The sequence below is a fragment of the Echiichthys vipera genome (genome assembly GCF_963691815.1).
Source record: "Echiichthys vipera genome assembly, chromosome: 12".
NCBI lineage: Eukaryota > Metazoa > Chordata > Actinopteri > Perciformes > Trachinidae > Echiichthys > Echiichthys vipera.
Genome location: NC_139837.1, coordinates 16,336,323 through 16,399,460, shown reverse-complemented (window position 1 = coordinate 16,399,460; position 63,138 = coordinate 16,336,323). Strand labels below are relative to the sequence as shown.

The 63,138-nt window shown below is 41.8% G+C and overlaps 1 protein-coding gene across 2 annotated transcripts; it reads right to left on the bottom strand.

The window, feature by feature from the left end:
• Positions 1–32,915: 32,915 nt before the first annotated feature.
• On the bottom strand, positions 32,916–57,671 carry LOC310954972 (G patch domain-containing protein 2-like). Of its 2 annotated transcripts, XM_083924675.1 has the most exons (10): positions 57,649–57,671; positions 55,428–56,099; positions 50,151–50,212; positions 48,776–48,934; positions 48,582–48,667; positions 48,429–48,493; positions 48,297–48,336; positions 48,097–48,188; positions 43,375–43,457; positions 32,916–36,401 (listed from the first exon to the last, which is right to left on the bottom strand). In XM_083924675.1, the coding sequence occupies exons 2-10, from the start codon at positions 56,093–56,095 to the stop codon at positions 36,262–36,264; spliced, it is 1,395 nt and encodes a 464-aa protein (XP_083780801.1). In that variant the 5' UTR covers positions 56,096–56,099; positions 57,649–57,671; the 3' UTR covers positions 32,916–36,261. The 2 variants fall into 2 exon arrangements, with proteins under 2 accessions (XP_083780801.1, XP_083780802.1); XM_083924676.1 differs by lacking the exon at positions 43,375–43,457.
• Positions 57,672–63,138: the final 5,467 nt, after the last annotated feature.

Sequence of the window (63,138 nt, the reverse complement as noted above, 5' to 3'; positions counted from 1 at the left end):
ATGGATTCCAACAAAAGCACGCTTGTGCAGCGGTTACTGGTCCACACAGCTCCCTAACCCGATTACAGTGTTGGTAATCCAGTGAAAAGAAATTCAGTGAAGAGGCATAGAGGCAGGCAGAGAGAAAAAAAATTGAAATATATCAAACACAACTACTGATATGATGTCCAAGCTTCAGATGAATCAGGCATCAATCTCCAGCCCTGGTCAAAAATGCTGCATAATTCAAACCCAAACATTTTTCTTTGCACTATTCAAACCAAATCAGAAGGTCCGAAGCCTCTCTCCCTCCACCTGCTGTCAGCCACACTCCATCCCACCCTTGCCTAAATTTCATTTAGGAGACATCTTTCTCCCTTTCCCCCTCTCGCTCATGCTCTCTACATCGCTGTCTCTCCTCTCTCTTTGAATTCAGTGCGCCGTAGCCCTTAGATTTACTAGCTTAACAAATATGGACAGGGGGCCTAAGTGGTTTTTGAAATCTTCGAATGGACTTTGGAGTGCCTGTGCTGTGCTGGGTGACAACAGTCTCTCTCTCTCCCTCCCTCTCTCTCTCTCTCTCTCTCTCTCTCTCCAACCCATATGTGTGTGTGACTGCGTCTAGTTGTCTGTTTATGTTTATGTCGGCATGTGTGTGCGTGCACGTTTACGGCTTCCCCACACTCTCCTAGACTCCCTGGCTGGGACATGGCAGCGCTGGGTGGAGCGGCAGTCTGGAAATGAGATAAGGATGTCTTATTCATAGGATCTGACAGGAAATCTATACTCTGCAATGTTTATAATCCAGCCATTACTACACAGCCAAATGAAAGAACAATAATCCAATCATTTACTCCATATTTACCTGAGGCAGATTCTCAGCTTTAAAGGCAAAGTGCATTGCGCGGTGACGGAGGCTGTAAAACGACTGATACGGGTGAGGGTGTTGGGGGCGGTTTCTAGCTTAGGGAGAGGGGGGCATCGAGGAGGGCGAGGATGGACTGTCCTCATGGAGACTGGAGTGTCTACAGGAGACAGGGGGGTTTACCTGTGTGCACTCGGCGGGGTTATGGTTCACTCATTACTAATCATTAAGACCCCATTGATTTATGAGTAACTTACAAAAAAGGAAGTAACCAGAGTTTATGAAACAGGAGGTTAAAAGGTTACAAAGATGAGCTGCAATGAGAGTGAAAAAAAGAAAATCCTCAACACACATGTACTGTATTAGCAAAAGGCTTCTATTACAAAGCTCATGCAGTTTAAAGGAGAGGTGTAATTTGGCTCCCTCACACTGATCCTGTGTCATCCATAACAGAGAAGTCCATAGAGGTAACGTTTCTCCATAAGCATAGAGGAATTCTCTGGTGGGGGTTTACTTATCATAGAGTCTTTCATGGACAGTATGAGCTGCTCTTCATTGTGTACGAGGGGGGAGGTTTATCTTATTTGGAAAAGTGAAGGGGGCCTGCCCTTATCTGTCAATAAACAGTAATTAGATTTTGTGGCCGATAGCGTCGATTGGTTTCTAATCTAGCTGTCGCTCTAGACGTGTGTAATTAAAATCCTGATTGATAAAGGGGCACAAGCCCGCCCACGCCACCACTTTACCAGACCCTACCCCCGACCCCTTCAAAACACAAACAACAGTGAGATATGAAAGAAAGCCTGGGGAGAAAACTACACTACTTATTGATCAGCTATATCTGTCTTCCTATCAATGCCCTTTTCCAACAATGGAGAGGGCTAGTACAAAGGTTTCCTACCTAAAACTTCGTAGCTAATCTTCATCCGGCAGATTTTATCCTCCCTGAAAAATTAAAACAAAACATAATTTGAACTTGGCTATATGCGCTCACAGCAAAACATTTGCATGTATTTGTGTGAACTTCCCTGTCTATAAAAAGACATTAAAACATGCTTACCACTAATGAGTGAAAGCTTACTATGATTGTAGTGCAATCAAGGAAAAACACCCCTTAGGCAATACAGAGAAGAAAAAGGAATGCGTTTTTATCTTTTTAACTAATGGGTCTGTGAACACAAGAAAAAGGTCCAGACAAACACACACACACACACACACACATACACACACAGGTGAATGTCAAATGTGCATCACGCATTAGACAAATAAGGGAGTACCTTCAAGTCAGACGACTCCCACAGAGAGTAGCCAGGCTGAAAGATGTTCAAAAACACTGCCTCCAGACCTTATTGTCATCAGGGTCCGTGCAGACAGACGAGCCAAGAAGAAAGGCTACGTGCTGTCTAAGTTCTGGAGAAAAAGGGCCAGTGAAAAAAGTGAAATAGTGAGAGAGGAGAGCAGGACAGAGAAAACACATCAAGCAAAGCGGCATCCAGCTAAGTGAGCTCGCATGTTTAGCTGCTCTAGCCTGTGAATATCTCATCATGACCCAAACCTCAGAACGGTACCATGAGCATGAGAGGCAGATGATCTGCGTCATGGAGTCAGATTTTTTTTGTGTAAACTGGGAGAGTGTGCCGACTGCAGGCCAGTGACCTTTCCTGTCTGACACTGGTCACCTGCTGTCACGTGAGAGTGCTGACCCACAGCAGAGAATGATGGCTGCATACTCTGCTTCACCTCCCTTTGCGCGCACACACACACACACACACACACACACACACTCTCTCTCTCTCTCTCTCTCTCTCTCTCTCTCTCTCTCTCTCTCTCTCTCTTGGCTAAACTGCCTCTCACTCCACAGCATCAATGCTCCTAACACATCAAGAACATAATAAATCACAAATTAGAAGTGTGTGTGTTTCAAGGGGGTGTACTTTCTAAAAAGCACTGGTCCAGTGCTTAATTTGATTCTTAATGGAAGGCAAAATTTCCAAAGGAAAACTTTCATTGGGCACAAAATGACTTTCCTTAGTTTTCACTTTCTTTCACTGTGAGAGAGATTGAGATTGATAAATGCTGGCAGTGCAGTACCAGCCCATGCATGGTGTTCCTCATTTAACCCATTTCTGTAATTTCCTCACTAAGCAGTGATTAATAAATGGTTACCTAAACAAATGGGACGCAGACTGAAAAATATTGCCATGAAAGCTTTTTAAATTCTAAACCAAACATCTGGTGCATTGCCTGTCTTATAAACATCTCATTTTATAGAATAATGATTCATGTCTTGACTGTTCTGTCCTTTATACAGTATGCTCTACAGTAGCTTGGATTTCTGAGTTACCAGGATTTATAAGGCATTTCAATGTCTATATTTAACCTTACCTATGTCAAATTATTGCCCACAATTCCCTTTCCATCCAAATTATACATTATTATAATGCAGTAAGAGCAATACTTGTGCAATATAATGTTATATAAATATGTATCATTTTGGTCAAGTTTAGGGTGTTAGTGGTGTGTTGATGCAGCTCTTTTGTGTTTTATTGTAAAAAACAAAAACAAAGTGTATACCTTGAATGCAGCAAAAAGGAAAACTTTAGAGAGAAAGGTCCTTCATATAAAAAACCTTGCCCTGTGTGAATAAATGTGTTTGGAGATCACATTCTCCTTTGGATTGATTCTTCTTAAGAATGTCTCTCCTGATAATAAGGCCAGCTCCCCCCGTGGTGCCACAATAGTGTAGTGACCTTGTCACCAGGGTGCCATGTGTCACAGTGGGGGACCCAGAGGGAGAGGGTGGGGTGAACAGATCATCTCCCTGCATGCCTGGTACCCGTGCCCTACCCTTCCTGCTTCCACCACAGGCCCCGCACTAGAGAGGCCAGTGCAGGGAGAGGAGCAGCTTCAGGCTCTGGAGAACATGACTCCAATTAAGCTGTGGAAGCCTGGCTCACGCTCCACTGCCTCAACCCAGTTGTCCTACGCAGAAAGACACAGTAAACCCAGGGAAATTAACTCTGTCAGCATAGTCAAGATAGTAACTGCGAGAGTTAGATTCTGCTTTACAAACAATTTGCACCAGATAACGACCCATTGGATCCAGCGATTAACTGCAGAATTAAAGTATAACATCATGATTACTTCAGTTTTGATAAAATGTTGTTAAAGAATATAAAAATTAAATCAATAACCGCATGGAAAGAGCAACAACAATGACAGCTTGTATCCTGTTTTGAGAGCCCTGGAGAAAAAATGCGGAGTGTTAAGCACACAGTAATGGATGAGAGCAATTGAGAGGCCTCGTTTTCCCCTGTGATTAAAAATGTATGTTGCCACACGCAGCCCTTGGTGTGGAACTCTCCTGGAAAAGGAGCTGGTTAATATTCAGGCCCATGTCTGGCTAATGTCTTAAAGTGATAAATAGGAGGGGGTTGCTGCCGTTTGATTGTTCTTCACAGGCAGTCTGGGAGCAGCAGCACAGGGGGATTTAAGGTGGAGGAATCCTCTCAAAGCTCCTCATTCATTCACTCTCAGACGCCCCATCATTAATTGGGCCTGTCGACATGACTCCTCTGTACCCAGGGCCACTGGCAGCTACCATGGTGGATGAGCTTTTTAAGACAGTTCAAAAGAGTCCTTGCCTCATGAAAGGCATTCAAATTACATGAAATTGCATTCATGTCAAGCCTTGCAGGCATATTCATACAGTACACTGGCATAATGTCTTGTTTCGTGCCCTGCATATCTGTGTGACTATATAATCGTCGTCTTGGGAGTAAATCACACTATAAAGAGTATGCTTTAGAAAGTATTAATACATAATGTTTCTATTTTCAAATGACTATATACACAGTAAATACAGCACTGCTCCATGTCATTGGAATATGATACAGTTCCCTGTATTACAGATATAGCAATCTTTTCTAATTAAAATTAGTGGCATAATACACCCAAGAGTAACTGACATTATAGAAGATATTATTTCCATAACAAATCAATTTTGTTTCTTTAAAAATATTCCTCATGAAAACATAAAAAGGAGTCGATTGTCCTATCACACATGCATATTAAGACAGTTGCAGTAGGAGCTGCTTGGAAAAAAAACTTCACAAGTTGTTTAAAGCATTCTAATGTAGAGCGGATGTATCTAGTTAATCTTTACATCCGGTCTCGCGGGGGGCTAGAGCCGATCCCAGCTGACATCGGGCGTGAGGCGGGACAGGACAGGACGCCAGTCTGTCGCAGGGCACATAGAGACAGATAGAGACAGACAACCATTCACACTCACATTCACATTCAAAATTTAGAGTCATCAATTAACCTACCACATGCATGTCTTTGGACTGTGGGAGGAAGCCGGAGAACCCAGAGAGAACCCACGCAGACACAGGGAGAACATGCAATCTCAACACAGAAAGGCCCCAGGTTAATCTTTACCCTGAACAAAAATGTACATAAGTACATAAATGGCTCTTTTACACACGTCTTTGTAACTGAAATGCATAATAGAATGTCTAAATGTGTAGCTGAACTACAATATGTGTAGCAGTTATCCTTTTGGTACAGTTTCCACTTTGACAGTTATCTCCCCGCTCTGAGTAAGAATAGCTATGCAGGACAAGGTGAGTCCAGCCTTCAAAACTTTAGTGATTTCTACTGATGTGCAGTTGGAAGGTGATAGCAGAAGGTGGCCAGATTTGGTTCACCATGTCAACCATGTCACACTTTAGTATTTATAACCATTAGGAGCTGTATATATGTCATGAAGTACAGCAGGCCCTTTTTCAGGGTGGCCATTGGCCTACTTCAATTCCATCCTTGTCCGACTGTTTCTACATGCCAGGGCCGATGACCCCTACTTCAGGAGGAAAACTTTAACTCTTACTCTAAGGGAATCCGAGCTGCTGTAGGTGATCTTCTTATCACTCCTAAAATATTTTGGATTTAAAGGGCAGCTTATGAGTGCACAGTTTGGTCCCAGAATTCGTGTTGAATGTTGTTTCCAAAGAGGCTTTGCACACAGCTTTCAATGATTCTTGCTGTCTCTCTACAAGTCCTACAAGTCTGTGTGTTTATCCAGCTACTGAAACGATTTGCAGTCTCACTTTTTCCTCACTCTTTACATATTTCACTATCTTTTGCAATCACATTCATTCAGTATCCTCCCATTATTTTTTCCTCTCCTCTCCCTGTCGTAGTTTCTGTTATGGCAGTGGGAAGGCTACCCGCAGCGGGAGAGATCCTAATTAACAGCCTATTCATTTGTGTGGAGCGGAGGGCTCCTGCTTTCTGAGCACTTGTTTTATGGTGGCGCTAGGGAGCCCTGTCCAGGGATTTGGAGGGGGATAATTGCCTTTGCCGCAGGCTGCAGTAATCTGGTCGGCTAATTCATTATTTTAATAAGTTAGCTTCTCCTCGGGGGTGTGCTAGCTGCGCTGCGCCTCAAACCTTGGTGGTGCACCTCGTTATTGTGGCGCTCTTTTACACTGCCGCCCGCACGGGGTTAATAACTGTTATTAGCCTCTCTCCTCAGCCTGCAATTTCTCGTTTAACTGGGGCGATTCAAAAGAAACCTTTGCGAGCGTCTAATAATCAACCTCTCTGGAACCAGGGGTAATCCCTATGAAGGGGTCCATATAGAGGAGAGGGGTAATGAATGCAATCGCCTGAGTGCCTTTGCCTCCACTCCTTTCATTATGGCTCCTGATGTTGTTTCTGTTGTTGACGTTGCTGTTGTTTTTACTCAGTTCCCCCAAAATCATTTAAGGGTTGCAATATTTGACTTGAGCAAGGGAAATGGATCAGATTTATACACACAAATAAGATGGTCATTAGGTTTGCGTAACTAATGGCTTCATTTAGGCCATAATCTTCCATCTCCCTAATAGGCTCTGCAGTCAGTGGGATGTGTGCATGTCTCTGTGTAGAGGCAGGTTTAATGACTCCAGTGCAGTCAGACATTTTGTGCATTGGCTGATTAAAAACCAAGTCATTTCAACAGGAAGGGAATAAAGAGAGGGCTTCATGAATAGAAGTATTTGAAAAATCCAATATTGGAGATGGTGACTGCTAGATGTTTGAAGGAACCTGCAGTTAAAATCCAATTATGAATACAGCACAGAGTGGCTAAATGGTTTTGAATGCACCTATTGGATACATTATTTCACTCTGTGACGAAAAGAAATGTCCTAATTCACTTTTGAGAGAAAATAAAATGTAGACAAGGCAATCCTATTATGTGTCCCCGGATATCTCTGCTTTGCATCTGACAAAGTCTATCACTGTGGAAGAGAAAACATTCAGACTGTCCTTAATAATGAAGTTGTACACAGAGAAAGTCAAAGCCTTCTGGCTTGTTGAAGCCATCTGCACTTAAAAAACTGAATTTTTATCAATTTGATGCATCTTCATTCAGATATGTTTACCAGGGCAAATTACAAATGCATGTATGCTTTCACCACTAATTGCATCTTAATAACAATCCATCCTGAGTGTTTAGTATCCTCTATACACTCGGGAGCACAGGCCTCAGTCCACATGCTCTGTGTGGCTTATGTTCCATCCTGTAGACTGGCTTGTTTAGTTGTCATCATGCTGTGACCTGCCAGCCACTGTGAAATGAGCTCCTGGATATTAAAGAGGCTATCTCTTCATCTGTACTTAACCATAGTGGAGTGACACATCACATGGCCCTGAGCCCTGTAAAGGAGAGGGGCAATAACATCCAGGGTGGAAAATGTTGAAATGAGCAAGGCCATATTCTGTGGTCAGTCATATGACTGAAAGAACAACATGTCCACTAATATGCTTTCTCAACAACTAGCTATTATATGACCTGAAGTATTGCACAATGTTTATCCAAGAATGTGAGAGTCTGCAAATTGCCATGCGCGATCATTTAGCACTTTTATCTGCATCTAAAAGTTAAACCTCTTAGCCCCTTCTGCACACGGTAGTGGCGGTTGTGCTCCATAAAGTACGCACATGATAGTAAATGACCTGGTTCACTATTAACTATTATCCACTTAATGTCCTTCCTGGCTTGTCACATGTGGAGCTTTAGCTGAGTGCTGGCCTCTGGGGCTGCCTGGGGCTCGTTCAGGGCCATGGCTTTTCAAAGCCCACACTGCCATCTGCTAGACCAGCGGCCCTACTCCCCTTCCCCGGCTGATGTGGCCTGCAGCTGGGACAGCAGAGGCTATGACTGTCCCACACCAATGTGTTTACCACAACTTCATGCATATGGATTCAGAGATTGCTATAGATCTGATAACATACGTTGAAGCTGACACACAACTAATAAATGCTCTGCTATGTGGACAGTATTGCTATATGCTATCTGTGCACAGGGAGGGGTTTGCTTATAGATTTTTTTCTCCTCTTATGGATATATCTCATTTGACACTCTTCTGTGTCAGGCCGTATGGATCAATGACATCAGCTGAGGTTTTTTTGAAGAACCGCTGGAGTGGCGTAGCTCAGCCAAGCAGTCCTGCCCACCTGAAAACCGTTCATCTTAGCATGACTGGCTCCTAATGACTGGTCCCTCCTCTCATCACACAGTCCTGAGTCCCTCCCTCCCGCATTCATCAATTCTCATTAGGGAAAATCATCATGTGGAATACCAACTTTTGGCCAATATTCATCACTGTCAGCCCTCATCCATAGCGGCACAATGACAGACGCAGGATCTGGGAGTGCCTAAGTAGCACTGACTTAGCTCTTTTATTCCCTAATCTCACCCTATGTGCTTGTGGAGCCCAAGCAACTCTCTGCAGTGCACACTCCTTGACAGCAATTACTTTATGCAAAAAGAGTGGAGGAGTTCAGTGAGTGGCGTGAGTGAGAATAAGCCTCCTCTGAACTCTGGCTGTTGGCAGGCTGCAGCATTCAAATAGGACCAGCTTACTTCCCATGGGCACTAAAGGGCAGCAAGGAAGGAAAGAGATGGCAGAGGACAGCTTCGTTGCAACTGTGACAGGGATCTTGTTGTGGCATCTAGGCACCATTCATATACTGCTGCTGTAAAATTATTACATGATTACATAGATTAATTGTTAGTGTTCTCATAGTGAATGGTAATCCCCTTACAAAACTATTCATATTTTGAATTATTTAGCACTGTGAGTATATTTTATACTTGAAGGAATAGTTGGACATTTTGAAGATCGACTCTTATGTCTGTTTACAGTAAATGTGAAGCTACCAGTAACAGCGACCTAGCTTAGCATAGCACAAGGAGTGGAGAAAACAGCTAAGCTGGCTCTTTCCAAAGATAACAAAATCTAGCTACTAAAATCTTGCTGGTATATTGCATTATTCAAGCGCTGAGGCTGCTTTGTACCTTTCTACAGAGCCAGGCTAGCCGTTTCCAGTCTTTATGCTAAGTTAAGCTAACAGGCTACTGTCCATGTTTAGACATGAGAGGGGTTTTGATCTTCGACCCTTCAACCCCTTGCAAAAAAGGTAAAAAAAACTTACTTTAAATCCCAAAATGGCAAACTATTCCTTTAAATCAAGCTTGCATATTTCATCCACCCCTTGGTTCCATCTATACTTTAGGAGCTTATCTACGTCACCAAAAGATTGCCTTCGCCAGCAATGTGTTCCCCCCCTGTAAAAATAGCTTGTGTGTGTCATTCTCATAACGGCAGCAGGATCAATACATTCATTCCCATTTTAGCTGCTCTGTCCCTTTGCCCACCCACGCCCAAGAATAGGACAGCTTGCAAAACCCAGCCGCCATGTCAGCTAATCACAGCCCTATTGCTTCAGTCATTCGTGCCCCATCGTTGGCCCACACCGGCTGCCTGCCCAGCGCAGCTAGAGATTTTACCCAGAGGTCAGTGGGCTGGCCAGCCTGTCTCAGCCCAAACTCCCCTCCTACCAGGTGGATCAGAGGGAGGCTAGCAGTTCGCTTAACCGCTGAGAAAAGGAGATCACACCACCACAATAGGGGGGCTGCCTTTGGAAGACCTTCATTCCAGGCTACAAGATAATAGCGGAAAACCATTTGCATCAACCACAGGGACATTATAATAAATCAGACACTGTGATAAATTCTCTTAATGCTTGGCACTAACAGGTGTTAACTGACTCTAAATTATTGTCATTTACCAGCCGCTACAGAGCTAAAGAAGACCTCTGTGTTTTGTTATGATAATCTAAATTAGCGGACACTCTCAGCTGATCTAGGGACACACCATCTTTGAATTCAGGCATTTTTTAACTACTAAAATTATAGACAGACAAAAACTTAAAATAGAAGGACCCTACAATACAACGCTGAAGGCCTGCAGAAAATACCAATTTACTTAAATACACCAAGGATTGTTAATTCAGTAAGGCTGCAGATTGGCAAGATGTTAAGCCAATATACAGTTTTGCATTTTTTCAGCCAATGTTGGGTCTGTTTGACCATTGTGCTGCCCAACATTGAATAATTTAACGTGTTTGTGACCACAGTAATCAATGCCGCAATATGCTGCCTCTGTAAACCTTTGTTTTCTCGTAAAATATTTCCTGGCTACATCTGTATAGATAGATAGAAAAACCTGAATACACACGTATATGTGTGCACACACACTAGCAGATTGCATCGGGGAACCTTGGAGGGCAACATATGATGGCCTGAGGCAGTGTCTCAGTGGTTGAGCCATGAGTCACTTTCCTCAGGGCTGCCAGTGAAAACATAAACAAACAGCATTCCATCCTCTCCAGGGAAGCATTCAAGAAAACTCATTCAATATAAAATGTTCACTAGTATAAAACAGTTATTTATGTTGATGGTGTTTACAATAATACAGTGGTTATCGAACTGGGGCTGATGAGAATACACTGTAGTGAGTAAAGTACATAAACGTATATAATTAATGTAGGAACAATAAATGCACCAACAAAAGCAGGTTATGCTGATCATGTAAATATGTCAGTCAAAAACAAAATGAATGATGAAGATTATCTTGCTGGCATTATGTTATTAGTGTCTTAAAAAGGTGATAACAAACATGTGATTCGATACTACAGCAGATACAGCAAACATAAACCTAGAGCCAGCAGGCGCTTGGCTTAGCAAGGAGTAGGGCTGTGCGATATGGCGATATGAATTGTATGATGATAGAAAACGTCTATCATTTCATATTTTGCTCTATCATTTAAATTGCAGTGTCATAAATCATGCGCTTCACAGGCTGAGGGGTGTGTGAAGATGAAGTGAGCCAAGGAGTCGCTCCGTGCGTTATTAGTGCAGCCATAGGTTGTTTCTCTCTTCATTAAATTGCCAGAAAACAACTGTAACACACACGCACAGAGAAGAACCAGTCTACCCACATCAGTTGCAAGATACACACGATCAGTGTGAATTTTGGTCACATCACCCAGCCCTAGCCAGGAGTAATGTTCTCATCGTGAGGTTTCAGACAACCACCATAGACCCCAGGAACTCAGTGTGCCCTGCCAAATAAGTTTTTTTCTGTTGTGTCACATTCAATGTCGACAATTCAACCCTAGACAGCAGTATGGAAGCCAGTGAAAATGTTACAATGGTTACTTTGTTGTTATATCTGTTGCTGCTACTTACTGGTCTCTCTCATAGCATCACACCAGATATGCTGGAGCTGATACATTCAATTCAATTTCAATTCACAAAGGCAGAGTAATTTATCCTGGGAATGAATGTGGATTGTAATTCTTACCGCAAGAGACAAAAGCCAAATGTTACTGGGTTTTTTTGTCCAGCGTGAAAGTGGCTTTAAGTTCAAAACACACCGAACAGTGGCGGATTGCTACTCGCCACAGTAATTACATTTGTCTGATGCCGAGAAGAATATTCACGTGCTCCAAGCCGGAATAAATTCTTTGTAAACATTGGTCAACATTCACATGACTCTAACTGATTGGCTCCAGGTATTATCTGGCCACACTTTGCTGCAAAAAGTTTAACTATTCCGAACTTTTAGTCTGATGCGGCCACCACAAGTTTTCATAGACATTGCATGGCAACTCGCCGCCGGCCGCACTTCACCACTGCTAAGTGTATTTTTGGCATTAGAGGTGTTGGTAGATACATAGCCAGAATTTAACCCTTTGGACAGAGCCAGGCTAGCTGTTTCCCTCTGTATCCAGTCTTTATGCTAAGCTAAGCTAATCTTCTAGCATGTTTCCCAAATTGTTGAACTATTCCTTTAAATCCTGAGCTGATCTGATATCCTTGTGGTGTTGACTTGCGGTGACAGACAGAACATTATGGGATGGTGGCTGCCAGCTCACAAAGTGACAATTCCACCACAACCACCAGTCATAACAGCCCACAGCTATATCCAGTAAAAAAAATCTGGTACACCACATACACAGAAATACTGTGTACACATACACATCATTCGACACATCGCATAGCATCATTTTTCACAATCTCATCTGCATCTCACAGGCACACACAACTGACCCAAGCCCTTCATCTCTCAGCTATACAGAGCACCTGAACTTTTTCTTGGTGTAATAGATGGATGGCAGAATATCCCCTAGGGACTGGTGATTAAACAGGAAGTAGAGAGAGTCACTGAGCACACCAGAAGCTGGCTGACCCCCTCCTTCTCAGCCGCTCACTGATCTGCTGCTACAAAGACTAGAGGATAGGAGGGAAGAATGAAAGGGTGCCATAGATTATCAATAAAGTCAATGCAGCATTGTGTTACACGTGCCCTCTGACCCAAGCAGGGTTGCTAGTTCTTATATCTTTATTATGACAGGACGAGATGGTTAGAATTTATCTGCATTCGACAATTACATGTTGTGTGTTCATTCAGCAATGTACTTATTAGAGAGACTGAGAATTATTAACTAGCTTACTTCTGAGCCACATCATAATGATCATGATTTTCCTCTTGAGGTAATATCTTTTCTTTCCACACAGGGATTTATAAATTGAAGGATAAATACATGTAGATTTTTGTTTTGAAGTACTTCTTTTATTTTATAACATTTTTCATATGATGTCTCAAAACTGTCACATTAGTATGCAAATTATTCAAAAATGATCTCACAGTCACTTTATCAAAGCATTATCTCTTCATACCTAATTAGAATTCTAGTCACAGTCAATGAAAAGCTTGTTTCAACACATACCATATCATCACTGCTTCTATACAGTAATGCCACTGAGCTGAAATCTTTCTTAGACCCGCTACTTTAATTCATCTCCAGCATTCCATGTTTAATTTTTAGCCTTGGCTGCCCACAGGGACTTTAACCCTTTCTGCTGTCTCATTTTAATCGGATGCTTTTTTGTTAAATGTTTAACTTAAATTGGGAGCCTCATAAATATTCCAAATCACTCGTCCTGTGTTTGATGAGGAAATGAGCCTCGTACCCGCCGTGATTCCCCAGGGAGGCAGGCAGGCAGGCAGACAGGGAGGGGGGGAAAAAAGCCCTACAACTTAACTCTTGGAACTAGACCTGTGCGCCGCTCTGACAGCCTACATTAGCAAGCAGCAAATTGTTTTAACAATGTGAGGGCCGCCTTTGTGTCGAGATAATGATGATATCTCTTTTCTGTGGTGCCACATGCTACTGAGGTAATCATAAAGGTCTCTACTGTCATCACTGCCTGAGAGCACCTTTTATGGTCTAAAGGGACAACAGCTTGTGCTGAATATGAATCTAACTGCTCCATCATAGACTTTGAATGTAGCACGATGATCCAAGGTGCTGTTGTAGTATGTTCTCAGGCTAGTTTCATATCTGTTGAAGGGAATTATATCTGTATAATTTTCGGTGGCTAACACTAGTGACAGTCGTGCACGTACTGTAGTTAATATTGTAGCTTCCTCAAAAAGGTCAAGCAGGTCTGACCTTTGAGTTAGTCAGATAGGCCGAGGCCTGTTTTAGAGTTTCTTTCTTTTTCTGTCCATCTTTCCCTCCCACTGCTCTGTGGTCATTAATCTTCCACACAGGTGCTGAGGACTCCTGACCCTCTGCTCCACTTCCTCCATTAGCACCATGACAGCTCCACTGTAAGGTTCATATACCAAACTGTATTTCCATCCCTCTTCTCCCACACCACTTCAACTGGTCTGGGAACAAAAATGCACTGTGTCCCCTTCACTCCTCAGAAGTTCAATTATAACAGCTTTCTCAGTGCAACTTGTTTGTTTTCTTCCACACTGTTGGCTTGCACAGTGGTCCAATAATTATAGTTTAACAGCAATGTAAATACAAGTAATTTATGTATAAGCTGCAACAGTGCCGAAGCTGAAGTCAGCGTGAATGAGAAAGCCGGCAGAGCGGCACAACACACACAAGTGACGCCCGAGCCGACCCACAGGCAGGTCAGAAAGTGACAAAGTAGTGTTCAGAGTAGACCAAGTTATATATAACTTACAGAATCATTGCTTTCATTAGTCCACTGTCTCTCTTTTCTCTCTCCCTCTCTCAAATGTGCATGGGCACGGCGCTTGCATCTTCCTCTGTCCTTTTCTCTACTGACGGTTCTGCTGCTTAAATATATAAAGTTAGCAGCTTGGGAGTCACATCGGCTTTGGTTGATTAACGGTGTGGATCGATACACACACTAGAGGCTGACAGCCCTATAGATTTTGGAAAAAAGAATAAAAACAAGGCAGACATACTGCAATTAACTTCTACCACTGTATATTTAACTACAATATAAAAGATATACAAACCATAATATACTAAACATATCCATAGCCTTTTTTCATTATATTTATTTAGTAGATGCTTTTGTGACTTACAGTAAGTGCATTCAACCTTTGAACAAGAGCTAGATGTCTACAAAAATGTCAAGTGCATCCAGTGGTGTTAGAAGTACTCAAGTCTGTTCCTTAAGTACAAGTAGCAATATCAAAATACCCCACAATAAGTTAAAGTGTAGAAGTACTGTCAGCAAAATGTACTGATAGTATTAAAGTAAAAATTATTATGTTCCAGGTACGTCCAGCTGGGAGGAGGCCTCGGGGAAGACCCAGGACTAGGTGGAGAGATTATATCTCCACACTGGCCTGGGAACGCCTCGGGATCCCCCAGTTAGAGCTGGTTAATGTGGCCCGGGAAAGGGAAGTTTGGGGTCCCCTGCTAAAGCTGCTGCCCCTGCGACCCGACCCCGGATAAGCGGATGAAGATGAGATCAGATGAGATGAGATGAGATGAGAATGGCTCCTGTAAGAGTCATATTATTATGATCATTATTATTGGGTTATTATTACTTATTAAGTATTTTTCATACTTTTTAGTTGAATCTCTACAACACAGCATCATATTTTATTATATGCTCCTGTGTAGCATCTCTGATCAAAAATGTCTTTACATCATTAGTAACTAGTGTAGCTGTCAAACAAACTTGTGGCTCCCTCTGCAATAGATCTTCTTCTGTATACTCCGGCTCAGAAACAGGTATCCTCATGTCTCCACAGTGAACAGGATTTCATCATTGCTGTTATAATCACTTGCTTTAACTTTTTTGTATTTTTTTATTCCATAAAGCGTGGAAAAAGTCTGACTCGTACAGCTGGTCTGTGGTGTAATACAGCTATGGAAAAGTACAAGTAACTCTGAAATTGAACTTAAGCACAGTACTGAAAGACTAAATGCACATAGTTACACAACTGTAGTACAATATATGTGTAAGTGTTTTAAGAATGCATACTGAAAGATGAACATTTTCTGAGTTGTTAATTCTTTACCAACTGCAAAAAAGTAGGGAGATTAGTATAAAATTGGTATTAAGTATGAAACAATATCACTGCCCCTCTGATTCAGATTGGCAACCATCTAGTCACAGCTTGTTCCCTTTAAACATTACTACCACAGTATTTACAGTCATTGCAGGAAAAGAATTGGAGGCCACTATGAAAGAGGTAGTGCAAATTCAGTGAGTTACAACAGGATTAAAATTCTTTGCTCTACACACATACCTACAACTCGCATATCATTCATAAATCCTAACATCACTTGTCACCTATGACTTACAAAGGCACATTAGTCATGCGACATGTCAAGGTTAGTACTTAGAATATGTTTTTCTGAACTGTCATTTCTCAAAAGCATATCTGTCTAAGGGATCATCAATAATATTACGTAACATGAACAACATTTTAAACCTTTATATAAGCTATATCTCTGTTTGCTTTTCAGTGAATCTCTGGAAACATCTCTGTAAGCTAATACTGCACAGTCCTGATACACAGTAAGTGTAATGATAAGGTGACAAGACCATGGCAAGATTTTGAAACTTGAGAACAACATACCGACTCTCTTCAGAGTGTCTCTGGATATGTCCAAGTCAGTTGTGAACCTGTGCCATGTCCTGAGGTCATGACCCCACTGCTGCAGCCGCCTCCTGCCCAGAGTCTCAGTTACACAGCAGTCACACACACACACACACACACACACACACACACACACACACACACACACACACACACACACACACACACACACACACACACACAACAGCTGGACTGGCACACACATAAACATACACATATGTAGACATTTACACGTTCTCACATCCCACATAGACATAACCCTGCAACAACACATGCATGCAGTTGTTTAAACACATGCAGCATCTCCGTGCATCCTCTCACAGACTGCCATACGTCCAGGCCCAAGGCAAAGAAAAACACAAATGTCAGTAAGGATGGGGAAAAGGTTACAGGGAAACCAAGAGCTCGATACTGTTAATTTGCTCCCCGGGGTCCAAAGAGTCAAACAGCAGAGTGAACCTGCTCCGCTAACTCATGAGATACCTAAATCCAAAATACCAACTCCTCCGGCAGCCTGCAGCCATCTATGATTAAGAAATTTGACAAAGAGCATCTCCATGACTGCACAGGGTGACATACCTATAACCTTTTCTTTTGCGATTACTAAACAAATATCTGTGTCTGGTCGAATATAAAAATATGTAAGTAGTTTTATTTTAATTATCTATTAAAGATATTGGAGAAAACAAGTTAAATGTTTTTTCTAATTGAAATAAGATTATCAAGAAAATTCTTTTGACTGTTCCAGGAAATACTACACTCCTTAGAATCAAAATAATTTCAAGGCTCTCCTGGTGCACTGACCATATCATATTATCTGATATGATCATGTCTGACAGTTTCACATATGTGCATTGTGTACACTATTGTGTGTCATGTCACCTGAGATCATCTTGATAAATAATCTTTTAAGCTGTTGGTGTCATGACACAGCCCTTCATTGTTTAGAGTTCAGTTCAGGGTTATCCACATGAAGAAATGAGTTTAGCAGCAATACTCTGGGCATAGTTCAGAACAAAATAAAGGGCGCATGATGCTGAAGTTGCACCATGAAGATACGAAAGATACGAAAAATAAAATTCGTAGTAGTAATTCTAAGAAGAAATCAAGAGGTTGGTTTATAATGCATGTGTACATGAAAACTTTAATCTGCTGCAGGGGAGGGATGTCAAACTCCTTGAAGGGGTTGTTCGACTTTTTCAAGTGGGGTTTTTATGAGGTACATATCCATAGTCAGTGTATTACCTACAGTAGATGACTGCTAGCAAGCGTTTGGTTTAGCAGACAGGAGTACCGACACCGACAGGGGCAGCAGCTGCATGTAAAATGTATTTTTGCCAGCTAGTTTAAGTGTACACTATATTTAGAATATTTTCACTGCTTTGCCTTGCCATCAGACAGCCCTTTCCTTTTGCACTACATTTTCTCAACATAGGCATAAGCACTGTTCTGCACAGCTGTATTACACCAAAGACCAGCTGTATGAGTCAGACTTTTTCGCGCTTTATGGAATAAAAAATACAAGAAAATAAAAGCAAGAAATTATAACAGCAACAATGTATACCGAAGAAGATTTAGAAGAGAGAGAGAGGGGGGAATGCGCTGACTGACAGCAAAGTAAAGCAGCGAAAGTATTCTAAATATAGCATACACAAAAACTCAAGTTGATTCTTTTTTTTTAAGTTAGAGAGCAGCCCACAGCAGTACATTGCTTAGCTTCCACGCTGATAATCCTGCTTGCCTCTCCAAAACAGCACAACTATACCTTCAAGGAGTGGATTTGATATGATGGATTTAGCTTTCCTTGCGATTTGTCTGCTATAAACAGAGGTATGAGTAAGTCACACCTGAAAGTCTCAAGTCTTAACTTTCAAGTCTCAATTAAGTCCCAAATTAATGTGGTGAAAATCGAGACGCGTCCCTTCTATCAAGTCAAGCAGGACAAGTCATTGCTCAGGTCGAGCAAGTCATTAAGTCAAATCATGTGAAGTGCTGATGATCTACCCTCCTTTTACACATTTCAATCAATTAAAAGACAGTGGCCATGAAAAGTTGAGTTTTATTTTCAACACTTTCAACAACACAAAACTTTCGCAGCCCGCTTACACCTTTGACCTCGGTGGGTCTGCGGCGTCCCTAGGAGGTTGCCAGGTTTGCATGTATTGCACTTGTCATCGAAAAAATCACATCCTTCTGAGTCATCTGTAACAAGTCTTAAGTCATGAATACCAAGTCAAGTTGAGTCTTTTATCAACGTTAGTCAAGCAAGTCTCAAGTGCTCAAATTTGTGTCTGACTCAAGTCAAGTCCCCTTACTTTTGGCTGTAGATGTCAGGCAGACAGGGCTGCTGATCACCAATGATTCTACTAGCTGCCATGACAGTCGATTCCTGTTTTGTACATTTACATTTACACACCAACAAATCAGAGAGAACGTAAAGGCTGGTACATAGTTATAGTATAAGCTTGTCTAGAAAATATTCTACAATTATAAAGTTTTTGATGTCCCACATACTGTGAAATACCTGTAAAATATTTAGACAATGTACGACACCAATGTTAAAAGGATATATTGTGTAAAACAGTCAAATGAATAGTCTACAGTCCATGCTGAGTGTCCTTCCGAGGGTGGATGTGGTGTGAACGTGGTGTGTGAGGTGTGTGTATATTCCTGGTGGTCCCATCCAGACGGTGTGTCTGACTTTCAACATGTCTCTCCTCCCCATCTCACTGAGGTCACCTCGTTGGTATCGCAAGCGCAGCAGTCACATTGTGCTTCAATGCAGACAGATTGCTTATAATAACCGTTAGAGACCTTTCATTTTTCCCTGTCAGCGATTTGCAGGATAATTTTGGCACCCTTTAAGGATTCAACTACCTTAATAAGAGGATAAAAATAAACAAGCTAGTTGTTGAAGCACTATATTGGGATGGCATAATCCCATTTACAAGTCTGAACGCACTCTGGCCAATAAAATTAAACCCCAGCAACATTGTTATATGTGGCAATTTTCACCATTTCTAAAAGAAGAAATGACTGAGTGCTAGGCTTTTAGACTGCCAGGATTTACTAAATGGATGAAACGTCACTTTCCAAATTTCATTACTAAAGACCTACAGCGAAAAATGCTCAGTCAATTCATGTACCATAACAAATATTAGGTACATTTATTTTTGGTTCAGCTATTGGCAACAGATGACATTATAAGTCTATTTGCGATATAGCTGTTTAAAAACAAGTTTCAAACTCTGCACAAGTGGAGCATATTGATTCCTGGAGTGAGGTGCAGACGTGCTGCAGCTTTACCAGTCAGTCCTGTCCATCCGTTGTGTCACAACTGATCTGACAACAGCCTGACAACCACTTCAAATACCTATACAGTCTGCTGGTACATTTCATTTGTTCTGTTTTTCATTAAAAGTAGAGTAGAAATATGGTTTGGCTATGAAACGTTGATACTCAAAGACATTAAGCAGAGCTCAGAGATTAGGTAAATGAACCATGTGATGAAAGTTTGATAAGAGAATGGTACAAAAAGGTGATGTATGAAAACAGAATACAAAATATTGTAGGGCGAGATAGAAAGAGTCGGGCGAATTAATCAACAGAGGCTGAAGGACAGAGGTTGAAGGAGTAAACTGATGTCGGTTCTGCCTTGAGTGAGATGGACATTTAAAAAACATAGCCAGAGATCAATACACACAGGCCTATCTCTCTTGATAAGATCTATCCATTACTGTCTTCAAAGTTCGACACATTTAATTCTGCTTTCTGATTAAAACAACTCATTGCTCAAACAAACATATCTACATTATTTTATTAGTATTATCAACAGAATATATGACCTACAGTGTGCGTCAATAATTTGTGAAGATAACCTATAAAATGTCAAAGCAAAAAAATGGGGTTCATTCAGGGGCAACCACAAAAAAAAATAAAATGGAAATGCGTGACATTAATTCTGGGTCTCTATTTATCCCATTTCCTATACTCTCTTTATGTATCTAATATTTCTAATTTACCACCGTCCAGGAAAAGTGACACAAGAAGCCATAAATTCCCTTCTAATTCCAAATAATTCCGATTACATGGACGAGTAGTTTTCAATCAGAAAGATAATCTGGATGATAGATGGTGGGATAATTGGCTGTCTCTGCCACGTAAATATTGTGTCGTTCTATTAATCTTGCCGAATGAAGTGTCAAGCTGTCACTCATTCGTCAAACTGAATTAGGAAATATAACGAATAAATAAATGCATGCGGGTGGCAGTGGCTGTGTGTGTGTGTGTTTTTGTGTATGCAAGTGTGTGTATGTAAGAGAAGGAGAGAGAGATAAGATGAGATGAGAGCAGGCAGCTCCAGTGGCCCTGAGTCAAAGTAAGAGACAGGAATGGGAGACTTAGAGAGATGAGTGTGTTTGTGTTTAAAAGTAAGTGAAAGACTGAGCGAGAGGGGGGAGAACCACAGAAATGTGATGTATGTATCGACAGAGAATAGAGGAAGGACGGCACTTTCAGTTCTACCTCCCCTTCACCGTGTATAAAATCATCTGGAGTATTACACATCTTAAAACGTTACTGTGTAACAATACACAGCGCTTAATCTTGCCAAAGGCATTTTTATCAGGATGGATACCCTCAGAATCACATTGTCTTTTCCGTCCCAGGGTCCATATCTGTCACATGTCAAAGGCAGCTGCAGTCGCTGAATATTTTACCCAACTATCAGGTGAATAGCTGAGATTGTTTTCAGCCTTACAGGAAGAAAGGCCATTTGTTCAAATAAACTCACAACGTACATAGGCAATATGTAATAAATGTTTACTTGAGAACTGAAAGCAGACTGTAACGGAAAGTCTGTTGGGGATTTGCGACATTTTGTAATTAATATGTAGGAGATGAGTCAAGAGGTGATAAATATCTTATCTACTCTTTAACCTGTAGGACAGGGAGATAAAAAAAATCAAGCAGTGACATCCTCTTAATTTAATTTATAAAGATCATAATTAACGACCTGCAGGCTGCGGGAGACCCCATTTCAGACTGGAGACAGAAAGGGCCTCAGCCATAAGAATAAAGATGAAGTTTTCATTGAATTCTGAATTAAATCTCAAATATCAGTAATTTCACAGAAAAGGTCAACTCTAATGGAGTTCCTTTCTGCTTTTTAATATCTCATATTTCTCTTGAAGGAGTCTACCTGGTGTGACGTGGGGCTGCTAATTGTGGTCGGTTAATTAATGAAGCCATCAGGTGTTTGCAGAGGCAAACAAAGAGCGGGGCACTCCTAAATCATCTGTGCCCTTCGACATGGTTATTATCCGGCTGCAGGTGAACCCTAGCCTTGACGCATGACAGATTAGATCTTCTCAGAGGATGGGCCGTCCATTTATCTGCCTGATAAACTCAGAGCCTCTCTCCATTTTCAATCATCAGAAAGGAAATGAGATTAACAATCTAATGATGCCACACACACACACACACACACACACACATAAACAAATGTCCATTTATCGTAGCTTTGATTATGAGCACAGGAGAGGCATCTTCAGTGATGTATGATCAAATTATTATTTATGATATATCAGAAAACAGGGAGCTCTTTTTATTTGATGTGAGGATCCCATTCTCTCAGTTTCAATTCTGCCTGCTCTGCTGTGTCCCTGTTAAATCACACCGTGCGGCATGCGTGGGTGTGTGCTGTTCCACAGAGGTCCGGGCCTGTCGTTTCACAGCTTCCATACCTCAGACCTAAATTTACAGTGCAGGGCTCTGTACTCCCCTTGTGGGTCAGCCCCTCCCCTGCTGTCCCTGACACGCATAGCAAGCATCCTAGCCCTCGTAAAGCTGACATCTTCACTAAACTATGCTAACAAGGCCGTAGTGATTTGTATATGCACAGCCCGATGGCACGTGGCGTTTGGGGGGGAGCATAGTAGAAGGTGGTGGGGAGAATCTACTGGTGTGGTGAGGGCAGCTAATCAAAGCACCGCCGTATGTAAAGGTTGCAGAGTACACCACGCAGACAAACATATATGTGCACTAACAAAAACACATATCTGAGGGTTCACATGGTGTAAGGTGACAGAGTCGGCAAACCCAGAGTCAGGCTGTGGAACATTGCAGCTCTGTGATTCCTCGCAGGATTTATAGACTTCAGGCTGAATGGCTGGTGCAGGTGCAGAGCACAGACAACTGCTCTGCTCGGCCGGTGCAATATATTACTGAGCAACAAACATCAGCCAGGGTGTCAACACGAACAACTCGTATTATTTAAGGCTGTGTCTTTTAAAGGTGATGAGCTTGAATGGCTAGGAGGGTGGAATCAAGTTGGGGATTTGATTGTTGTTTGCATTATTCATTGAATTGAATTTATTTGTTTTATTCATCTAGTATTCAGTGACTTTGTATCTAGATAAACTGTACAAAGCAAGTTTGCATTGTTTAAAAATTTGATGAAAAAGAAATGAATTTAACACATACAGGTGCCAACATCAGTTAATCAGTACAAGTCTGTTTGTCATGTCTCTGCCTGTGTCTATTAATACCTGTAGTTGTGGGCTGGGGGAGAGGGACCTGTCCACCGCTCACTTGCGGTGATTGAAGGCCCTGCATGCTCTTTTACTGCCCGACAGGTGAGGCTTATTTGAGGGCATCGATAAGAGCAGCAGCCCAGTCGTGACCCAGCCACTGCTAATTTGAGGGACTCGCAGTTAAAAATTATATTACACTTCATTAAAACAGACTTCTTTTTTTATCTGTGTAGGAATGGCATTCAGGAGCTGCTTGGTTAATAAGATCATTCTACTGAAGGATCCTTAATGTTGTGGTGGGCTGTGTAGCGCGTTAGTGGCAAACCTCAGTTAAGCAGAGACATCTGGAAGGCTTCAGGTAGTTTTCTCATAGTGCTGCTGTTCTTCTATCTTACTGTGAATATTTTAGAACAGACCAGATGAGTTTACGCTGGAGACTCTGGGGATGGCAATGTTTGGTCCTTGCAGGGTCCACTTCTTCATGTCTCTCAAAGACCGAAATCTACTTAGGTAAAAGTAGTAAAACCAGTGGAAAAATACTCTGCTACAAGTAAAAGTCCTGCATTCAAAATTCTACTTTATCAAAAGTAAAAAAGTATTAGCATCAAAATAAACTAAAAATACCAAGTAGTGGCAGCGCAAGGGCAGCGCAAGGGCAACGCAAGGGCAGCGCGAGGGCAGCGCGAGGGCAGCGTGAGGGCAGTGCTGTGAGCCCCTGTGAAAGCTCGCTCTGCCGCTGAACTTTGACCCCAACACGCTGTGACAAATACCCATGCAGCCAATAGAAATGAGTCAGCTAGCCCAGACAAAGCATGGAGGAAAAGCTGATAGTGTGTGTAGTTGAGACCTACACCTTCTCCATCCTTGCTGCTCTTCTTCCTGCTAGCAGGTCTAGTGTTAGGGCATGCTTCCTAGCACGGGACAGATGATGCATCTTCGTTCACCGGAAGTACTTAGGTGTCTATATCAAGTTTCAATGGACACCCTGCAGAATCGGGTATTTACCCCGACCAGGATTTAAGTACATTAAAGTACATTGTGCTAATAATGCCTTTCTTTCACTCTTCATTTGAATGCAGGACTTATTGTGTGGTATTAATAGTTACGCTAATAGTTATACTTGAGTAAACTGAGTACTTCTTCAGCCACTGCCAATAGCAACATTCCTAGTTAAAGAAAAGATGAAAAGTAAAGCAAGACGGCGTTTCCCTGTGGCCCTCGAATCACTAAATCCACCCCTGAAAAACACACCCAAGTCACAGCTACTCGCAGTCAGAAACACTTCTGTATTCATTTTCTAACATATTAGTTTCCTTCTTTGACCTAATTTTATAAAACAACACCAAAGCAAAGATTTAATTAGGGGAGGCATTTTGCTGGATTCCACTCATGCTCATTTACTCAAGGGAAGTGAAGAAGTGTTCACCAGCAATACACCCGTCAATATGAAGTGCATCGGATAAACGGTTCTCAAGATATGCAGAGGACACACAGAAAGAAAGACAGAAAGGGAGAAATTCCTTACTTTGTAGTTAAAAATGATCATAATTACAGCCTGCAGGAGACCCCTCGGCTTCTGGTTGGCAACCATGTAGTCACAGTTTGTTTCCTTACGACTCACATATCATTTAGAAATCAGAACTTAGCTTATCAGAAGACATGACTCTTTTGACTTATTTTATCAGATGAAGAATCCTTTCATCTTGATGTTCTCATGTCCCATGCCAAGGTCGCACACATACAGTAACTATCTAACCTATCATCAACAGCATTGCACAAGATAAACATTATGAAACTTAAGATAATCTATGCCATTGTTTTTTGTCAGCGCAATCTCTCTGTGACTGTAAACATCTCTTCCTTTGTCTCTCTAGCTGTCTCTCTGTCCCGGGTCAGCAGGTAGTGAGTCAGTAAAAGTGAATGAGAGAGTGAATGAGAGAGTGCCTGATCTCCTGCGAGCGATGCTGTCAGCGTGGCCCTGAGTGGGCTGTATGGAGCTTCTGTCAGAGGGTGTCAAATTTCCACGGCCCACACTGTGGCCCTCTGTCCTGCTCGTGGCTGCATCTCAATGGGCCCTTTGATGGGCCACCCGAGGCCTTTCATCATGCACCTTGCCACGGAGCACGGGGCCCAAGGGGGTTCGCATCGCACAACACCTGGCAGGTATGCAAAACCACGTGCCGAGGACAAAACAAAAGCGACTCTGTCAAACGTTTATTGGAAATTAATTTCCTCTCCCCCATCATTTTGCATTCATAAAATGCAGGATGGAATAGAACAGGATGCGGTGGGGCAGCACTCAAATATGTACAGTCACGAGAGATACGACTGCATAATAGGTCATTAAAAAAAAACACAAGAGTCACTGGTCCTATGATGAAGTGGATTTTAGATTAAGATCCGACCCATTTTTCAGGAAGTGAAAATGTATTTTTCAGGAAGTGAAAAAAGGTTGTGTGCCATTTGATCATTCATTTTTTTCAGCACAGAAGGCACAACGGTGTAATAATGATATGTTTTATAGCAAGAAACATATTAAAAATTGAAGTTAAGAGATTATCTTGCAAGAGCACAAAAATCTACATCAATGTCAAACCGAATAAAACTAAGAGGGTACTATAAATTGGACAGTTGCATCTGTCTCGGTCTTATCTTACTTGGAACTCTCCAGTTCCCATACACCTGCCCCTGCATCCCTCTGCCCCACTGCCCTTCTACTCCTATGCCCCTGCCCCATATACAGCCGGCCCATCTGCAGGATCATCCTCTTCCTCTCATATCAACAGTTCAAAGCCTGTTGACTGAATTATCTCCGGACGGTAAGGGAGAAAGGAAACAACTGTCGGCAGCCCTCATTCAGCCAGAGAGAAACTCTCCTCGGCTTGGTTAACTGGTCTTTACTGCCTAATCCCGAGGTGGAGGGATGGGAGAATAGAGAGAAAGCGCAGTGTAAGGACACATCAGTGTCTGCACACGGAGCTCTCCACAGACAAACGGATTCAGTGTTTTCTCTCGGAGAGAGCAGTGTCATGAGATAGTGGATGTTCATAGCAAGAGCGGAAGCTGATGTCTCAGGTTTGAGTGGCCACAGAGAGCGCTTGACTGAGGTGTTGAGAGGAAAGGTGTGGTGGCTGGGCCCACAGGAGAACGGATGGTCGATTTAACTGCTGTGCTGGGGAGAAGAAAGAACAAGCGCTGCACTACAGGATGAGTGGAGCCTATTGAACACGGAACACCTGTGGTCACTGATCAAATGTCTGTGTGTCTGGGGGTATAGTGCTGTGTCCATAATCACCATTATTCAAGGGACTTAAATTAAGTAAATTTAACTTGATTAAATAAATAGTTTACAGGAAATTATTTTTTGGTACAATGACCAGAGACACCAATGTAATCTGTAATTGGTTTACCGCCTTATACGTTTTCACAGCATTCATAGTTGCAAAAGATGTGTTGTCATCTTCATTTACAATTATTGTACTGGAAGGATTTCAGCTTTTTAAGATCGTTTGGTTCAATATATGGTATGTTTCGGCATCTTACTGACATTTTATGTGACTTAAAGCTTTTCATCGCAATTTATGAGTGCTCTTATTTTTTAGTCCATTCATTCTTGAACATTTGTTTACACCATGAACCTCTCCTATCTTTGCATCAGCTTGTTTTGACCATACTTTTCTTTCACTTTATTCAAAAAGAGCTTCTCTGTCTATCAATGACCTTGCTAACTGACACTACGAGTGGCTAAAGATGACAGGTGAGGTGAACACAAACATCAATGACTTTCAATTAACATTTATTTTCCCAAATTATCATTTTCAGCTCCATTGCTCCTTTATGTTCTAACTATTACCAACGCGTGGCCTGAAGCATATTCATATGCATTTAAAAACCCTACACATTTACCCTGACGACATCAACACGACGAGTCAGCATAAACGTTTTACCGCCATATGGCTCGACCCTTAACTACAGTATGGCCTGTTAGATACAGTTGATTTAAAGAAGCCCAAGTCCTCCACATCCACATAGATCTTCCCCCCTGGCCCCCTCGTCTGTCTTGGCTCTCTGGCACAAGGTCATCCCCTAGCCAGTCACGACACTCCAATTAAGGCGACTGATGGACGCAGCTAATTGGTAGGATTTATAACCTCCTTTTATTATGCTTTATGAGGAAGGCAAGTGGAGGGCATTACCATTTATAGGCCCCAGGCTCCATGCTGGATCACTGTCATCCACTACTGTCCAGCCTGACTACTGAATACCAGAGTTGCCTGAGTAGCTGGTGCCGGGACGTTTCGGTTGCCCAGCTTCAGCGCTCAGTGTTCCTGTATTGGCTTTTGATATAAAGGGGAAGACGTGACTGAAAAAATTGGAAGATTGAAATACAGAGTGTAAAGGTAGGACAGAGTTAAAGATAGGGTGAAGCATGGAGGGAGGCTCCATGGGGCAGGAAGGCAGGCAGGGCTCCCATAATGAGTGTGTGGTTATTGATTGTATTGTCAGGGTGGCTGACCGGGGTCCCGTGTGCTGTGGGCCCCAGTCCATCTGTGGACAATGCAGTCAGTTACACCTCACTGCTCCGTCTAATAAAGAACAGGCAGATTGATGTCACCAGTATGGTTGAACTCCACACACACACACACACACACACACACACACACACACACACACACACACACACACACACACACACACACACACACACACACACACACACACACACACACACACACACACACACACACACACACACACGTGAAGCAGTAAAATCCTTTCTTCCTATTTCCTTTCCTGGCTGAGAAGGAATTATGATAACTTTGGTTTAAAATGGATAATATGCTTTAATACTATATATACACACAAATACATACAATAACAATGAGTCATTATCAATTAATTTGTCAATTATTTGATGATCACATTATTGTTCAGTCTATAAAATGTCATCAAACGTCATCGCAGCAAAAGTGAAATTGAATTGTTTCTTTTTTTAAGAGGTTAGTTCCTCTAACATGATATAAAACAGGTCAGTCTTTTTTTTCTTGAGAAACAGTTTTTTGATTATGTAAATTGTGATTCTTTTTCCATGGATTTAACTAATCACTTACCAATATAACAACAGAGGGCAAAAATGTTTTTTGTGCTTTTATGCTTTATTTTTTTCAGCTGAGAGTCACTTCATGATTAAATGCATCTCCACTCAGGTACATTTTGCACCAAACACCTTGATTGTGACATACTGTAGCAAAGTATTGATACATTGATATAAATAAGCGATACTATAAATCAATCAATATAAAACCATAGGCTACATGCTCAAACTCAGAGACACTGGAACCACTGAACGTAAACAAAAACAGGTAAGTGCAGTCTGCCAAGAGATATCATTGTTCATATCCTGGGAACACAAAGCTTCTACTCAGTCAAGTACACTCAGGACATGTTACTTTTTGAACCTGCGATTTCAGCAATACACATCAGGAATGGTGGCTGTCATTCTCAGCTAACTGACTGACAGCTTATGAGGGCCCTGTACTATGAATCCGATTTAACCTAGAAAATATTTTTGTTATTTGGTTTCACTAACCCTGACATGCTTTGCGTTCACACGATGATTGTCATCAACCCAAAAACTCTGACTTAGATGGCTTTGCTATAAGTACAATAGGTAGCTTACAAGGATTTACTTTTTCAAAACTCCAGTCATAATATTTACATACAAAGGCCTGAAATATTCACACCTCCACGGCACAGTGTGTACGGCTCACAGATAAGTCAGAGCCTCCGACAAAAATCTATATCTTTCATATATCTATCTGCCCTCCACTCTCATGATCTCAGGATCTTTTATGAATGGTGATGCTACTTTCCAAGAGATCGGTTAGTAATAGGTAATGTACCCACCGTCTTAGGACGGAAAACCAAGCCTTAAACCTGAAGTTACCTTGCTAAACACAACTCCTGCTTTGTGGTACAATTACCCTGGTCTACTATATATAATGAAACCATTGCAGTCATAATGAAGCTTTTGTGTTCTGTTGGTTTGAAGTTGCCTTCATTAGGAGGAAGTCAGTGCCTACGCCTGAACATTTGGCTGCACAAGAGCCCGTAGCCTCCGTGGCAACAGCACAAGCGATTACTCCTGCGCAGCCAGCCAAAACACAAAAATCAATAAACAATCTCAACGTTTCTGAGGGCCTTTCGTTTGACTTAATAAATGTCTCAATCCACTGTTATGACTTCATTTTGCTTTAACATCTTCTTCATGTGCATCTTTTGCTGATCAATTAGAGAATGGAGTGCCCCTTCTGTCACAACACCTGCCCTCCATCAACTACTGCATGCACACACACACATACATCCCATGCCTAAGCACAAGGTGAACTGCTATTTAATCCTTGAATTGAGATACCTTTTGAAAGCACTCACTTAAATGGCCATGCCATCCACTCCTTGCAGGTTATTCTACATCTCATGTTCTTGTGTTGGGTCATTTTATCTAGTCTCAATTTGATTTTAGATAAAAATGTTAGCCACTTTCTCTGATAAAAATGCCACGGAGCAGTGTGATGCTCAGGTACAGCCCGGTAACGAGACGTATATGTAGTCTAAGTGTGCAGGAGAGGCACCATTTCCAGGCTGTCAGTGGCAATGACGACCGCAACATCTTTCTCTTCAGGCTGCTCCTGCTGTCACAGGCCCTAATCCTGGTGCTGCAGGGATGACAGGTGAGTGGTGCCAGAGCCCTTGGTCTGTGACTGGAAGCTCCGGGAGAATTTCACGTACACCTCTCTCTTGTCTTCCATCGATTCTGCCACTTCCCATTATTGTCAATCAGAGAGGCATAGTCTCCACGGGAGGAGCTGTGCAGCAGCCGATTGCCAGGGCAGCGGGGTTCGGAGAGCAGCATGCGGCACGCCTGCAAGCCACTCCACCAGCACAGGGCCACCAGGGGCCCCTCTCGAGAGGCTTGCTGGGCAGGATGCCATGACTAAAACTGAAACCTTTTGCTTTACAACACATAATGCACATGGCTGAGAAGCACAGAGGGGTGAAACCTCTGGAGCAGCTTTGTGTCGACAAAAGGAGCAGCTGAGGCCCCTCGCTGCAAACATAGTTTCACAGGGCTGTCAGCAGGAAAGCAGTGCTGCTCACTCGGATGTGACCGACTTGTTAGAAAAATGACATAATAACAATGACAGAAATAATGGAACAGAAGTGAAGCACTGTTCTGCGGGTTAAGGAAGGTTTGGGAGGTGGTTGCTCCATAAGTGAGCTTAGAGTGTGGCCACATCTCCCGGTGGCTGCTGACCCTGAGTGGGCCAGGTGGTCAGGTAAGGCAACCATGCAGCAGCTATAAGCCCCGGAGATTGATGGGACTGGTGCCCTCCCTGCGCTGTAAAAGATTATCCGCTCACCCGCTGGAAACAAAGCTGTGATGGAAATTCGTCTCGCATCATCAGCAACAAAATATCTACACAGCGAAGTGGGAGTCTCTCATTTTTCATTGGCTATATATTAAATTTAAAAAGGCATTAAAGAAAAAGGGAAGGGGGTGGTCTGAGTGATAGCACTAGTTAGTATTTTTTTTTTTTAAATGCGCCACTTGAATCAGGGAGATTATACAGTTTTTATTGGCTGTCAGGAAACACAACTTTCTGCGTACTTCACCCGCTGAAGCTCGTAACACTCTGATTAGAATGCCAGCAGAAATGAAAAGGGATGGTGCTGGTGCAAAGACGTGGGAGAAGCATCAGGACAAGCACAGATGCCCTAGGATCTACTCTTCCTCAAATACACAAGGGGACCAACACATGTATACAGAGTATATGAACAGGCTGCACACACAGGAGATTCAGGCAGAATTTATACACCAAGTTTCGCAGTCAGATCTGGTGTCAGAGCCTGAGCCGTGCCTATTCTGAACCGGATACATGAGACACATCAAGCAGAGAGTGTTATCTCTCACTAAGTGAATATTGCATTCAGCTGATATGTGATATTTGAATTTCCCATTAGAGGGGAGAATGTGTGTAGGGGTGAAAAAGCTCAGTGATGCTTGCTCGTTTCAGAGCAGGCAGTGAATGGAAACCTTGCTTCACAGTTGCAGTGTGTCATGGTGGTGATAAGGATGAAGTGATGGAGGGAGACTCCGGAGAGGGTGACTAGTAAGAAAACTGAATGCTGTTACTCGCAGGGTCACCTCCACAGGAGCTCACAAGTCAGTTTGAGACTAACTATCATTTACTAGAAACTCAACCTGAACACAGCGATCTTCTCCAGCAGATTGAAATCGGTCATTATATCGACACTCCAGTCTATTCACGTCTGTCAATTTGTTCAAACTCGGCTTTCAATTTCCCATTGTGGAGAGAGAGAGTAAGAGAGGGTAACGTCAAACTCCCAAACATGACAGAGCTGGCTCTTTCTGACGAGAGGAAGCCATTGATTTTTCCTCCATTTCACCATCAATCTGGTGGAGAAGAGGTGGCTGTGGGTGCTCAGACGGCAGATGATGTGATTTGTAACCGTGGACCACCGGTGAGTGGAGAGAATTGCTCCGACTCTCAACACATGTGACGACTTGTGACACAAAGTGACTATGAGCATCTACAGCATTCAGCCGCAAGATTAACAGAGGCGGATCTACTGATTATATCCATCGGCAGCCACACTAACATGTACCTGTATATTCAACAGAACCGGTGTCAAGTCTTGTATTATAAAAAGTATTCTTAAGCAGCAGGAAACAATCATTTCATTGATGATTAAACTGTTTGTGGATTAATCATTTAGTCTATATGCCTGTTTTTGTCCCACCAAAACCTAAGGACACTTAATTTACAATGATGTAAAACTGAAAATCCACTAAAGAAGTTGGAGGTAGAGAATGTTTGGTGCTCTAAGATTAGCAACATTCATCTGTTGATTGTTCAATCTGATGACCTCTTTGGTCCAGACTGAAATATAACTTCTGGATGGGTTGCTATGAAATTTTGTACAAACATTCATGGTTCTCAGAAGATGAATCCTGAATACCTAGTGTTACATACTAGTTTGGTCTAGGGATTTACAGCTATGGCTCTTATCCCCCGTCCGAACCTGAAGTTAGCTGAAGAGATTGAAAATGAGGAAAACACAAATAAGAGCTGCTTTCAAACACCAGAGAGAGTAGGTTGAGGTAGGTTTGCCCACCTAGTAGGAGGCCTGTTGCTGGATTAGTGGTTAGCTTACCTGTCTGCTGAGGTCCCACCAGTGCTGGTCTCAACACAAGCTCTGTTGTTTTCCTCAAGTTTTAGTTGTTATTGGATGGATCCCTCAGAGAGCGCCTCCATGATGAGTTCACGCCCGCTACTTTAACTTTCCTTCTGCCAATCACTCTGACAGTGAAGTGCCTTTTATCACTCAAACCCGTAACCACACGTTGAGCCATCTCTTAATGAAAACAGACAAGACAGTATAGGGAAAAAATAAGAACACAGGGGACTTTGCTCCTAACACTTACTGCCATGATTAGGGTTTAACTTTGTGGTTTTGAGTGAAATTGCTATGAAATTTGGTACACATTCATGCTCACGATAAATTATAAATTGAAAACCAATTTGTGGAACCTTTGACCTTTGATCTAGATATTATTCCAGGATTCACTTTGTTGATCGGTTAATTGATTAATCAGCTATTTTTTCATGAATAATGTATTATATTATCCATGTCAGGTTAACTGGAGACCATCTTACCATGGGATACAACCAGCCGCGACACCAAATCAGGCCAGGGGATGTAGAGTAGTGAGGCAATGGCCCCTCCTTATTTCCTAACCCCCTACTTGGCGCCCTTGCTTGGAACACACCCATCTTTGAAAAGCGTAATGTTAGCTTAGTAGCCTGCAGCTGCACTTTCTTCTAAGACACTATGGCCACTGCCTGAGTTGGAGGTGACGAAAAACAACAAAACTTGGAAACAATTGCCTTCCCAAGCATGTGCACTCCCACTGGACTGGTGCATTCAGGTGCACAATCTAAACTCATGTTGCATTCACTGGCCCCTCGTAAACTTCTGCCATCTAGTGAATCTTCTTTGTGGCTTAGCCATCAGTGCTGAAAAAACATTGAACCTTTAAAAATGACAGTAAAATAAAATTATGAAGTTGAATAGTGGCACTCCTAGCAAATAAAATGAAAATATTCGCATAAGAGTCAGTAAATATGTACACCATGAAAACCTTTATCTCACAAACACATTTCACACAAGCATGATCACTCATTTATTTCACACAAATTTCAGTATTTGAAATAAATAATCATTATATTGTATTTTTTTATGAATACTCATGACATGGACGAACAATCATAACATCACAGATTACATGAAGGCATGATATTACATCAAATAAAATAAAAATATCCCATTTATATTATTTTGAAAATACACAAAGGCATAAATAGAACTACAACTTTTTAAAACAGCTTATTTTCCATAATAGCCTCATATCATGGTCATATAGAGTTTATTCAAAAAGAATCCACCTCGCACTGACACTTATTTTGACATAACACCATCATAGAAAACAGAAGAACTGCATAAACGCTGCGCTGCAGGTTTGATTGAATGTTTCCATTGTAATGTCTCTAACATCTAGTGACACTGAGCAGGCTTTCTAAGGAAGGAGTAATCCTCTTTAGATAATTTGCAAAGCAATTAGGCATGCCTCCATTGCTATTAAATATAAAGATAACAGCCTATGAGATAAGATGCTATTTGTACTATGTATCAAATGTGGATAGCTGCCTAAGAGCCCTGATATCAGGGAGATATAGTTAAATCCTTGTAAATTAAAGTAAAAAATACAACAGTAAAAAATTAGCGGGACATATCTACTCTATCTATCATGAAATTGAATTCATGAATTTAATGTCCTTAGACCTAAACCTCAATTAAGGGACCTATAATTATGCATCACATCATAAATACTACACATTTTATACAGTGCAATCACTTTAAATGGATGGCTTCATGTTTAATATCAACTCTGACATTCCACTGAACAAAGCAAATATATAAATACTGTTAGCTGCCAAATAAACATGATCATGTCAAATATATTGATCATTGCTAGTGCAGCATCACCACACTGACAATCACAGGAAACCCTGACCACACAAGGTTGGATTTCATTGTGACAAGGGTGCCCAGATCAAACCGGATCACTTTTGAAACCCAAAGTGAGTTGAACTATGGTGACTCGCAACATGCATTTGTCAGCAGGAACCAGAGAGCCGCTTCTGCATGTGTTTCTATTACCACTACAAGAACAAATGCCACTGACAAGAAAGGAGCCAAAAAAAATTCCCCACTGACCTGTGACCCGGGGGAAGCAAGGGGCTGCCCTGTATGCATACAGAGGAGGTTCAAACAGAGTTTATGACTGCATTATCTCTCCTCTTCCTCATCACCTCTCCACCCATCAGTGGACACTGGAAGCCACTACGCTAGAGCAGACAGACCAGGCATCACTCATTCACTCGCCTCCTAGGTGCCTTTGTCAGGTGATTGCTGGCGGAAAAAGGAAAACAGATCAATACATCTCCCATGGGCCTGACAGGTAATCTTTACCTGGGATGAAATATGAGTGGTACCAGCCTGCTGGATTCCTTAACAGTAACAGGGCAATTGACTGGCTGCACGGAAGCCATTCCCCCACTTCCTGGCCATTGGAAATACATTTTGGAGCATACAGTCTGGCTGAGATATCATTATGGTGACTGCTAATTACCAGCGAGACAGGAGAGGTGTTTCCCTTCCTGCTACTAATGGAACTGTATCTGGACTGATGCGTCTTCCTTCCCTGTCAATGCCGTGGCACCAAAACACAGACTGACAGATAGGGCGACGGCGAGAAGCTCCCCTTAAAACACTACACAGTCAATACTTGTCAACGTTTCCAGGGGGATGTGTCTTGAAGAAGCCACCAATGTATCTATCAAAAGATTATTTTTTTTCTAATTATGAATATACTCAGTTTGGACCATGAGTTCCAGATTTGGGAAGAGCCCACAGTGCTGCTGGACTCCCTGGTCAAGCTGCAGCAGCATACCCAGCATTGTTAGCCAGGAGTGTGTGTTGGGGAGGAGGGGGAGACCTGCCTCAACACTTTGACTGATTCCTGTGGCAGGATGTCTTGTGTGAGGCATCCATTTAGACGAGTGTGCACACACAGCATTTATAAATGTCATCCCTGGCCAACATGATCACATAAAGCCTTCTCAGACAGATTATTTCAGACGTATAACTCACGTTAATTGGCAAATCTCATTCTACTAAATGTGACTCTTCTTTTAAAAAAGGCTGTAAGTGTCTAAAAAAGAGAAGCAGAATGTAGCTGATGATAATGCAGTTCGTTCCCCCCCCCCCCCAAAAAAAGGTATCTTGTCTATATAGACATATTAGTGCCTTTTGGTACTGGGAAGATTTCAGATAAGCTTTTTAAAAACAATAAAAATTCACTCTGCTGTTTACGTCAACATTTCACTGTAAAATACCTTTTCAAGACACTCTGCAGCAGTGATAACAAGACTATAAGAGAGTATGTGTTTGTGTTTTATCACCTACATAATGAAGTTTAGGTCAAGCAGGATGTACTTCACTTAACTCCTGTATGAAAATGCATTCTTCTGAAAATACTGCTTGTTTACCAGCTTGGGGAGAAGTGTTGTGCTTGATCTCACTGTATGCTACCATTGATCTTTTAATGCATCTGACGCCGAGGGAGCCGGGGAAATGTATACCCCAAGGGTAGGTGAAAATACAGATTAGGACTCTCCTCTCCTGTCTCCAACGCCTTTCTGCTGGTTCTCTGCACAGCCCCAAAAGCAACTAATCCACCACTGCTGAAAAACAGGCCATTCAAACAGATTTGCAGCTGGCCTTGAACTTAATACATTTGGGGAAATTTGAATATGGAAGGTAAGCTGAAGAGAACAAGGGCAGCCCTCCGAGGACTGCAACTACACTCCCTCTGTGTTGTGCTAATGAGCACCTTTGTACAAACTGTAGCTTTTCAAATCCATGCTAATAGGAGGCCTGTACTTTGTGTGGCTCTCTACCGGTGGTCGCCGCTCTGAACCCTGTAGCAGCATGTGGTAGCTATGCATTCTGATGCTCTCCTGTCTCAGAGCTAGTTACGCGCTGTCTGCACAGCCATTGTTGGCTGCTGTAAAGTCATATCCTCCCAATGTTCCCGCTGACAAACGCTGAACTACGAGAGTGGGCATAATTGTTGGATTTTGTGGTAGCAGGTGGCCTGGAGACTGTGTGGAAACAGGAGGAGCCATCATGTCTTGAGCCAAACGAGGGGCCTCTTGAAGCTGCTTTAAGGAGATGGCAGAAGGCTTAACAAGGCCTGATTGCATTAACATTTGTCATGCTTAATATACTACCTGGAAAGACTGGATCTTGCAGTAACATGCTGATTTGAGGAGTAATGATGTGCTTTGTATTCTTTCTTTGTCGTAAAGTTTGTGCAGCAGGAGTTTTGGCCTTTTCATTCTCTGGCACAATAGCTTTTCCTTTGTCATTTGTATGTGCTTGTCCAGCCCTGTTAAGCTTCCTCATGGTCCCCGTGGAGGAAAGATAAACTTAGTGAACCTGGTGCGCTTGGTCCCACAGCCTCTAGGGTTGAGGTGTTACTGGCTCCATGTGTCTCCTCTCTCTTGTGATCCTTGTGAAATGAGTTGCTCGCTGCAGAAGGAAAAGAAAGCACATATCATATTCTGGACATGTAATACAACACTGAGCACAAACTGTAAAAGATACTCACATAAATCAGATTTTCCTTGACTGCTTCAATGGGCAGCCTCTCAAATAAAAATTTAATTTAGTCCACAACTCATGGATCGCTCACTGTTTTAGGTATATTAAAATAAACTTTGAAGCAATCCTCTTCTAATAGGTTAAATATTAATGAGGTTTTGGTCAAGTGAGCCAAATCCAATTTGGCCCCATATGACTTGTGGACATGGTTATTAAAAGGCCAATCTATGCTGCTCCTATGGCTTAACTCCCCCCCTCCAGTTATGCAGTGTAAGAAGCTGTATGTTTTTAACTCCATTCATCACACATTCACATCCCACTGACTACCCCTCTTTTTAAAGATCCTCTTTCTCTTGATCTCGCTCACCTTTAAAGCTTTTTGTCTCTGGGAGTGAAGGGAAATATTTGAAATAGAAAGGGCAATTTTTGCAGAAGACAGAGGAACTCTAAAACAACTGCGCTCCCTAACATGCTTGATAAATAAATCTTTCCTGATTCCCCCCAAAAAAGTTGGTGGCGGTCACACAAGACATTTGCAAGGCAGTCCCAGAGCAGAGGACAAGGGAACTAGAAGTGACATTGTGGCTCTGGGCTGTCTCAAAGGATTAGGCATTACAGCATTCACTGGCATGTGCTTTTGCTCCTTCCCATTATATCTGCCTGTGCCTCTTTCCAGATGACTTCTTCCCCAAACTGATCCGGCGGGCAAGATAATTGATTAATATTTCTTGAGGGAATGATGACTAACCGTTGCTGAGTTTCGACCCAAACACTCAGGTTAAACATAGTCAAAGGCTTGGATCAAAATTCAGTGGTTTTCATATTTGACAGATATACAAAAATGGCTGGGAACATTTAGTTTGGGAGTGTGTTAACATGCACAGGGCATACCAGATACTAGCCTCTATCCTAGGTCAAGGTCACAAGCAGAATAAGCTGTTCATACTGTTTTACACTGTGATCAGGAAAGCCAATATTTAAATAAACTAAACATCTTACAACACAAATCAAGGTTTTACTAATTTAAGGGAAGTGACATTATTCTGGCTTATTGCTGTACCGTTATTCACAACTCTCCACGTTTAGCTCATTCTAAAAGTATGGTGGAGGAAGTACTCAAATCTATTACTGTAAAAGCACCAGATACAAGTAAAAATCCTGCATTCAAGAAACTACTCTGGTAAATGCATAGAAGCATTATCAAACAAATGTTTTAATGCAAGTTTCAATAGTAAGAGGACTCATTCTGCAGGAAAATGGCCCTATCTGTCTATCTCTCACCAAGAGAAAACATACTGTCCATCCAGAAAAGTTCTGATAAAACTGTTGCTATTGTAGTGCACTGGCCGGTGGACTTCTGGCCAAAGCAAAAGTGCATTATTCGGAGCTTGACAAGTGACATGTGAACGTGAATCTCACGTGACCTTGCGTTATTGCGAGAATTTGGCTGCTGTGCAAGGTGAGAAGTGACCTGCATGCGCAAAAGAAGTCACAAAGAGGTTACACGCAGCAAGCTTTCGTATAGAAGTAAACATGGAAGCCACTGTAGTCAGCGTGCAGTAGGAGGACTAAGTTGAGGAGAAATTTTGAATTCTGGCATTTCTGTAGAGCAATGGCTGCTGCTTCTATTCGATCTGACACTGGTTTCGTTTACAATATTTAACAGCACATTATATTTTACGAGATTAGTATGTGTAAAATGTACTGGAATAGAAGTGTAAAGTAGCAGAAAAATGGAAATACTCAAATAATCTACCAGTACCTCAAAATTGTACTTAAGCAGACTACTTTAGTACTAAATTTACTGAGCTACTTTCCACCACTGACTGTACGTAGGTTGTAGGTAAATAGCATTCACATACAACCACTCGTTAAAATGATATATTTTTACATCAATGCGTAATGTGTACAGTAATGTGTAATCAACTGCTTGATTAAAGGATATGTCGATAAAGGCATTACAGCGCAAAGGTTTTCTGTCAATGGGAGAATTACAGTACATGCATTTATTGTGGGTGATAATGGGAGGCTGAATGGAACCATCTTACCGTCTTAATAAGCTCTCATGTGATGCTCTCTAAAAACAATCATTACAGGCCTTCCTGGAGCACTCCCTTTCCCTGTGTTTATTAATCAGCTAATTACACATTGACAGTAATGGGCCTGCTGATTCCCACACTTAAATGAACAGGGCTGAATAGCTCTTTAATGATTAGCCTTTGTGTTTCTCTCTCCTGCTTACTCTCCTTCTCACACACACGCGCACACACACACACTTTTCTACAATTGAAAAAAACAGGACATTCAAATCAGACCTCCCGGTGAGAGGGTTTGCACACAGGCGAGTCAAGAAGCCCCTGACGGACTGAGCTTCTTAAAACCAATCTGTCTCCACAAACAGAAAACAATTAGAGTGGTTACAAAGGCAGCAGATTCACAGTTCCACTATGTGAACTTGTGTGGGTTTCAGTGTTAAGCTCAGCCTCCAGCAACAGCAAAAACCACCGTGAAAGTTTGGTGGAGCAGCGCAGGCAGGTGCAGGTGGAGACAGAGGAGATGGCGGGGGGGGGGGGGTTTTGAAGGACGCGAGCAGGGTGCGCAGTGGAGCCGGAGAGGGCGAAATAGTGCGGTGGGCTGCATTTCTGTCAGCAGAAGTGATGGCTGAGTGGTAGCGTTATTTGTCTTGTGCTGCCATACGGCCCTCGCACCAGCCTGGGCATTAATGAGAGGGGGCCGGACCGCCGGGCAGGAACACGGCGGGCCTCAGACGCAGGTGATCTGTCACGCAGCCGTCTTGCTCGGGCAAGGAGACACATGAAGACAGAGGGGAGAGGAGAGGTGGCAGGGCTGACCGAGGGGCTGGTCTCCACACAGGCATCCACATGTGGCCCTTACCAACATAGAGATAACGTTAACAGTCTGACGAGGTTACTCAAACTAACTTCACACCCTGCCTATTTACTCCAAACTCTAACTCTTCCTGACATGTAGTACAATGAACAAGTTCAAGTTTGGGTTTATTACCATCATCCCTTTATATAGATAAAGATGAAGGGCATTATACAATAGACAGCAGGGGAGGAGTCAAATTGCAATTATTAATTAGTCTGTGTGTGAGACCAGCCAAGGCTATTAAAATCCATCAGGATCTTTACACATACTGATTAATCATTGCCTTGCGAATTATACTCCCAAAAACTGTGGAGTGTGTAGAATGTATTCATTTCCATTCACCAACATCGGGCAACAGGGCGATTTTCTGTCATTTACTCATTGCAGAATAGAGATATTAAAGGTCCCATATTCTGCAAATTTTTAGGTTGATACTTGTGTTTTGTGTTTCTACGAGAACATGTTTAGATTATTTTTCTCATACTCTCTGAATATACTTATTCTATACTATTCAGTCTTAAACGCTCCATGTTAGCTCCTGTCTCTTTTAGTCCCGCTCCTGAAAAAGTCCAGTCTGCTCTGACTGCACTCTAAGTGTCTCTGCACCCTCATTGCAGCCGGTGAACGTGGCTGGTCCATAACCGCTCGAGGGACTAATAAAGGTATGCTTCCTTCCTTCAAAAGAAAAAAAGACTTTACTGAGCTTGTTTCGAGGCTAACTCCCTTCACTTTAATTAGTGCATTGCAAGCATAGACACAGGGACTTGGCTGGTCTTGAGGAGTCACCAACAAATAGTCTGTACACACAGTGCACTGCTACGTTACTGCTAGATAACTGCATACTGTCCGTCACACACACGATCACTCTCACATTGGAGAGAGGACAATTCGGCAGCGCGAGCAGAAATGACAGCAAAGCGTATCTCAGCGCAGTTTTCTCTTTCTCTCTCTCTCATGTTACACACACAAATACGCACTGATTTATTAAAAGATTTTGCCACTTGCTAAACACATTTTAGTTTAAAATATTTATGATATTCTAATGGTAAAAATAATGAATGTAATGTAACATGTTAAAAATCTGGCAGGCCGGAGTTGTGACATCACAACCATACAGAAGCTCGATTAAAGCCACAGTTTCTGAATACAGTGTGCATTTCTGTGAGAACTGAGTGTTTTGATACTTTCACTGTATTTTTATAATATAAAGCCCAAATAAATCCAGTTTAAGTGACAATTTCAATCTGTATTTTTAATAATAACCAATAACATATAAGAGAAAACTGGCTTTTGCTCTATATATAGTTAGAACTTGTTGGATTGAGTTGGATTGTTGGATTGATGGTGATGAGAAAAGTAGAAAATGGCCAATTTACGGCTGAGAAATAGAGTGGTCATCTAATCCAAACAGATACCTGGCTTGATAAGTTGTTGCAGGGTTTTTTTTCTTTTCTTTTCACAGCCAGCTTCAGCACTTCACGGCAGTGCTAAAAGGGTAAAGACAGAAGACAAAGCAACAGCTGGGTACCACCTCAGTAATTCCCCATGGAGACCTGGAAGACACCTCCAGCAGCAGACCATTTTCACTCCTGATTACAGAGTTTCAAATCAACCACTAACACATACAACAATCCACTTCCTCTGGCCAACTCCAACAAAGACTCGGCTGTCGTGTTCACTAAGAGCAACACGCTGTTCTTTCAACTAAACACTGCAAACAATCTTTCCATGCAAACAAGATGTTTACCAGGGAAAAAAACTCCACACAACAAATCACTGAATCTGATTTTTGCCTCCGAACACATTTATGTCAGAATGGCAACAAACCAAAATTTGTACGCAGAGTGTGAAAGCTTGTCAGATTGAATGTGCATCTCCTGGCGGTGGTGAGATTACTGAGGAGAGACATGGTGCAGCAGGCTGCCAAAGTAAAGATTTATACAGAGCAGTTGCAGCTGCAGAAACTGACATTGGACGACATGGGGTGCATGATAAATCATGGTGGACAGGGGGCACTAGACTCAAGAAGCAGGAAAACACTCTGAACAGGGTTGAGGGGGGATGTGCCAATCAGGCTCTCTCCTTCTATGCAATTTAGGAAACAGATGATCTTTAAGTCTCTTAATCCAAAACACACAAAGCAAAATATCTAAGAGTACATTAAAGTATCTCCATTAAAAAAACACATACACACGAGAAAATACAGTACTTTAAATTATATACAGTGATAACGGTCCTATTTGTAATATGCATGTTTTGCACAGATGACACTTATAATTTATTTCATTCGTGGAAAAAGAATGAATCAGTTTTCATGTTTTGTTTAATATTTCAACATGTATTTCCCCTTCTTACACCTTTAACAACAGATTGTGGGTCTGTTAACTTGCGAGAAACTGAGGGATGCCCCCCGTGTATTGAATATGAGGGTTCCTTAAGGGCCAGGGGTGAATCCTTTTTTATTTTTATGGGAAGTGGTTCAGAGCTGGAGAGGTGAAGGACAGAGTTGCCGGCCGTTCCATCACTCAGTGCAATAAATGGATGCAATCTGTATCCAAGTAAAGCATTGGCTGTTTTTAAATTCCACCTCTTTTATCCAAATGAATGATGGACCCTGGTACAGTGCACTGTGCGACAATATTAATATATATCAGAGGACTTCACCCCTCACTAAATCAGGGAACCACCAGCATTTGTTATTTAAATGACAAACAGCAGCTGCAGGAGAGGGAACACAGAAGAAAAGGTGGACAAACCAATTCAGATTTCAATCCGGCAAAGACACAAGGCCCCAAGCCATGACTCTAATGAAAAAAGGCAGCTCCACTGGTCCAAACAGACACAACGGCTGCTGCCCTGTGCCATCACACTTCTGTTCTTCTTTTGCTTTAAACAGGAAGCTCCAAAACGCAAAACAATGCAACTTCCCTCTGCTGTTAACTCAGCTAATATTTTACATTCTTTAATTTTGGTGGGACACCGAGATGTATTAACAAGATTAAGAATCTGCAACCATCCATAGTGTCACATTGCCATACCTTTCCTAACAATGATGTTTCAGCACTGGAGAAAAGTGGGGCTGCACGAGTTAACATAAGGGAAAAAACCTTATGGTTTGTTTGTATTTCTTTACACCAATCACAATTGTCTTGGGCAGCGCTAAGCCCTGGATGCAGTGACGACGCCCTTTACGAAATAGATAGATAGCGGGTTGAATGGAGGCTGAAATAGGCAGCCAATGGCATGCTTCATACCAACAGGCTGCATCCAGGGAGTCAGATTACAGCCATGCTAGCTCTACAAACAAGGCTCGGAGTGGTGCTTTGGGCTAAATGCTAACATCAACATACTAACATGCTCAATGATGAAGCTCACATGCAGATTTTAAGCAGGCTTAATTTTTTTTTTACCACTTTCACCATCTTAGTTAGCCCAGTTCTTATCCAACTGTTTTTTGACATGCCTTCTTTCAAAAGTCAAAAATAAATCCCCCAACACCACCTTCACCCCAACAAATATGGATTCAATTTTTATCAATGACATTCATAAAACATCAGTAATGCACTGCATGTCATTACTTTGGACCATGGTTTTGAATGATTTTAAATTCTGACCTTCTGGTAGAAATACATTTAAATATAATTTAGAGAGAGATGCTTCACTACAAGCCACATGTTGATGCTAGAGGAAAAGTGAGGGGTTCACCAAAGTCATTGGATTCATCCTCTGGGCTTCATGATGGTCTGTAAAAAAATGTTGTGGCAATTTGTCCAATAGTTGTGAAGATATTTCAGTCTGGACCAAAGTTAGAGCCATGTCGCCAATTAGGCTAAAACACTGCAAGCTGCATGACTTTTTACACAACAAAATTGATACCTGAAGCTCTTCATTTGAGATATGTAAATGGTTTATGGATTAGTTTTGGATGCAACATCATAACACATCCGATAATGATTTGGGGGAGTGGTGAGTAGACCAGAGATTCATCAGTATGAGTGGAGGGTGATACCTGATGTTGTGACAGACACAGCTTCTGTTTCCCTCCTCCTGATGTCACTCCGGGACCAGTATGCACAGGAGACATTAGTCTGCCTGGGGTGGGGGTGGGGTTCGGGTGCGACACAGACAGAGAGAACAAACCTTACTCACAATATGATGATGCAGCTCACAGCCACAATTCACACATATACATGTAGAAATTTAATAATTTCACAAAAGTCGATAAATGCAAGCGAGGCACATTTGCAAACACAACAGCTTACATTTAGCCTCAGTACGGTGTCTATTTTGTCCCATCTTAATTTTTCTTCATTAATATATATTTTCACCAGATAGAATATTTGACGAGGAGAGGTGCTGGGGTGCATGAGCCTGAGTCATTGCAGAGTTCACATAAACAAATTATACCTGCGCTGTGCCTCCTGTGTCATATGTCAGGAGCCCTGAATAGGAAAAGACCCCCCGCCAGCTTAATAGCCCTGACTTCGGAGATGTAAAGTTAAGGTCAAGGTCCGTTCCCTCACTGGTGAGGGGGGGGCAGTGTGTTTGTGCATGGGAGGAGGTGCACAGATTGATTGAAAGAGTGAGAGAAGAGAGTTGAAGTGTGTGAGGCAGCAATAATAAGATATGAGAAAAAAAGATTTTAGTTAAAATCTGCTTGTTATACACAACTAGACTGCAACTCAGAGAGGATTTAAAAAAAACAATAGGCCTATACCATACTGTTTTAAAACGTCAATATACATATCTAGTAAAAATGAATTCATGACAAATTGCAAAACAACGGAGGCTCAAACAGAAGAGTGCTCTTTGTTAACCAGTGCAGCTCATCTTGGACTGCAGGCTACATAAAGCTCACAACCCTAACAGGCAAATGCTACAATAAGGCCCCGTCAGGGCAGCCTTTTAACAGGCAGCGTGTTCCATGACCTCAACACCCATAAATCACAAGACGGGTGTGCAGGCGCGGCGTGTCGAGAGCTGTGCGAGGCATGCTTTGAGCGAAGTCTCTATGTTGTATAATCAATAGATATAAAAATAAATGGCCTGACCGTTATTCTCTCCCTGCTACCTCTCTCTAATAAAATCCCAGTAATGCATATTTCATTTACTTTTATACTTATTGATTACCTGTACTCCAGTTAGTAAATCACGCGCCTATCGATCCCTCAATCGTACCTCTGTCGGACAGCACATAACCAGCCATTTGCGCCCCTGATAAAGAGCTCAGGCATTGAACTCCCCACAGTAAATCTTTGCAAACTAACTTTTTAATTCCAAAATCGATCCCCGTTTAAACGTCGCATTATTTCACGAGGCACGCCTGCGGTATTAAAAGTAATACCCTGATGCATTTGGTCTTAATGTGTGGAGGTCCATCCCTCCATTACACCAAGGCCGAGGCACTCCGGGGCCCCTGCAGCCTGGAGGGAGGCAAGGGCCCTCCCCTGCTGCTGAGAGCCAAGAGGCAGAGCCGCTCCAGGGCCGCCAGGAGCCCACTGAGACACTCAGCACAATGCTAATCAAACATGAGAATATCATCAGCTGGCTCATTAACCAAGGCAAAACACCACCATTCGTCTCAGAGCACAACCCAAAGGCTTTTTATAAGCATGTTACATGGCTCAGTGTAAAACTGAGAGAAGTGGTGAAAAACACTATTTTTATTATTTAACATCTGTTACTTCATCAGTTTTAACAGCATGACAGATGTTACCCAGTTGTTTTGTTCCTAAATATACAGAAACTGTGACGAGAAAATACAGATTGACTCAGAGGCAATGAACAATAAAAAAACAAGTTATTCGTAATAAACATGGCCAACAACAACCCAATTCTATCAAAGACACAAGGACACTGAAGGAAAAAAGTATCCAGGATGGATTTTTCAGGTCATATAAGACACTTTAAAATGAAGTGCAGTCCCTTAGGGTACAGAGTAAAACAGCACTGACACAGGGTCAATTGTAATTTTGGCATCCACATCCAAAAGCAAATATATCAATTAAAAATAATAAATCAAAAGAGGAGTGAGGAGCTGCAGTTACAAAATGGCCATCTATTTTCATTAGGGTACACGGCGCTTCAGGTGTGAGCAGGATCTCAAGATTAATAGAGGTATTCAAATGAATCAGAAAGGATTAGAGTCTCCAGGGAACATAATCAATAGCTACAAATCAATAATCAATAGGCCACTCACACCAATATACTTACTGCTGACACCGAGATCTCACAATTAAAATGAAAACTGGGAAGGGAGTGGCGTAAGACTATGATTTATCTCACAGCGCAAGTGTCATTTAGAAATAAATAAGTCAATAGATAAAAGCTGCTGCTGCCAGGCTCAGGTGGGAGGCAGTTATGCATTTTAACATGGTCGCCAGCCCCAAGCATTACAGCCAAATTCCACAAAGCATCGCGCCTATTCACGCGCCAATACGAGGATAAACAGCATGCAACCTCATACAGCCTTTATCACTTAACATCAAATCTCTGATTGTTCCCGTCAACTCACAGCAAACAGGAGATGACAGCTTTTATTAATAAAGTATCATTTCAACCTGGCCGCGGTACAAGATTAATGCTTACACTCTGCCCACAGAGAAAACACTTTTCTCTCAAGGGTGTTTGGAAACACAGAAAAGTCAGATGTATGGGAGCTCAGCGCAATAAATCGATCACAAGGGTGAGATGCTCTAAAGAAATGAAAATATAGTGAAGTGAAATCAGGAGTGGACTTTTTAAAGTTTCTTAAGAGAAGGCATAAGCAATTATAGCATTCCTCATTGTCATGCAAACTGTATAACTGTAACTGGTGTTGTGTTTGCAATGTGAATGTATGTTTTGGAGGAAGTTAAAGGAAGTAAATGGGTGCTATGTGTCTGTCGGAAGGACAGAGCAGCCATCCCACTGGAGAGTGGATTTGAGCAGCTTGGGGAGATGGATTCAGCTCGTGCCGTCCAACGGGACACATCAGAAGCCCCTCTCGTCAATCCCCCCTCTCTCCCTCATTCATTTGGGAGTATGATTTATACTTTTTGAAGTGAAGGGTCTTGAATCCCACTATAAAGGAATTAAGAGGTCTCCCCTGAGTCCGCCATTCAAATGAGAGCATGGCAGGGATATGAGGGCTTTTTAATAGAGAGAAATTAGTATTCACAATGCCTCAAACTGGAATCTGAAGGAACCTTTCAGGTGGAGAAGAAAGGGCCAGTTTAGAAAAGAAAGCCCTAAGAAGTCAGGGGCTTTTCATAGCAGTCGTGTTTTTGCCCCTCATCAAGGAGTGCTAGAGCGCTCTGTGAAATAACCCATGAGAGAGGGAGGGGAAAAGACTGTGTGTGAAACAAAAATTAAGAATGCACCATAAATAGGCAGAGTGGAAACAATACAATGAAGAGACTCGAGGCCGAGGGGGCTGAGCGGCTTCTAAATAGTCCCCCATGCAGATCCAACGGATCCAGGGATGACTGGGAGCAATGTGATGCTTTGACAAACATCTTTTGGATAAACCTTTTTTTGTGCAGTCCCAGAAATGCAGGGTTTTAAATCTGCATTACAACTATGTCAATACATAGTGTATTTCTCTATTTGAGAACGCTGACCTTGAAAACTATTAAACTGAGGTATTGCTGAATCCAACTGTAGCATCAGTGGCTGTTGTCAGTTCAGCTCATAATTAGGGCCAGGATTGACATCAACACTATAATATTCAGTTGGGGGTCTTGCTGGTGACCCCAGGCTCTATTTAGCACCTAACATTGTTTTATCACCTCGATACTTAATTACTTAACTAATCATATGAAAAAATCTAATAAAAGATGATTTTAAACTGAAACTGTAACATGATGTCTGTCGGTACAGATTTCTGTTTCTGGTGTCTCAAAGAATTCAGTTGCTGACAGTGCTTTTTAAGCTTAAATTCCACAATAGTTTATTTAAATGTCTTTTATTGGAGTTGTATACGTTTGTTCATTAAACTTTTCAAAGGGAGTCTCTGGGGTCTCACTCACCCCACACACATAAGTAATGTTTCAGTGTAGGGGAGCATACTGTAAATTTCTTTGTCTCTGAATGACTTTTTGGCAAACAAAAAGCATGTATATTTGTCCACGCACAGTACATATAGAACATGAAATATTACCCTATTTAGTGTAATAACAATGCTTTATGATAATTTAAATATTTTGCCACCTTAATCAAATTTGCATGTTTGTGCAAAAGGGAAGGATTACCAATTCTATACCTTTCAACAAACTGGGTTTTAATGAGGTCAAAAGAAAAAAATGATTGCTTTTGCAATAACTTTTTCCACATACAGCATTTGAGTCTGAGAGAGGCCAAGCAATGAGCCAATGTTGACAAAATGAGTTATGATGGATGTGGAACGTGTGCATTTGTGTGTATTGTATACAACTACAAAGAATACACATGTAGTATAAATGTACGATTACATTCTCCAACAGTGTATTTGCAACATGAAATGTGCCTTGAATTCACACATTTATGCAGCAAAGCAGGGCTAACATATCCTGTAAAGTCACAAGTTAAGATGATGCCTCTGAGGCATCATCTTAACAAAGATTGCTCTAGTAAACAGCGACCTATGCTCCGCAACTGAGTCATTTCAATGGCCATAGACTTGTCCATCAATATATTGATCTTTGATCCAAAACACTGAATAGTGTTTCCAATAGGCCTCCTTGAGAGGCTGCTGATGTGTGGCATCAACTACCTGTTTCTGCAGATTGAGGAGGAACATCTGAGATGGGAGCTCTCTGACACCATGTCAATAGGACACACTGGTAATGGGCGCAAAGGGTTCAACTGGAAATTGAAAGTATCAATAACATTTAGATTTTGCAATTTCACCATTAAAGTATAAACAAACTGGGGTCAGAAAAATAATAAAGCTTGGAAAAGATTGTAACATACCTGGCTTCGGTCTCGTTTTCCAACAGAAGGCAGCCAAAAGCTAAAAGGAGATAATCGAAATATAATCACTCAGTGCAAAATGATGATGGAAACAGATGTATCATTTCGAAAGAGTTTTAACCCGTATCTTACTCTCTCTGGTAAGGATCTCTGGAGAAGTGTCTCAGTCTCTCTACAAACACTGGCATGCTGTTGCCCTGTAAAACACAAATCACAGTAAGAAAAAAAGACTATAAAAACAGTGTAATGTTTTAACTGAAGAACAAGATGCCATTTTGCTTTAACCTTGCTGGGAAGCCGCCTCCTGTCCTTCCTCATGCAGCAGGCAGCAGAGCCAGGCACTCGTTTCAGACGTGAATGATACCTGTACCCTGCAACAACACAAAGCACATTTATCTTCCTGTGTTGCAAAATAGTCAGAAAAGACCATTAATGTTAATAAGAATTTGTGTCTAAAGCACACAATCCTTATCCACTACCTCTCTGAGAGGGCCGTGCAGGCTGCAGGAAGGTGGGTGGGGGATGGTTGTCCTCGAGGGAAAGCTGGTTGTCTGAGTCCCAGCTGGGCAGAAGGCCGGCCACACCCGTCCCAACTCCACAGTCCCCCTCGAAGAACCAGTCACTTTGCTCGTCATCGCCTGCACACCGGAAAAGGGAAAACGTTTCATCGGTTTACATGTCACTGCTGCAGGGTTAGGGGTACATTATACCATATTTCTGCCAAGGTAGTACCATTGAAGCCTTTATTAATTAAGACTTATTAAAAGTCAAAAGCATAATCACCTTAAAATCTTTTTGTCCATAACTGAAATAGCGGTGTTGGTTGTTCACTATTAACCAAAGTAGTGTTTGAGGACAATGTTGCAAATAAATGTTGGAACTTTGGACTCACAATGCGATTGAGAGGTTATAAACATTTGTATAATGCTGGATGCGCTGTTTGGAGAAGTTTAATTAACATTATGTTCAGGGTTTTTTTGAGTCGTACAGTTTAGCAGAAGCTATGTTGTTGTTGCTGATGTTTGGTGGTTCTCCAAACTCCAGTGGCGTTTCGACCGACCAGCCCGTTCTCATTCCAAGGGGAACCAAATTTAACTCCACCCACATTTTTTTCCTAAGCCTAACCAAGTGGTTGGGTTGCCTGGACCTAACCACAGAGTTTTTTTTCAATTCCAGACATCAACCATGTTTACCCGGTGTGTTAAAACAGAGTCTGTGTTAAAATACCACAGTATGACGTGCAGGGCCATCCAGTGTAGCGACAACTGACACCGAGATCCTAAGTGGTCTTATGTGATGAGCTGGGATGAGAACAGATTCGACTGACACATGGTTGCGTTGACAATGACTGAAATGTATTTTGAGGCTAAACTGCTCCTTTACACACTACAAGACAACCAGACAACACCAGTCTCCTCCCCAGACAGCAAGCTCTTCTCAGACCTGTCAGTCAGCAAAGAACACGCAGGAACCATGCCTCTCACAGTCAAGGTGTAGTGACAACTGTTAAATCAGAGGCCGCCTGGCCCCACCACGGCTAATGAGATTAGCAAAGGCTTCAGCGCTCATTAACACGACATGACAACGTCTTATTAGAGTCGCCTGGGTGCCCAGCAACCAGCCCATTGTATCGAAACCTCCCTCTCTAGCCCCAGCATTCCCTCAGAGTCAAGCAGGGTATCGTCCAAATCTGACAACTCGTCATCTTCTTTTCTACAATGAAGAACACTTCATCCGTGAGCTCCAAATACACAAAATCAAATCAAGTGTCTCTTACCAGTTTGAACAACATTAAGCTGTTTAAGAGTTCCCACTGTGTGTTATTGAACGTTGGAAATATTTATTTTTTAATACCTTGTCTTCCCTCATCATTGGTGAACAGGCCGGGGTCGCTGCTGCATGTACTGCTGGTTTCCCTGCAAAGAAAAAAGAAAAACATGAATAATCGCCACCGAACTGTTTCTTTATTATCACTGACATTTGAGGATGAGGAACTCTGTTCCGATTTGTCATCTCTAACCTGATGGGTTCTTTAGGTCAGACAATGTTATAGCAACTGAAAAGTGAACAATGTGAATCAAAAATGTACATGGCCATGTAATGCCAATATTCAACATGTAACATTCAATAATAAAAATAATGGAGTAACAGTATGAAGTCCGGAGCTAGAGGTCGACATAAATGGAAATGACACAAAAAGACAGAGCGTGCCGTGTTCTCTCTTGTTGCGATAGCAAACACAAAGGCATGAGGAGAGGCTCTGATCGAAGCCACTGAGTGACATGCACAATCTAATTGAATATCCTCCGCTGTCAGCTCCAATCTAATCTGGCCTGCGTTGTGGAGGATGACAGGAGAGCGAAACACATTCCCCTGCCCACCCCTCCCTCTGGATGTGCCCCACACACAGAGAGACCCACAGACGTGCAACTTCCACATAACAACTGGCCAACATCTGCTGCGTGGGCTGCTACCGCCTACTGCCTAGACTGCTCCATCACTGCTCCTCTACGCACCCCCAGGGCAACCCCTGTTAGATGGCCTCCACACACTCTGTGCCCCCTCTGCTATCCTAGACCACCCTGGGTTTCTCTGCCTTTCTCACACCTCAGCCACCTTGAACTGGGACCTCCAGACACTCCAAGGTCACGGAGGGGGATCAGGGGAGGTGTGGAGGTGACAAAGATAGAGGAAACAAAAAAAGTATTAAAATGCCACCATTGATCCCTTGTGACAAGCAAATGTAACAAGCACATATATTAAACAGATACATATATCATAATATATGTATTTATATACTCCTGGGTACCACTGGAGTCATTCGTGAGTTTATTTTCAGTCATTGTCATACAGTATTATATTGTAATGCCACCATTAACACTCACTAATGTGTATTGATCTGCAGAGGAAAAAAGTCTCCAATAAATACAGTATTTACTACAGCGCCAAGCTGTTTTGGAAAATCACTTAGCCTTTTTTTTTTTTTTTTTTATTAAAACCATATTTAAATTCGCTTTTTTTATTTAGAAGACAAAATGCGTTTATCAACATTCTATTAAAATGTGTCAGTATTAAGCCTCAGTAATGCTTTCCATGAGAAAAGTTGCATGGACATGAGCCGACGTGAAATTGAGGATTGGACCCCTGCCCCTGTCTAATGGTGTGACGCCACTTTGACCATGCGGACACTCGCGACACTTGTGGATGCATTAAGCATAAATCAAGCTTAAGGCATTCACGCTGTAAACACAGAGATGGACGAATGCATTGTTGTTTTAGTTTTTGTATACCATAAGAAATATGTACAATAATCCTTGTTGCTTTACCCTTTAAATAAAGCTAATTTCCATTCAAACTACTTTATGAAAGAGGAGGGCTGGAGCTCTTGATTGCTTTGCATTTTGCATCCTGTTTTTCCATTGCTGACCTTGCTTACAGGAGAAAGCTGGAGGGTCAGATATGCGCTGATACTGTGCTTCGCCATATTGCAGAGGCCTGCAAGTGAAAGGCAGGATCAGAAAAACGTCCATCCAGCCTGTGCGTCTTCCTGACCAGATGGTACGGCATCATCTCCCCTCATATCCACGAGAAGCAGATGTGAGAGGGAGCAGGCCTCTCCGGGGAATCTGGAGGATGTCTGGCCTAGCCAAGCAGTTCTGGACATCCCTCCACCCCTTCAGCCCTCTCCCCAGACTGACTCCCCAGGCCTCTGCTCAGCTGTACCCCACCTCTGGACACTCTGGGTGGCATCTGGAGCACACAACACTCCAACATCAGTACAGGGCACAGCCACAAGCTCTACAAAAACAACCATTTTGGTATTTAATTCCAAAGTCTGTTTGCAGCAGCATTTTCTAACTAAAAAAATGTGTTTGCTTCTTGTTGGAGGGGTTTTGTTCAAAGTTTGAAAAAGAATCACAAGTATAAACAATTAATTAGAGACACCCATTAAGTATTTATCCGTATTAAAGGTGTAATGTGATGTCGCTTGGAGCAGCACAGGGCCGATGTGAGACCGTTTCCATTAAGTACTACCTAATTAATGCCATGAATAATTGAAACCCCCATTTTTCTTGGGACCAAAAGAAACACCTCCTTTTTTTCAGACGTGACCTTTGTCAAGAAAAGTTGACAAACATTTTAGGAAACTTGGTCTTTGGCTCACACACAAATTAGCACTTCCCCAGCCATAAGATATTCTATTGAGGATTAGGTGCTATTCAAACAAATAAGTCTTAATTACATAAAATACCATATGTCCATGGTGATACAAAGGCAAGGGCAAAAACAAAAAAAACTGCACTCCAGTGTTTTAGAGCTGAACTTAAGTCCCCGCATGGCCCTATTGTTTCTATAAAAGCCAAAGAGGTGAAGCAAAACACAGTATCCAGATGAGCACTAATCATTAGGATATAATCCTCAGCTCCTGGGAGAGGCAGACCAGTATGCACAGAGATTACAGGCTAGCCGCCATTTATTGAGCCTGGGCTCATTCTGCAGAGGAATAAAGAAGCAGAGACGGAGGGGGGCAAAGCGCTGATAACAATGGATCTGTGGGCTCTTCAAACAAGCCGCCCCAACCCAAATCCATGCCCTCTTCCATGGGTGTCTGATTATAAGGTTATCCCACCATCCCTGAGCTGCAGTAATTGGATTAGTCTCAGAGATTTATGAAAATTAACTTGGGCAAATGCTGCACTGCTTTGCCAAAAACTCAGCATGGAGTTTTCAAAATATAAATTACAGCACGATAAAGCTGAGTGTGAGAAAAGCACGCACAATGGCTTTGTTTTTCTGGTGGCAGGGCTGAAATGAACATCACCAGTAGCAGCTCACAGCTGGAGACGGAGGCTGAGGCTGGGACGTTGTCTACCCACAGGTGAGGCCTGCTTGCTGGGCCAGCCTGGGTGCCAGGTGGCCTCACTGCCAGTAGGCTAGGCCAGGTCTAATCAAGGATGTGGAGACCAACTGGAGCTGCAAACATCTGCTCCCCTTGAACTTGGGTGGCTGAAGGCAAAGCTCTGCTCAGTATGCACATAAGACGAGTGACCTTGAGAAGAGGTACATTTTAAGAGACCAGACACTCCATATGAAAAAGGTTAATGGGATGAATGGAGACCAAACAAATCTGACGGCTTCAAAAGACATTTCAACAATGGCATCGGTGACTGACATTAAATGGACCGTACACTCTCGGAGTATACATATTGCTGCTGTACCACTGTCAACCCCTCATCACTGCTGCCATTTGTTCGTATCCATTGCCTCCACCACAGCTTAACCATTCGATTGTTCAGCCCTCAGTACACTGTGGCAGTCTACTGAGCAGCAATCAAGACTGTTGGCGTTGTGTAAGTGAGAAATGATTGACAGTGTGCCACAGTGTTTCCATTTATTTCTTCTCCGGAGCTGTTTTCTGTCAGAACGGCTATTGATTTTTCCATAAAGTACGAAAACAAGTGCCGTTTAGGGGCTAGGGAGGTCAGCACAAATTAAACCTGAAGATGTAAAGCCTTCTGTCTGTCCCATTACGGGTTACCTCAAATGTCTTCATCTCACATGTTTTATATGATCAACAGATAATGGGATCCGCAAAGGAAATACATTGTGCAGGAGCATGAAAAAAAACGTCTAGAATGGGGAATCCCAGGCTTAAAAGACTATGTTATTGAATGTTATGACACACAACTGACCTGCGCTGCACAGCATTGGCCCATGTGAGGAATTTAATTACAAAACACCATTTTTACGATTATAAAAAATATATATTAATTAACTATGTTTGGCCTTTCTCAATGGCAGAAGTCCCTGAGGGATCTGTCGTACGAAATGTGTCATCTGGCAGATGAATCCACATAACCTTAGCGGTCCAGTGTCTTTTCCTTTAGCGCCACCAACAAGTCAAATCTTTCATGTATAAAGTCAAATATCTCAACATCTACTGGATGGATTAGCACATTTAGTATTATATGACTAAGTGTAAGATGCATATGTGTTTGTGTTATGTAAAGCACTCTAATATAGAAGAATATTATTGTTGTATGTGTTGGACAAACAAATTTGCCTTGCTTTGAAAACTGAAAGTATTGTGTTTTGAACTGCTGCTTTGACAAAAAAAGACATTTGAAGATGTTAATTTACCTCAAGGAATCTAGGGTTTCCTGATGTGTAAAAGATTAAATAATTAATAAAAAATAATATTCATGAGGTAAATAAACACAGACATATAATTGTTAGTTGCAGCTCTTTATACCAGAAGACAGTGGGCAGTTTGTAACTGTCAGCCATTATGATTCCACAGTATATTGTAATTCTTGCCTCACTGTAATAATATAATACCCCTCACTGCTGCCAGTTACAGCCACATTTAGTTTTTGCTAAATAAAATGCACAAGAGGGTGCACTCTGGGACACTGGGACAGGTCGAGCTTTAATTACCCAGCCCAAGAAAGGAATTCATTTCAAAACAAATCAATACCACACCAAGTCACTTACTTATTTGTGACAATTTTTCTCGAAAGGAAATAATGAGCTGGCAGATGCCCGGAGGCATAACTATCAAAGATCCCTCCCTGGTGATCATTTCAGCTATAGGAGATGAGGATGAAGAGACTATATCATTCATTTTTAATGTCAACTCAATACTTTAAAGTGGAATGGTATGATTGTGATACTTTTTTTTGGTTGAGTTGAGGACATGCTGAATATTGACAAGTGGCTCGATGAAGACAGGCAGTGTAGATCATCTTAAATGTCGCCTTGTTTAATTGCTCCTGTCTGATAGTAGTTATGCCCATGACTTTTATGTTATGGGTTTAACTGCCTTGGTAACTTTCCATTTAAAGGGTAAAAAGGGCTTTTAGAGTTTTGAGCTCCCTTTTCAGTATGGTTTTAATCCTGACTTTTTAAACAATGACAGGGTTAACATTTGACTTGTTGCAATGCTGTAAATTAAAACTAGCCTTTTGAATATGGAATTGTTTGTTTGTTGTTTTTTTCACAAATAATTTGGATGTAATCCTAAATTGATACCAAAAATGGAGTGGATTTTTCCACTATGACACTGTAATGAATGTTTGACTCGAACATAAAATCAAAAAGAAGAAGAAAACACAAATGTCCTTCCATTACCCCTCAGACATGTTCTCATCTGCGGCATCTCTGTGTTCCTTGGACATCTTTCTCTTCCAGCACTCCTTTCCCATCAGCCTGGCTCCGTCGGCCTGTCGGTCTGCTCCCACCCAACCACCAGACCTCTTCTTTGATCCTGACAGATGCTTCATCCTAGACGACCTGTGTCTCTGTTTCCCATCTACACCAGAGACTTTTAACTTCTGCTGTAACCTAACTGTGACATCTGAGGTCATACGTTTGACCTTCCTCCGCCTCCTGAGATGCCGTCCTGGATTATTCTCGGTAAAGGAGTCAGACTCTGGCCAGGAGGGCTGCCTAGTTCTCCTGACCGGGCCTCTCATGACGGAGCGCCATCGGTTGGTTGAAGTCATGTCATCAGAGTCACTGCAGTTGGCCACAGAGGCAGTGATGGTTGAGGAAGAGTTCTCCCTGTATCCCTTAGTCTCATCCAGGCTGGACTCCGAGGCCTCAATCCAGCATCGCCTGTGCTCCAGCGGATAGAGGGAAGATTCACGATAGCGCTTGCTGCGGCCTCTGCGGCGGCGGATCTGCCGGCGCTGGTGCAGGGGACTCAGGACCATTTCCTCCCACAGCTCGCCCAGCTTGCTCTGCTCTGAGGTCTGCTCCAGAGCAGACACCAGGTCCTGCACCAGCTCATCCATCATGGTGCTACAAACCAAAGATACAAGATACAACAGAGTAAAGACAATTAGTGAAACACAGCGGATGGTGCTAAATCAAAATAAATAAGTTAGTCTGACATACATCAGCCATGACAACAAACAATAGCTGAATGTTAAGCCAATGACTTATGATCATAGACTGTTAAAAAGAAGGGGACGTAACCAACGTGATGTCACCCATTGGTTTGACTACCATTTCAAGCCTAGCATTTTTGCCATCGCCATCTTATATTTTTGGAGCCAGAAATGACCATATTTGAACAAGACAGGTGAGCTTAGAAGGAGCAAGGGGTGGAACTTACTAAGAACCTGAGGACACCCGCTGTGGTAACTTGTCTTTCACAAGGTCACTCAATAAAGCATACCCTGCTTTACTTTCTATTTCACTCCAAATGGGACCATAATTTACAAATAAACATCATGCTGTATTGAAGAAGACTTGAAACTTGCAATTGAGACCATAAACTCATTAGGAAACGTTTAAGGTCAATTCAATTATGTCTAGAAGCCTTAATTTTGGATATGACAATTCACATTTTTGTGTTGCCATAGCATTTCTACACTTTGATTGCTGTCACTTATAATGGTTCTTATTGTATTGGGCCATTGTGAGCAAAGTTGCAAATCAATGAGCAGGACTGTTTTAATGGCAGTATTTGATGGTGGTTTATGGTTTTTGCATCAATGTGATGAAGTATCTTGATTTGCCAGGTATTTGATAGTCTGCATTTGCCTAAAAACTGATATTTCAACCATTTAAGTTTTTCACAAAATGTTAATAGGCTATCTTATTATTATCAATGTCGCAACATAACATTACACATACCCACTTATACATAGTATTGAAATCTGTCTGGTTATTGCCAATGGAAATGTGTTATCTGCTTCTTCCATAGTGGTTCTTTCCCAATATAATTGTTGAGCACTGATATAACACGACACATCCAACAAGGAGCTATTTCTATTTGAAATCTAATATGACCGTTGGTGGCTTTCCAAAGCAGATTTCCTGCTATCATTTCCAGCTATGGTTGTACTCTCTCGGCTTGAAATGAACCCAGAAACGTCAAGGTAAATCTGCAATAGCGTTTTTTATTAAATAATTAATACCCTGGCTCATGTTTCCTTTGTAATTGAGGAGCATCCACAGTGAAAGCTTCAAGCGCCACCGTCTGATTGCAACGGGATTAAAATGACGAGCTTGTTTGAGCGTCTGCACATCATCTGCAGCCACAAAACACTCACTGCATCTAAAAAAAAACACAACAACGGCTAAGGAAGAGACAGGGACACGGTGAGACACCAGTGCAGCAAAACAACAGCAGCGGCAGGCTGGGCTGTCTGCATGCTCTGTGCAGACTGTTACATAACAACATAACACGTGAGCTCAACACAAGGACACCCTCAGCAGCCACACATCTCCCTTCATTCTGTCAACAGGCAGCGAGACACAGCGTTTAACAAAGGCACTGTGTCACAGCCGCTATCACGGTGCTATTAATAATAAGCACAGTCCACTGTGTTTAAGCACTCACCAGTCGCAGCTTGTCTTGTTTTGTTTTCAGCACAGCTGGGAACACACGACGCACTTCCGCCCTGCTGTCTCCAGCCAATCAGGTGCCTCCGCCTCGCTGTGACTCTCCTGCAGAAAAGCCCGACACACCGCCAGTGTTCCTGCAGATAGGACCATAGAGAGTCAGTCTGCTATGCTGCAGATAAGGAATGTAAGTTTAACACTGATCACCATAACGTAACATAAGCTGACACACACTGGTTTAAACTCCTGAGTCAAGTCTCCCAACTCCCCAACAAGAAAGTCTCAAATATATTTATTTCTACCTGTTTCTCATAGTAAGGTGTAACATTGTATTTTCTGTAAGACTGATATCAAATTAACAATTCTTTCAAAGAAAATTCCTCCAGAACAACACGCGCACACTTTCTTTTTCAAAGCCTTGTTTTTTGTATTTTCTCTCTGAATATAATCTTATGGTGTTGGATCGCATTAAATTGTCAGTCGAAGCAACTCCAATACCCAGTGCAGCATATTTCAACTTCCACACAAACAAAGACCTCAAAAGGAAGGAGGCCGCTGCAATTTTTAATCACAAGGATCCCCAACTCCCCCATTCACATGTTGAAGTGCCCTTGAGCAAGACAAAGAACCTCAATTGCTCCTAAAGGTTAGGCCACAGCTTTGCATGTAACCATCGCTGCATCTATGTGCGAGTGTGTGAATGAGATGCATAAAAGCACTGTACAAATGCAGTCCATTAACCACCTACCTCAAAAATAGCCGTACAGTTGACTCAAACCTTCAATGACAGTTTCAATAGAAGTCAAACAAGTAAGATTTACATTATCGTGATAATTCTACATGTGACGTTTTGTCAATTTGCTTAAACAAAATCCCAAACCATGTTACATGTGTGATTACTGTAGTTGTAGATTACTTTTACACCTTTTAAAACAATAGTGTACTAATGTGTTTTATTATGTGTGACTCTCAGTAATGACGAATTGTCTTTTAAAGGCTGTGTTGCTGAATAAAGCACAAAAAAGTAATTTACCACTTCTTTCATCTCTCAGTTGAAGGCAGCCCAAATAAAAAAAATAAAAGTCTGTGAAAATGAGCACAAAAGCCATTTAATCTCTCTCATCTTCCTCTTAATAACTGCAAATTTCCCCTTGGGCCCATGGGAGAGGGCCTCTCTGTGCCGCTGCCACCTTATCTGTCGCCTCCATATTTCAGCATGCTGAGCGGCTCCCTCAGTACCCAGCCCCCGGCCTCCTCTCGCCAGGGCCTGTGGGGAAGCTGGGCTCCTGGGCCCGCCATTGTTCTGGCCTGGGAGGAAAGTCCGGAGAGAGCCCTGAAAGCTGGAGAGTGGGAATATTAAAATTAAAAAAACTTGAGCCACTGCTTCATTAGGCGACAGCCTTTCACAAGCAAACATATCAGAAACAGCCCCCTTTCAGAGGCAGTAATTAGCAATTTGGAAACCTTGCCCCCTCAGGATATACAGTTTCAATTTAGTCAGTAGCTTTAGATTCTTAGGCACTTAATATTCATTGTTTCTGCCATCTTCCCAATTTCTCAACGTACATTGTCTAGTCTTTCACTGGCGATAAAGTGTTTTATCTTTCATGTAATTCTTCTTTTCAATGAGCCCTCTGCAAGAGAAGTTAATTTTTATAAATAATTTTCAAAGGGATTTGCGAAGAATGTGAGGGAATACGATTGCAAAGTGGTCTTCAGGAAGCACCAGGCTGAATATCATATGGAGTTTGTGCTTGATTGATTAAGTCTGGCTGTAAATACTGCATGAGGAAAGTTCCTGCAACTTACTGAGGAGTTATATACAGAAAAATCTCTGCAACGGATGACATGGATCAAAAGGCAAAGTTATGATAGTGTTCGATAAAAGGACATCCAGAGTACAGAGTAACACAGATTAAATAACCATCTAGTTTGCATTAAGTTTTCAACATTCGTTCAGTAGCTTGACATTGGTTCTTCACAATGTTACTTATATTATTTCTATTCCACGATGTATCAACTTATGAGGACTGTTATCATGATGTATTTGCCTGTGTTTGTATTGGTGCAGTAAGCCCTTGCATGGATTTAATGGCAAATGTTTTCAAACTGCTTATTAAGCCAAACCACATATCATACCTCGGGGGGGCAAGACTGACACTTATCTTTGCCACCATGGAGCTTTTGTTTCAAAATGCCACCACTTCCATTCATTTCCAATCAGCATTGTCTAATAGAAATAATTGATTTCTGACTCTTCTCCACAAATGAAAAACGCTTGTAATTAAACATTATTTCTCCAAATCTAAATTCCAAGATAACTATCAACACTTGAGAAAAATAGGCAACTCATTAAAGCAAAAAAAAAAAAGAAGTAGCTAAGACGTGAAAAGAGGAGGCAGGGAATGAAATAATGAATGGAGTCCGAGTGAGCTATCTTTCCCAGGCAGAGCGCCACTAGGGATGCAAACTCTCAGCCACCAGAAATGAGCTACCTATCTGTGAAAAGAGTGACTGCTCCATCCTATTTGATTTGGCTCTCCTATCATCTCTTAAGAAGATGTCAGCCTTGCTTCTTCTATTGCTCTGAGCCTTTATCAACCCGGAGACGATTTCCCTGCAAAAAAAAGGAGGGGAGACGCATTTCAGTGCCTTTCAGGGAGCAACACTAAAGAATAAGTGTTATGTGATAAAAAAGGGGGTTGTTAAATAGATCTGTCTATTTGTATGGTAATAATGATCGCTTAAAGACTCAGGGCTCCGTGACTTGTAGAACAAGGAAACAAATCTGTATTCAGGTATTGTGTTAACACGACTCTCCAAACGACCTTGTGAAACTTTCATACAGTAAAAAATGACTTGGATTCTTGAGGGTTTTTTTTTTTTCTTTGTTTGTATCACTTGCACTGAGCTCAGCTGCTCATCTTAAACTACTGGAGCTCTTTGCATTTGAAATGATTTTTGTCAAAGTTTTTAATGTCAGATCTGGTACAGAGTTGAGATTCTAATTTAATACCTAATATTCTGAGAAATTTGTAGTTAAATGTTTGGATGCTTGTGATGCTGTGGGTTTGACTTTTGCTACATATCAAAGTCATTACAACCTATTTAAAATAATATTGGCGTTGGTGTGCTTAGATCCTATACTAAAGTAAAAGTAGCAACACCACAACTTGTAATTATCAGCAAAATATACTACATATATACAAAGGCGCAATAATAGTAGCAATATAACATTTTCATACTGAAATAGTAACTTTAGCAGATACTGTAAATGTGGTGTGAAGAAGCAGTAAAATGGAAATACAAAATTGTACCTTAGTATGTTCAACAAGTGACTATTGGCTACCTTTGATAACCAGTGCCATTGTAAGTGCATCATACCACTGCGATACCTGCTGACTGTCAAAAAGCCAACCCTAAGGTCTCTCATTAAGATTCAAAGGCTCCAGTTTTCTGTCCCCAGGTGGAATAAGCTATTAACAGAATTATCTGGAAAGATGGCCCACAAATCTCTGGAGCATTTTGGTTGTTACTGTCAAGCAAATCAAACAGTAAGTAGGGGTTTGTTTGTTGTTCTGCGTACTTGAAGACCCTCCTGTATGCTGCTTCAGATGCATCTTGTTGCAGCCGCGTCAACCTGCTCTGCTTAGGTGCGCTGACGTGTCAATTTAGCAGGTGGAGGGTTGATGCTGATCCTTTATCTCCTCTATTGATATCTGTGTGGCATGTCTGTGTAAACACCAACAAACAGTCTCAACATCGCAACAGCATAATCCTCTGTATATTTGTTGACCTACTGACTAAACAAGTTAGTTCAGTTGTAAACACCCCTGTAATACAATGAACCTGCTGTGAATACTTCAGTGCCTTCCTGTATGACAGCTTTGTTGAGAGATGTTTATCATTTCTAAACCATAGTTTGTGATGAACAGATATTTTCACTTTCACTGGAAGAAGAATGAAAATGTTAATGTACATTTTTTTTACAGTAGACATTCTTAATCTTCAAAGTAGGACAAGCACAGGTGTAGCTAATAATATTAATAATGGCTTCAAACTGGGTAGCCTGGTAGCTCAACTGGTAGAGGGGGCGCCCCATATACAAAGGCTGAGTCCTTGATGCAGCGTTACTGATTTGACTCCAAACCTCAGCCCTTTGCTGCATGTCTACGACTCTAAATATACTTACTTTAATTTAATTTAATTGACTTATGAGCAGTCTGTACAATACAATAATAGAGTGGACTAAGGGATTGCTGATGACGGACTGCTCCTGGTTGATGACAGTGTGGAAGACACGAGGGCCAACACTCAAAGACAGTCCACTTACCAAGAAATTAGAACAAATTCAGCGTGGGGCTTCACTGATGTGTGAAAATACGAGATGTCACTGCTCATTTTCATGTGAAATTAACGGGACGAGGATCGCATACAAGATGCAGCCTGTTACACAACAACGATGAAAATGAGACAGAAAACTAAAATGTCTTAATCCTTTCTGCCCACTTGTGCAGTATAATTGTTAACTAATGTATGAGAGACACAAGGAAAACATTTTTATTATGGATCATTAGAACTTAATATTGTGAAACGTGACTTAACAAAAAACTGTTACCAGAAACAGGCTGTAAATGTGAGGGAAAAAAAGATCTACAAATACAAATTCCTAATGATAACACAAGCAGTGCATCAGATCTCATATCTCTGCATTTCGTCTTAAAACAACATAAAATAGCTTGCACACTGCAGGGCTCCTCTTCTTAAAGACCCAGACCCTTAAGAACCGTCAACTATTGAGTAATATTTCATTAAGAGCCACCTTTACGGGCGTCCCTGGTTCAGGTCTAGCTGGAGGCATTGGTTTCATGTTATACCTCTTGTTCTCTCCTCACTTCCCCAGTCTTAACTAAAATATTTCCCCCACAAGAAAAACAAATAATAATAATAATAATAATAATTAGAAATATGTCGTCTTTTGGTTTGTTCAAACCAAGTGTTCTTGTGTCATTTATTTCTACATTTCAAGTGATAATGTTGAATGTCTGCCGATGCTACAGATTGGTTAAATATGTGCAACATCAATGAAATGCAGACACATTAAAAAGCACTTATTTAACCAAGGCACATGAGCAGTAGAGAAAGCATCCTTAAATGGCTCACCACTCAGAATTATAACTGTGTGCATTTTGTGTTAGTACCACACAACTGTATTGCTCTCGTACTGCTGAACAGAGGAGGAGGAGGAGGAGGAGGATGCGGACTACACAAAGCTCTCTAGGCTGGACGTGCAAAGCACTAGAGGTAGATTGATTAGCCTGCTCAGTTTGGCTGATTAATCAGAGCCTGTTAGGTGGAAACAAGCACCATTTATGGCTGATTATCTTCCCAAAAGGAAAAATCTTAAGGTACAATCCACAGTGGAATTTTTCAATCGCCATTTAAACCCAGCTCTTTCCAACTCCTTATTTCTTTAAGGAAAACGCTT

What these genes read in the sequence shown, in the direction of transcription:
- LOC310954972 (XM_083924675.1), bottom strand. Translation starts at nt 56,095, where the DNA reads ATGATGGATGAGCTGGTGCAGGACCTGGTGTCTGCTCTGGAGCAGACC. An exon ending in CAATGATGAGGGAAGACAAG is followed by an intron (nt 48,935 to 50,150) that starts GTATTAAAAAAT and finishes TCCGGTGTGCAG; the next exon opens with GCGATGACGAGCAAAGTGAC. An exon ending in GAAAACGAGACCGAAGCCAG is followed by an intron (nt 48,189 to 48,296) that starts GTATGTTACAAT and finishes TTCAATTTCCAG; the next exon opens with TTGAACCCTTTGCGCCCATT.